Genomic DNA, 72,089 nt, shown 5'->3' on the forward strand with positions numbered 1-72,089 from the left:
CCTTAGGGGATTTCCAACACTTTTATGCACATGCTGGATATTTTTGCTTTCATATTTATCATAGTTTGGTGATAGCCAATTCTCATCCTGTTTTGGAGGCTAAGGTTTATGTCCTCCTCCGTATAATTATGATTTTTGGTAAATATACAGGTTGGAGTCACTTCCTAAACTCCTCCATCATATAGATGGAACCTTCGAGGAAAAAAAAAAAGTTAAGTATTAAATAGAATTGAGTTGCATTTAGCAAGTTTAGATCTAATTCAATCAACATTGTCACGACCCAACCCCGTGGGCCGTGACTAGTGCCCTAGCTGGACACCCATACACACTTACTTACCAAATCGATATATCAAGGACTTATCCATATTCAACATACATTAAGTTATACAGATCCTGGAATCAGATGTCGTCTTAAGCGGTCATATATAGCAGAATATCATACAGAAGCCGGCAAGGCTGGCGGAAAACACATCGCCCAAATATATATATCCGTACACACACATATGGGCCATTTCGGCCATCACAGCAAACGGGACCGCTTAAGACTCAAATCACAGTCATAAACAAACAATCACGACCCATTACCCACATATATGTCTACAGGCCTCTACGAACCACAACAGAAACATATGACGGGACAGGGCCCCGCCGTACCCCAAATAGTCATATATATACAGAAACATGTACAACAAAGATATGTACCAAAAATATGGGTTCCAGATCAAAGGGAGCGCTCCAAAGTAGCAGAATAGGTATCCTACACTGGCGGGTCACCAGAACGAACGTCTGCACCTACGGGCATGAAACGCAGCCCCCGAAGAAAGGGGGTCAGTACGAAATAGGTACTGAGTATGTAAAGCATGAAATACACTATCCAAAATCATAACGGAAATACCAAGTACGGAAAATGAGTATAAAAATCAATATACCAAGAAGCTCGTTTTAAGACACAAATAATGCAAATATAAGAGTCATGCATAGGGCTCAGGAACGTGGTCGCCACTCCGACGTTGGCGCCACAACACATCATACTCCAGAAGGTTTCAAATTTCCGTACAATCCCGAACATATCGTATCATCATAACATATCACAACATCAGAACACATCATATGCCATAACACATCATAACGCCGTATATAAGCGGTACCCGGCCCTATGGCGAGGGTCTCGGGAACTGTAACACATCATACTGCCGAATATAACATAGTGCGCACGATGACAAAACCGGCCCGGGACCCGGCGAACGATATCATAGTAGTATGCACGAGCAGAGTAGTGAGAAACCACATGCACATAAATCAAGACTCAATGGATATATATACTTACCGACCCCTGAAGGCTCAGAAACAAGTTTCGGGTCGATCCGACCTAGTATGAGAAAGTTACGAACGTTTGAAGTACAAAACGTTCTATAAGCGTTTCAGAAGCCATTTTTGGAAAATCAAAGTCATAATCATGTCAAAAATCTTTTGGATATTGCTATGGATCAAATCAAATAGAACTTTTAGAGTCTTATGTACGTATCGAAACATATCAAAGGCTCGATGGAGCAATCGAATGTGTTAACATTTGGAAGGTCAAAACTATAGTCATATCATTTGTTTCTCAAATGCTATTCGGAAACATATTGGCCAAACTTCGGACATCATAGATACACGTCATCGGACATCATGGATACATATCAAAACCATACGGAACAGCTGATGAGAAATCAAGGACGTTAGCCATCCTAGTGGCTCTAAGAATAAGAATCTTTCCGAAACCATACATATACATCATATACTTATTTCATAAGGATCATGCCAAAGAAGAAAAGGTTAGGCTTTACATACCTCGCTCTCCTCCTAAGCTAATTCCAACTCAAGTCTCGGGCTCCCCAAGATCTACAATAACGTTATTAATTACCAAACATTAGCTACAAGTACTTGGAAATTCAATTCTAACTAGTACTTGTCTACAGAAATTTCGGCAGCATCTCCCCTGTAAATACAACACCCCCGAGAATTTAACTCGGCCAAATTTATCAACAACCATACCAACCATCATTTCAACAATACCAACAACCAATTTGGAACATATTCTAACATTAGTAACCCGCACAACATTCAAAACAATTCAACCAACTTTATTCCACCCGAAACTCTACAAATGCAACAAAAGCTACAACAACACATTTCCTTCTTTCAAATTCGTAAACTACAAAATAAATTCATACTTTAGCAACTTCATTCTCACAACTACATAAAACCATATTAAAATCACATAATTTCCTACAACAACCTACAACCAATTTCCATGCTAACTTGAACCATTAGTCTTTCATTTGCATCATAGAGTCTACAACAACACAACGAACATATTAAATAAAATTAATTCACCTCTCCTCCACCATTCAACAACCACACGGCCACCATTCAACACACACACCCACACGACCACACACAACACACATTATTTTCATGATTTTCATTCAATTCTACTTACTACTATATATATAAACCTTCCATAACATATAAAAGAATATGAATTCTTACCTTTTCCCTCAACTTTCCACTTGACTAGAATTTTGAACTTGCCACCAAGAGTAGTTTTCTTGCTTCAATAATTATACCACGTTAAAGAGGGTCTTTGAATTAGTAGGAACACAAGAAGAATATATTTTTTTGAATCAAGATTGTTGGCTTCAAGATTTTTTTTTTCTTTCCTTGGCCGAAAGGCCCCTTGTTCTTGCTCTCAATTCTCTTTCTCTTGAATGTTCTTGGATAAATGATGAATAATGATATGGCCCTCTCTTTTTATTACTTGGATTTAAATTTTACATGGGCCTTGGCCCATATACCCTTGGTCGGCCACACTTGGGCCTTTTTTTTTTTTTTCAAGCCCAATTATTTCATGACTAATTTTTGCAATTCATGAAACTATTTTCCAAATTTCCAATTTTGCCCTTAGCCTTCCTCAATATTTCCGCATCAATATTTTTATGAACAACTTATGTATTAAATAAGATCAAAATATTGCCTTATCTCTTACTAGTCACAATTATCTCAAATTATCCGAAGGTGCGAAATACGGGATATAACAAATATGAACAAAAATAGTGAATGTAACAAATAGTTAACACGATGGTTGACTTTAATTGAAACACTTGAATTCTTTCAATTTAGCTAAGTATTATATATGATTGAGTAACAATTAGCAACTTTTGATTTAATTTTTTAAGTAGATGTAACAAGGAGTCAATACTATGGTTGACTTTAATTGAAACATGAAATTGTCTCAATTAGTTAAGTATTAAATATAATTGAGTAGTATTAAGCAAATTTAGATCTAATTAAATTATTTTACACAAAATAGTAGATTTAACAAGTAGTCAACACTATGGTTGATTTTAATTGAAACATTGAATTGCTGCAATTTAGCTAAGTACTATATAAGATTGAATAACAATTAGCAGCTTTTGATTTAATTCAATCAATTTAAAAAAAATATGCAACAAGTAGTCAATACTATGGCTTATTTTAATTAAAACATGAAATTATCTCAATTACTTGAGTATTAAATAGAATTGAGTAACATTTAGCAAGTTTAGATCTAATTTTAACAAAAATAGTGGATATAACAAATAGTCAACACTATAGTTGACTTTAATTGAAACATTGAATTCCTTTAATTTAGCTAAGTATTATATAAGATTGAGTAACTATTAACAACTTTCAATTTAATTTAATGATTTTTTTAAAAAACAAAAGGTAGATGCAACATGTAGTCAATACTATGGTTGACTTTAATTGAAACATGAAAGTATCTCAATTAGTTAAGTATTAAATATAACTGAGTAGTATTCAGTAAGTTTATATCTAATTCAATTAGTTTAAACAAAATTAATAGATTTAACAAGTAGTCAACACTATAATTGATTTTAGTTGAAACATTGAATTGCTGCAATTTAGCTAAGCATTGTATAGGATTGAGTAACAATTAGCAACGTTTGATTGAATTCAATCAATTTTTAAAAAAAAATATGTGACAAATAGTCAATACTATGGTTAATTTTAATTGAAACATGGAATTATCTCAATTAATTAAGTATGTAGAATTAAGTTGCATTTACCAAGTTTAGATCTAATTCAATCAATATAAACAACAATAGTGAATGTAACAAATAGTCAACACTGTGGTTGACTTTAATTGAAACATTTGAATTCTTTCAATTTAGCTAAGTATATATAGATTGAGTAACAATTAACAACTTTTGATTTTTTTTTTTAAATCGATGCAATAAGTAGTCAATACTATGGTTAACTTTAACTGAAACATGAAATTATCTCAATTAGTTAAGTATTAAATATAATTGAGTAGTATTAAGCAAATTTAGATCTAATTCAATTAGTTTACACAAAAATAGCAGATTCAACAAGTAGTCAACACTATGGTTGATTTTAATTGAAACATTGAATTGTTGCAATTTAGCTAGATATTATATAGGATTGAATAATAATTAGCAACTTTTGATTTAATTCAATCAATTTAAAAAAAAAATGCAACAAGTAGTCAATACTATGGTTGATTTTAATTAAAACATGAAATTATCAAATTAGTTAAGTATTAAATAGAATTGAGTAACATTTAGCAAGTTTAGATCTAATTTAATCAATTTAAACAAAAATAGTGGATATAACAAATAGTCAACACTATGGTTGACTTTAATTGAAATATTGGATTCCTTTAATTTAGCTAAGTATTATATAAGATTGAGTAACTATTAGCAACTTTCAATTTAATTTAATCATTTTTTTAAAATAAAATAGGTAGATGCAACATGTAGTCAATACTATGGTTGACTTTAACTGAAACATGAAAGTATCTCAATTAGTTAGGTATTAAATATATGTGAGTAGTATTCAGCAAGTTTAGATCTAATTCAATTAGTTTAAACAAAATTAGTAGATTTAACAAGTAGTCAACTCTATGATTGATTTTAATCGAAACATTGAATTGCTGCAATTTAGCTAAGTATTATATAGGATTGAGTAACAATTAGCAACGTTTGATTTAATTCAATCAATTTAAAAAAAAAAAAACACTGTGACAAATAGTCAATACTATGATTGATTGTAATTGAAACATGGAATTATCTCAATTAATTAAATATATAGAATTAAGTTGCATTTACCAAGTTTAGATATAATTCAATCAATATAAACAACAATAGTGAATGTAACAAGTAGTCAACACTATGGTTGACTTTAATTGAAACATTTGAATTCCTTCAATTTAGCTAAGTATTACATAGGATTGAGTAACAATTAATAATATTTGATTTAATTCAATCAATTTTAAAAAACAATACGTGACAAGTAGTCAATACTATGGTTGACTTTAATTGAAACATGAAATTATCTGAATTAGTTAAGTATTGAATAGAATTTAGTTGCATTTAGCAAGTTTAGATCTAATTCAATCAACATAAACAAAAATAGTGAATGTAACAAATAGTCAACACTATAGTTGACTTTAATTGAAACATTTGAATTCTTTCAATTTAGCTAAATATTATATAGGATTGAGTAACAATTAGTAATTTTTGATTTAATTTTTTTAAGTAGTTGTAACAAGTAGTCAATACTATAGTTGACTTTAATTGAAACATGAAATTATCTCAATTAGTTATGGATTAAATATAATTGAGTATTATTAAGCAATTTTAGATCTAATTCAATTAGTTTTGTTACATCCCGTATTTTTGAACGTCAGATTATTTGTAAGCTGAGGTGGGGCCCACACGTCAAGATTTTTTTGGGACATGTGACAAATTATATGAATCACATATGTGAAGTTAAACACAACTCAAGAAGGACCCTTGGGCCAAATCAAAGTGGAAGTCCTCCAAACGAATATTTTTAAGAAAACGTTTTCGGGTGACCTGACTTTGGGGGGCAAAAACGGTATTATATGTTTGGAATTTGGAAAAATACCAAGAATTAGAAGTTGTAGATAATTGAATTATCTTTCCAACCATAGGTCGTGGGTTCCCAGGTGACGTCGGTACAAGGAGATATGGACGTTTTAAGGTCGAAAGGTCAGTGGGCTAGGCCCAACTCGGGACCAACCGAGTTGGCCCAAAAAAATGAAAAGAAAAATTTAGGCCCAAGGTGAGAGGGTGGCCGGCCATACCTGGTCCAAGCCCACCAAATTAATTAATTTCCATGTGGCAAATTAATTATAAAGGGATCATTATCCCTTAGATGATTCAAGAAACTTAGAAGGAGAAAGAACAAACAAAACAAGAGCAAAAAAAAGGGCCATTTCGGGTTTGGCCATAGAAAATTCACCCCTCCAAATCTTCCTCCAAAAATTATTTTCTTGTGGTATTCCTACTAATTTAAGGGTCCTTTACAACTTGGTGTAATTGTTTTGGAAGAAGGAGCACTTATTTCTTCAAGTTGACAACTTGTTCAAGTGAAGGAGTTGTAGAAAAAGGTAAGAATCAATTTCTTTTTCTTATGTTATGAAGGTTTGTTTATGTTGTGGTATGTGGAAATGAGTAGAAATTATGGAAATAAGGAAGTTTGCAAAGTGGGTATGTATATATATATGTAGCCATGAGTGTATATATGTTGTATACATATATGAGTTGAATTTTATGTTGTATTAGTTGTGGTTATGGTGAAAATTATATTGGGAATGAAAGTTGAATGAATTTTGGTTGAAGTTGGAATGTAGAAGATTATGTCACTTTAGAATGATTTTGTGATATTATGGAAATGAAGTTGTTAAGATGTGAATTATGATTATGGTTGATGAAATTGGAAGATGGAAATATGTTATGAATATGTAGGTTGAAGATTTGAAGTTTTGGGTGAATTATGTTTTGGTGGAAAGTTTGTATATTTTGTATATCTTGTGAATATTTCGTAGAAATGATATGAAATATTTCCAAATTATATTGTGATGATCTAGATTAATGATGAATGTGAAACCATTGAGATTAGTTTGGAAATTGAAGTTGAAATGAAGGTTATGACATTATGTTGGAAAGATAGCTAGTTAAGTTATATTGTGTTTATAGTGATTATTGTTGTTGTTGGTGTTGTTGTTGGGTTGTTGTTGATTGTTTTGGCCGAGTTGAATTCTCGGGGGCGCTATATGTATAGGGGAGATGCTGCCCAAATTTTTATAGACAAGAATTGGTTAAGGTTGAAATTTTAAGTCTTATGAATTGAGAATTGGTAAATGTGACCAATTGCAGATTTTGGGCGAAACGGGAATTGAATTTGGAAAGGCGTAAAGAGCATATAAGGTATGTAAAGGTATCCCGATTCTTCTTTTGGCATGCCCTAGGTGTACTAGGATCGGATTTGAGCCTCGAAAAGTGTTCTGCTCATCGGGATCCGCATTTGAAAATACCCCTTTTTCATTCAATGGAATTGAACCCTATAAGTATGCTTTATTGAAAGAATTGTGCAAACTTCCGCAAATTGTTTAGAAAATTATGGAATGTCCCCAGAATCTCCGTAGGTGACTTTATAAGCTTAAAATACGTAATTTGAGCCCACCGCTTCGTTTGTCCCGAGGTGGGCCCACTATTTCCGATTTTACCCTTTTAGTGGTTATGACTTGCCTTCGAGCGTTTTTTTTAAAGAAATGTTTTTAACTACGCTTGTAATTACTAAATAAAACTTGTTTTAAATATTCCATTAAGTCTTGTAAAACTGTTTCGGAACTTGGAAACGAACTTAGAAAGATTATGCTTCTGTAATCCATTATGACATCCGAAATACACTCACTATGATTCTGTCCGATTTCATTATTTCGATTTGTCATCCGATAGGTCTTATTGAGTCTCTGGAAATATATGACATTCGTTTGAATTATTTTGATAAGCCCCATAATGTATTTTGAAACATGAAAATGATTACAAAAAGCTTATTTTGACATATGCTATTGGGATATCCGAAATATATACACTATGATTACTGCTCCGCTTCTGTCATATGGTTTGTCATCTGAATTATGCTACTGAGTCTCCGTAAATGTGCTATATTTTATTTTGCATTAGTTTCTCACTACTCCATTCGTGGATGCCCCAACGTTTCCCACACTGAGCCCGGGCCAGGATATGTTGTCAAGCGTATTCCTCTGCATTGTTCGCCGTGCCTCGATGTGAGGGGGCAGGTATACATGTACATGGGTTGTGGAGTATGCTGTGCCATGTACACACTCTGATATGATATGATATGATTTGATATGGCCATCTGATATGATATGTTATGCTACGGGGTTATCCCCTATTCTGCTCCTTATGTGTGGTGGCACCAGCGTCGGGGGGTGGCCACGTTCTATTTGCCGAGTCCCTTGGAAGGGGTCGGATATGATATGGTATATGTTTCTGTACACACTCCTCATGTTTCGAAAATATGCATTTGATACTTCGGATGTTACACTCACTTCTCTGTAAGTTCTGTTTCGGTTATGATCTTGTTCCGTAATGGGACCAGGTACGACATATGTTTCCAGCGAATATTATTTATGCTATATGATCAGCATTTTGCTAATCTGGATATTCAGTTTATTTTCTGTATCTTCTGCTTCGATTATGACTTTGTTTACTACGTTCTGTGCTTTACATACTCAGTACATATTTCGTACTGACCCCCTTCCTTCGGGGGCTGCGTTTTCATGCCGCGCAGGTACAAACGACAGGTTTGCTGATCCGCCCGCGTAGGACTTTATTCTGCTATTTTGGAGCGCTCTTTTATCCGGAGCCCATATTTTGGTACAGTCTTCTGCTATCGTATATATGTACATTATTCAGGGGTACGACGGGGCCCTGTCCCGTCTTATGATTCTGTTATGTTCTGTAGAGGTCTGTAGACATACTTGTGTGGGTTCTGTATATGTTTTTGGGTTACTATGATCTGTGATGGCCTTATCGGCTTCCACGTGCTATATCTGTTCACCTGCAATATCTGGTAGCGCCAATTAACTTTTATATTAATATATTCTGCAAATATGCTCATTTGGGGTATTGGGTACGTTTGGGTGTCCAGCACGGACACTAGTCGCGGCCTACGGGGTTGGGTCGTGACAAAAGTGGTATCAGAGCGGTTCGTCCTCGGAACGTCTACAAACCGTGTCTAGTAGAGTCTTGTTTATCGGTGTGTTGTGCACCACACCTATAAACAGGAAGCTACAGGACATTTAGGGTGTTTCTTTTTTTGAAATCTTAGATCGTGCAATAGAGCTGTGCTATTAGGATGATTCTGTCCTGATTCGTTGTTGTTTTTCTTTCAGTGATGCCTCCGAAAAAGGCGACGGCTGCCCAGAAGAAAAAGGGCGTGGTAGGAGAGACCAGCCGGGCTCAGAAGGGTACTCGGACCCTTGCTCAGATGATGCGTGATATTGCGTCCCGGCCAGCAGACTCTGCTACGTCTTCATCATCAGAGGAGTCTGGGGCAGCTCCACCAGTAGCTCCAGAGGTTCCAGTACCTGAGCCTCCAGCTCCACAGCCAGGGGCTGAGGATCGGGCTATGAGAGATGCGGTCCAGTTGTTGACCAGACTGGTAGCAGGGCAGGTTCATAGGCACGGACTTGGGGATGGTCGTGCAGACAGACGTGACAGTTCGAGAGCTCGTGAGTTCCTGACCTGTAATCCTCCAGAGTTCTTCGGGACAAAGCCCGAGGAGGATCCTGAGGAGTTTATCAGGAAGATGCGGCGCACGTTACATTTGATTAAGGCATCTGCGACAGAGTCAGTCGAGTTGGCTTCGTACCGGTTGTATGATGTAGCAGCAAATTGGTACGAGTCTTGGGAGTTAGCCAGAGGCGTTGGTGCTCCCCCAGCAGTCTGGGATGAGTTTTCTGAGGCTTTTCTTAGCCATTTTCTGCCTCCGGAGTTACGGCGGGCCAGGGCTGACAGATTCTTATTGCTGAGACAGAGGGGCTGCAGTGTTCGAGAGTACAGTATGGAGTTCGACTCATTGGCCCGATATGCACCTGCTGTGGTAGCTACTATGGCTGACAGGATGCACAGGTATATTATGGGGCTGGACCGTTATTTTGTCGACAGTTGCTTGGTATTGGCCGCTCAGCCCGATATGGATATTGCCCGGATTCAGGCGCACGCTCAGGGCATGGAGGACCGGCACAGGGGTCATCAGCCCGATAGGAGTCAGGATCGGAGACAGCCCAAGAGGGCCAGATCATCTAGGTATTTTGAGGAATTTCGGAGTGGGCAGCCTCAGCAGCAGCAGCAGTCTAGCAGGCATTCTTCCCAGCCGGCACAGAGCACACCTCCGCAGTTCTCAGGCAGGAGATTTGATAGCCCAGGGTATTTAGGAGCAGGCCAGAGCTCCGGGGTTTCAGGTTCGCGGGTAGACAGGAGTTCCGGTCAGACGAGGCCACCCAGGCCTCAGTGTTCTTATTGTGGGAGATACCACCCTGGAGAGTGCTACCGTGCTACAGGTGCTTGTTATTCTTGTGGCCGTCAGGGCCATACTGTGAGAGAGTGTCCGTATAAGGGTAATTTGGGAGGTGCAGCGCAGCCTACCGGATCAGTCGCTGGGTCATCGTCTCCTTCGATAGCCATGCGCCCTGCGGGGCAGGGTACGTCGACATCAGCAGGCCGCGGCAGAGGTAGTGGCGGGACTCCCAGTTCAAGCGGTCCTTCGAACCGCATCTATGCCTTGACTAGTCGACAAGACCCGGAGGCGCTACCAAACGCGGATACAGGTATACTAATGTCTTTTTCGAAATATAAGTGTATTGACAGATCTAGCCTCTACTTTGTGATATATTTTCCCCAAAATGCTTACAAGACCCTATAAGATTAATTTAACATTCGAGGACGAATGTTCTAAAGGGGGGGAGGATGTTACATCCCGTATTTTTGAACGTCAGATTATTTGTAAGCTGAGGTGGGGCCCACACGTCAAGATTTTTTTGGGACATGTGACAAATTATATGAATCACATATGTGAAGTTAAACACAACTCAAGAAGGACCCTTGGGCCAAATCAAAGTGGAAGTCCTCCAAACGAATATTTTTAAGAAAACGTTTTCGGGTGACCTGACTTTGGGGGGCAAAAACGGTATTATATGTTTGGAATTTGGAAAAATACCAAGAATTAGAAGTTGTAGATAATTGAATTATCTTTCCAACCATAGGTCGTGGGTTCCCAGGTGACGTCGGTACAAGGAGATATGGACGTTTTAAGGTCGAAAGGTCAGTGGGCTAGGCCCAACTCGGGACCAACCGAGTTGGCCCAAAAAAATGAAAAGAAAAATTTAGGCCCAAGGTGAGAGGGTGGCCGGCCATACCTGGTCCAAGCCCACCAAATTAATTAATTTCCATGTGGCAAATTAATTATAAAGGGATCATTATCCCTTAGATGATTCAAGAAACTTAGAAGGAGAAAGAACAAACAAAACAAGAGCAAAAAAAAGGGCCATTTCGGGTTTGGCCATAGAAAATTCACCCCTCCAAATCTTCCTCCAAAAATTATTTTCTTGTGGTATTCCTACTAATTTAAGGGTCCTTTACAACTTGGTGTAATTGTTTTGGAAGAAGGAGCACTTATTTCTTCAAGTTGACAACTTGTTCAAGTGAAGGAGTTGTAGAAAAAGGTAAGAATCAATTTCTTTTTCTTATGTTATGAAGGTTTGTTTATGTTGTGGTATGTGGAAATGAGTAGAAATTATGGAAATAAGGAAGTTTGCAAAGTGGGTATGTATATATATATGTAGCCATGAGTGTATATATGTTGTATACATATATGAGTTGAATTTTATGTTGTATTAGTTGTGGTTATGGTGAAAATTATATTGGGAATGAAAGTTGAATGAATTTTGGTTGAAGTTGGAATGTAGAAGATTATGTCACTTTAGAATGATTTTGTGATATTATGGAAATGAAGTTGTTAAGATGTGAATTATGATTATGGTTGATGAAATTGGAAGATGGAAATATGTTATGAATATGTAGGTTGAAGATTTGAAGTTTTGGGTGAATTATGTTTTGGTGGAAAGTTTGTATATTTTGTATATCTTGTGAATATTTCGTAGAAATGATATGAAATATTTCCAAATTATATTGTGATGATCTAGATTAATGATGAATGTGAAACCATTGAGATTAGTTTGGAAATTGAAGTTGAAATGAAGGTTATGACATTATGTTGGAAAGATAGCTAGTTAAGTTATATTGTGTTTATAGTGATTATTGTTGTTGTTGGTGTTGTTGTTGGGTTGTTGTTGATTGTTTTGGCCGAGTTGAATTCTCGGGGGCGCTATATGTATAGGGGAGATGCTGCCCAAATTTTTATAGACAAGAATTGGTTAAGGTTGAAATTTTAAGTCTTATGAATTGAGAATTGGTAAATGTGACCAATTGCAGATTTTGGGCGAAACGGGAATTGAATTTGGAAAGGCGTAAAGAGCATATAAGGTATGTAAAGGTATCCCGATTCTTCTTTTGGCATGCCCTAGGTGTACTAGGATCGGATTTGAGCCTCGAAAAGTGTTCTGCTCATCGGGATCCGCATTTGAAAATACCCCTTTTTCATTCAATGGAATTGAACCCTATAAGTATGCTTTATTGAAAGAATTGTGCAAACTTCCGCAAATTGTTTAGAAAATTATGGAATGTCCCCAGAATCTCCGTAGGTGACTTTATAAGCTTAAAATACGTAATTTGAGCCCACCGCTTCGTTTGTCCCGAGGTGGGCCCACTATTTCCGATTTTACCCTTTTAGTGGTTATGACTTGCCTTCGAGCGTTTTTTTTAAAGAAATGTTTTTAACTACGCTTGTAATTACTAAATAAAACTTGTTTTAAATATTCCATTAAGTCTTGTAAAACTGTTTCGGAACTTGGAAACGAACTTAGAAAGATTATGCTTCTGTAATCCATTATGACATCCGAAATACACTCACTATGATTCTGTCCGATTTCATTATTTCGATTTGTCATCCGATAGGTCTTATTGAGTCTCTGGAAATATATGACATTCGTTTGAATTATTTTGATAAGCCCCATAATGTATTTTGAAACATGAAAATGATTACAAAAAGCTTATTTTGACATATGCTATTGGGATATCCGAAATATATACACTATGATTACTGCTCCGCTTCTGTCATATGGTTTGTCATCTGAATTATGCTACTGAGTCTCCGTAAATGTGCTATATTTTATTTTGCATTAGTTTCTCACTACTCCATTCGTGGATGCCCCAACGTTTCCCACACTGAGCCCGGGCCAGGATATGTTGTCAAGCGTATTCCTCTGCATTGTTCGCCGTGCCTCGATGTGAGGGGGCAGGTATACATGTACATGGGTTGTGGAGTATGCTGTGCCATGTACACACTCTGATATGATATGATATGATTTGATATGGCCATCTGATATGATATGTTATGCTACGGGGTTATCCCCTATTCTGCTCCTTATGTGTGGTGGCACCAGCGTCGGGGGGTGGCCACGTTCTATTTGCCGAGTCCCTTGGAAGGGGTCGGATATGATATGGTATATGTTTCTGTACACACTCCTCATGTTTCGAAAATATGCATTTGATACTTCGGATGTTACACTCACTTCTCTGTAAGTTCTGTTTCGGTTATGATCTTGTTCCGTAATGGGACCAGGTACGACATATGTTTCCAGCGAATATTATTTATGCTATATGATCAGCATTTTGCTAATCTGGATATTCAGTTTATTTTCTGTATCTTCTGCTTCGATTATGACTTTGTTTACTACGTTCTGTGCTTTACATACTCAGTACATATTTCGTACTGACCCCCTTCCTTCGGGGGCTGCGTTTTCATGCCGCGCAGGTACAAACGACAGGTTTGCTGATCCGCCCGCGTAGGACTTTATTCTGCTATTTTGGAGCGCTCTTTTATCCGGAGCCCATATTTTGGTACAGTCTTCTGCTATCGTATATATGTACATTATTCAGGGGTACGACGGGGCCCTGTCCCGTCTTATGATTCTGTTATGTTCTGTAGAGGTCTGTAGACATACTTGTGTGGGTTCTGTATATGTTTTTGGGTTACTATGATCTGTGATGGCCTTATCGGCTTCCACGTGCTATATCTGTTCACCTGCAATATCTGGTAGCGCCAATTAACTTTTATATTAATATATTCTGCAAATATGCTCATTTGGGGTATTGGGTACGTTTGGGTGTCCAGCACGGACACTAGTCACGGCCTACGGGGTTGGGTCATGACAAGTTTAAACAAAAATAGTAGATTTAACGAGTAGTCAATACTATAGTTGACTTTAATTGAAACATGAAATTATCTCAATTAGTTAAGGATTAAATATAATTGAGTATTATTAAGCAATTTTAGATCTAATTCAATTAGTTTAAACAAAAATAGTAGATTTAACAAGTAGTCAACACTATGGTTGATTTTAATTGAAACATTAAGTTGCTACAATTTAGCTAACTATTATATAGGATTGAGTAACAATTAGCAACGTTTGATTTAATTCAATCGATTCTTTCTCTCTCTATGTGTGTGGGGGGGGGGGGGGGAGGGGGGGGGGGGAGGGGGCAAGTAGTCAATACTCAATACCATGTCTTATAAATTAGCCGTATTTATCATAGCACGACTTAATGCTTTTTGATTATGATCATTTTTTATGCGATCTTATTACCTTTTTTTTGTTGAATATTTTAGTACAACGTCATATTTCATTTTACATTTTATGTTATTTTCTTAAAAAATACCTTAGTTAAATAATCATATGTTAATAGGACTAAAGGAATATTTGGAGTATAAGTTATATGACACTACTTCCTAACTTTGGGCTATTTGTTATGAACATAAAGATGCATGAGCATTGGGCTGCTCAAAGAAGTTGGGCCCAAACAATCACAACCCATATATTCAGCAATATCTAATGCAGCCCAATATCAAAAGTTTCCAACATTGCATCAAATACACTTGATTAACAAGACAACTCACTTTTAATTACATTATAAGGGAATGCAATTAGTTATAGGGTAGGCAACAAAATTTGGACAAAATTGTATAAAGTACATTGATACTTCATCTGTTTGAGTTTGGTGATCATGTAAGTGAAAGAAAAAATGAAAAAAAAAATTAGACTAAATGCGCGCACCTAGAATCAAACACGGGACCTAAGGGTTCTAAACGCGAACCTTGACCAATTTCGCTATAATAGCATTCATCATTTGTTGGAACGGAAATTTTCTTATCTGCATTTTTTGATAGAGCAAAATGGTAAAATAAATGACTTTTCAATATTTAATAGAAAATTCAATGCAAAATATAGGTTTGTTGCACTCTCATAAATGTAAATAATGACATTCATGCTTTGTGTGGGTTTTTTACGTTACGAACTTGTGTATGCAGCGATCGTTAGCGATTCTCGTCGTTGTTTTACATTACCGAACTTGTCTAGATTAACATTGTTTAATCCATAATTTTTTTAAGACAAGTCAATTTCGTTCATTCACTTTTAGCGTCAATAAAAATAAAATAAGCCTAATATCATTTTCAGACATTTCATCGATTACACATCAAATTCTTAAATTATCTATTTAAATAATATGTTGTTGCAAGTTAAATTAGCGTTGATCATATTATTCGATTGATATATTCATGTCAAAATCTACTAAATCAAAGGTGTCAATGGATGAGATTTTGACGTTGAGAAATTAAAAATATACTGGCAGTTGATTAGTGCAATTGTATGGGAAGCAATGCTAAAACTCCAGGCACCAAATTATAAAGGCAAATATTGTTCTATAGTTAATTACGGAATAAGGCCTGGGATGCACGAAAACTAAGTACGAATATGAATAATAGTGATAAAAACATCTTCTTCATTTTTCAAAACTCTAGATCAATTTTATTACATCCTAATTAGTTCTTCTCAACATATAATGCTTCTTTCCTCGTTAATATTTTATTTTTATTTTATAAGAGCTCCAAATTCCCTTTTGAAAGTAATAACAGATGAGGATCTGAAATTGATTCATTACTTTTTTTTTCTATTCATTTTATTCATCAATTCATGGAACGTGTTTTTTATTACTAAATTACTTTACTAATTAAGAGAAACGTTAGTATCTTATTGGTAATTTATGTATGAGAGTGAGTCAAGAGATCACTTGCGAAAATTTAACTAAGTAGATATAAATACGAAGAATATTTGATGAGATTGCAAAAGTTAGTTCTCATTTGATTCCTTTTGATATACGCATGAATAGTATCAATTTTAATATTTATATATATATGTTTTATGTTCAAGAGGTTATTTAAAAGTTAGTTTAGAATAGAATAATATAAGTTGGTTCACCATCTTCTATCATCTATAACTTTGAGCATTCAATCTAGTGAAAAAATAGTATTAAACTTGTAGTGGTTATTCCAAATAAAAATGGCAGCATTGTTGCTTCTATAATGTGAGATTGTGAAATGATTTTAAATAATTGCTCTTTATCTAAATAAAATCACCAACAATATCATATATATTATCACACTTGATTGACAAGCCTTTTAGCAGGTGGGGAGAGAGATCATTGTGGAAGTGAGAGAAAAGAGTAAATGAGTAAAATTGTATTAATGAAAATAGATTTCATTAATTAATGGAGAGGGTTGGCTATAATCGGAGTTTATTACTGTATTTATATTTTTTTTCTATTCAATGTGCTATATTTGTTACTTTTAAAAAGATATGTTATTCTTGTATATAATTCTTACTAATTGGTTTAGGGGGTAAATGTCTCTAAAAAGGAAAAAAAAAAAGAGAAAAAGAATTAAGGCTTTGTATATTGTTTAGGTTGGCCCACAGTATAATGAAAGAAAAAATAAATAAATTTGGGGCAATTCACAGAATTGCCCTTCTTTTGGGGTGGTCTTTAAATTTTGTCCCTCATATTTGCGGTCTTTAAATTTTTCCCCTCATATTTGTGGTCTTTAAGTTTTGCCCTTAGCTTGGATACCTGAGGTTCTGGGTTCAAACCCCCGCTCAGGCATAAAATAAAATAAAAAAATTTGCAAGGCAGGGCTGGAGGGAGTGTATGCTGGATCCGGCATAAAGTCCTTAAGGAAAAAACTAAAGTTATGCCGGAGGGGGCATAACTTTTCCTCAAGGCATAGTTTAGTTATACCTTATGGGGCAAAAATTTTCCTTAAGGAACTATGCCTTATGGGGCAGACTTTTAATTAAGGCATAACCAAAAGTATGCCTCATAAGGCAGAACTTTTCCTTAAGGCAAACTTTTAGTTATGCCTTAAGGAAAAGTTCCGCCTTATGGGGCATACTTTTAGTTATATTTTATGGGGCACACTTTTAATTAAGGCATAACTAAAAGTATGCCCATAAGGCGGAACTTTTCCTTCAGGCATAATTAAAAGTTTGCCTTGAAAAGTAAAATAAAATAAAAAAATATATGTCTCAAGGCAAAGTCTGCTCCCTCCGGCATAACTTTAGTTTTTCCTTAAGGATTGTATGCCAGATCCTGCATAAAGTCCTTAAGGAAAAACTAAAGTTATGCCGGAGGGGGCATAACTTTTCCTCAAGGCATAGTTTAGTTATGCCTTATGGGGCAAAACTTTTCCTTAAGGAACTATGTCTTATGGGGTAGACTTTTAATTAAGGCATAACCAAAAGTATGCCTCATAAGGCAGAACTTTTCCTTAAGGCAAACTTTTAGTTATGCCTTAAGGAAAAGTTCCGCCTTATGGGGCATACTTTTAGTTAAATTTTATGGGGCACACTTTTAGTTAAGGCATAACTAAAAGTATGTCCCATAAGGCGGAACTTTTCCTTAAGGCATAATTAAAAGTTTGCCTTGAAAAGTAATATATATATATATGTCTCAAGGCAAAGTCTGCCCCCTCCGACATAACTTTAGTTTTTCCTTAAGGATTGTATGCTGGATCTGACATACACTCCCCCAGCCCTGCCTTGCGAAATTATTTTTTTATTTTATGCCTGAGCGGTGGTTCGAACCCAGAACCTCAAGTATCCAAGCGAATGACAAAACTTAAAGAACACAAATATGAGGGGCAAAATTTAAAGATCATCCCAAAAGAAGGGCAATCCGTGCAAAAAATGATAAATTTGTGTATATTGTTTAGGCTGGCCCACCGTATAATGAAATAAAAAATAAATAAAGTTGTGTTTATTGTTTAGATTGGCCCACCATATAATGAAATAAAAATAAAGTTAGTGTATATTGTTAGGTTAGCCCACCGTATAATATAGGTGTATGCATCTCATTTAAATATTGTCATTTATGTTTTAGTGTGGTCTACTTTAATCATAACACCACATTAAAAGGGAGAGGTTGACTGTTGAGGGTTAGGGTATTCGGGTCATTTTGCTGTGGGCCAGCCCAGTTTTGACACTTTTGATAAAGTGGGTTTTGCTATTTAGCAGCACCCTAACATAAAATTGTCTCCGTCCTTTTTTGTTTTCTAGTACTTATATAAGTGATGACATTGATAGTGATAATAATATGTAGAAGACAAATGAACATCATTGAAGAACGTAACTAATAATAATAATTATTATTATTATTATAATAGAAACAACAACTACTGAATTGATGTCACATGCATCATCATGAATTTATTGGGGTTGCTAATCTGTGATGGGTTAACTTGGAGACAGTCTAAATCAACCCATCATCAAAAAATTTTACCCAAACTTATTAAAATTCGGATTGATTAGTCAAGTTACATGAGTTTGAGTCAATTTTGCCACCCCTAAGTTAAAAGAACTTACCAAAATGCAACATGATTACGTAATGTGTTATACTACTCGTTACCGTGCATTATTAGTAAGTTTCGGTTTCTTTTGATTATTTTTCATTTTTTTCTTGGCATTAGCATGTGAAATACAATATAATTCAATCGATGAGAGTTATCAATAACTTTTTGATTAGTCAAAATCAAAATATGTCGAGCAAGAAGTTGTGGTCCATCTATTGACATATCCTAATTTTGAAATAAGAAGATATGGTTTGACACATTTGATGATAGACTAGTGTGCTTGCCCGCGCTACGCGCGGCTATAAAAAAGATATAAATATGAATAGATATTAATGTTCAATATTTTTTAATGAAACATCTTTTCATGATTCTTTAAATAATCTATACATAATCTTTTAACTAAAAGAATATTGAGTGACATTTAACTGAAAGAATATTGAGAAACATTATAATCGAATTTGAAACTCATTTAATGTCAACTTGAATGGAAGTTAGAAAAAATAATGAAAAACTGTAAGGCAAGCCGAAGAGATAATCTGATTTATTTAATTCTCTGTAAACGACGTAATAAATGTTTAAAATATAAAATAAGAAAATGTTTTCATTCATATGTGTATGTGTATACACAAACTATTTAAACTTACAAGGGTGCTAACATTAATATATAGAATATCTAAAAAGGTGAATTTGCCTTGATTATTTGTTAACATGTGGGCTGAAGCATTTTAATTATGCTTTAAACTTGAGCTCTTTAATAGTACAACTTTTTCTTTAGTAGAAACTTTTGAAATTTATTAAAAAAAAAATGGCAACATCCATTTGTTGGACTTTACTAATGAAAGCAAACAGTTGATATATCAGTGAATTTGAATTTGAAATGACTGTTAGTTCCCAATAATGAATTTTTATATTAACTTTTTTTTTTTTATGATAAAAAAAGGGCCGACTTCCGTTTAATGTCGAACTATTAGCTAATTCATACACTGTGTTGTTTGAAGCATATACTCTTATGTAAAATACAACTTAATATACTTTACCAATGAAAGTTATGTAACTTTTGTATAAATTTTAAAGAGTACTAAAAAAGGTAAAATTATAACTAAAATTTTGAAGAATTCGTTTTATAGCTATAACAGCCATACAGATAAAAATATTCAATTCAGTTTTAGTAGTATATTCAGAAAGGAAATTTAATTTTACGGACACGATATGTTAATACTAAAACCAAACCATTTAGCATGCAAAAATAATGGCAATCAGAGAAATAACCAACTAATTTCTATAGACAATTCTAACGGTCGTATTATTTGACAGTTTATCACATCTTCAATAATCACCTACTAAAATAATGAAAAACAAACAAAGAAAGAGGAATTAGTTACGGAGCGAAAACAATGAACAAATAAAAAAAAAACAAATAAACAATTAGTATGAATAAAATTAAGTCATCTAACTATTCAAATTATAAGAAAATTACATACCTTGCATGTGGTCCAAAGATGTGAAATAACTTTTTTCGCAAAGTCAAATATGAAGAACACTACTTGTGGATATTGTCAAATTTCCCCATAGTCATTTTAGTCTTCTTTTCATTTGTCCACCATTTGGTCTTCTCCTCCTCCCACCTCTTCTTTATCCCTACAAGAAAATACATCACAAAAATCGATAGACTATGAATAAGAATTGTAAAGAAATACTAAAAATTAATTTACTGAATGAGAATTACGACAAATAAAATCATCCACAATTTTTTTTTAAATAGTCCTAATGCACAGCCAAAAATGAACAACACAAGGGGAATAGCTTACCCAAAAAGAGAAGAAGAATAAGAAAATATATAGGTCACGTAATAGAGTATCAAAAGGCAGAGAAATGAAATTTATTGTAATTATCAGTTTCTAATTAATTATCAAGAAAAAAAACGGCTTTACGTTGATTATTATGAGTAAGTATTGTTGTTATGTGGATCAACAGAGGGTTACTTGGGAATTGGGATTAATTAGTTGTATGTGGAATCACAGAGGGTTAAACGGCAAAGCTTATTTAAGGCTTTTGTTAATTCAATAGCTTATTTAGGGCTTTTCTTAATTCAATTATTTAGTATATTATGTAGAGAAATGAAGGCAAAATTGTCAAAAAAAGGAGAAAAAAGATAAATGTCAATAGAGGTCATAGAGATGTGTCACATAGGATTGTTTATGCCTAGCTTTATATTATATATAGATTAGCATGAAGATGTCAACTTATGTTGTACTTTGGGAGACTCCTAAGGTGAGAAAATGCAACTCGAGTAAATTTTTAGATAGGTTTAAATATTGCAAGCAAAATTCATAAATGGTTGAAGAGTTGCTTATAGCTTCTAGAAACCATCAACATTCAACCATATGTTGTTGTGTATCTGGCAGGGTGGATTAGAGGGTTGATTAAGGGTTCATATGGACTCAATAGTTTTCGTCCAGACTCCATATATACTGAAATTTTTACTAAATAATTATAAATATTTGACTGTAAATTTAATTATTATTGTAGTATCAATTTGAAGTTGTTGGAGGAACCCATAAACTTTAAATCTTGGATATGCTTTTATTAGCTGTAAGCCTGTAAGTGGTGAAATGTTATGGCTAGCTTGATATTGTCGACGGACAATATCCTTCCTTTTATATGCCTTCTATTACACAAAGATAAGTATTGTTATAATCTACAATAAATACATGAAACAGTCATTATATAATTACTTAAAGTAAAAAATTTATGTGAGACAGTTCACATATTTGAACATTGCACCTTAGAAATTAAAATTGAGATAATGGTAAAAAACATATATTCCCTCCGTTTTAATTTATATGAACCCATTTGACTAGGCACAACATTTAAGAAAGAGGGAAGACTTTTGAAACTTGTGGTTCAAAATAAGTCTTGAAAATTTGTGTGGCTGTAAATCATTCATAAAGTGAATTTATTTCAAATTAGGAAAGAGATCATTCATTTTGACACGGACTAAAAAGAAAATAGGTTCAAACAAATTGAAATAGAGGGAGTATGAAGTATTACTTTTTTTTGTGAGTTTTCGAACTATCATGTGTTTGCGTTTCCTACGTAAACTATCACCAAGTATTTATCAAAACACCTCTCGACTAGTATATGATGGTGCGTGGTATACACTTCCTTTCTTTGTTTAAAAAAAGGCACTCCACACGGATAATTAAAGGAATGAATTAGAAATTAAATACAAATTAGGAGATAATGATAAAAAACACACCTAAAGTATCATTTATATGATTATAAAATATCTCACTGAGGGTAAAATGAAACGTGTAAAGTTAATTATTTTCAAATATAAAAATGTAGGATTCTTTTTTTGAATGAAATAATAAAAAAAAATAGTTTCACATATACAGAGAGTTTGTACAATGTATACTTTAAAATATGTATTTATTTTTTAACAAAATATGATATTGGTCTGCGTAAAGGGTTATTTTGGTCAATCTAATAGTTTCAATACATATATGGCTAATTTCTGCATTCTCTTTCCATATTCTGTCCCACATGGTAACACATATATTTCCTTTCCCGTAATATAACTTGCGCTGTATTAGTTTTGCGGAAAAGAAAAATTTAAACCAAGCAGCATAATGATTTTTTTTTATGCCTAAAAAAAAAATATGCAAGTTTATGTGAAAAAGTAAAAAAATAAAAAATAAAAAAATGAAACCGCACATTTTATAAGACAATGTACACAATTAGCTTCTCCATTTGTCCAACCAAACGTCACCATAGCTTATTCGGCCATTGGTAATCAACTCTTTTGATCAATATCAAAAATCAACACTTCCTGTTTTGGAATCAACAAGATGAAATATTCTGTGACAATTTCACTAAATTCATGTCCATTTTCATGTGCTTATTAGCTAAGCAAGTCCCAAGTCACACCAAATTCTATAAAGCTATAAACACTTCAAAAAGAACACGCCATAAGAAACAAAAGCTCGATAGTCCCCTAAACATCGGTGTTAAAACATAATCACAATGGAGCCACCAAGAGAAGAAAAACTAGAATAAAACGAACGTCAATGAACTTTGTTAAATGCAAGTCCAGTAGACAAACTTTCTGCTCAAATAAACCATGTTTGAAAAATCTATCTACAATATTGAATGGGGCACTAAAAACGAGTAACAGCGAAAGCCCTTTCAGACAGCAGCTGGTTGATCCTATATACAAGCACATCAAAAAGGGAGATTCATGTACACAGAAATACCTCGTTTTAAAGTCTGCTCAGTTCTTGCATTTCTGTCATTAAGTGAAGATGTTCCAATGGTTATCTGACGGTAAGACTTGTTTGATTTTTTCGAGTGTCTTTAGAATCTCCAAGAACGAAGGTCTCTTGTTCACATCTTTAGCCCAGCACTGCTCTACCAACCTGCGTGGAATTGGTTGAAGGTAGCAAAAGCAGAATCAAGTTCCATCTGATTATACTGTTGGCTTATTAGACACTAAAAATGTGCATGATAGGACAGGAAAATAGGGAATATAGTCCCAGCACAAATTTAAGGAACATAAAGTGCCAACGGAAAAAAAAAAATGTAACTTCAAACTTCATTTCACGACCCTTAAGCTGTGAGGTCTAACATGATGCGTCATGAAATTTTTAAAAAGCTATGAATGATGAATTTATCAAGCTCCAAACTTTACTTACTCTTTCAATTCTGGGGTTAGACCTTTTGCCCTGAACATCGGCCTGTGTCCTTCAGCCACATATTTTGCTGCATCATATGGTTCATAGTGTGACAGTGGTGGATCACCCTCTAGCATCTGCACCATGTTCATTATTCATTGATCAGTTTTATTTCACTCTCCCATTCTATCTAAGATCTAACTGCTAGAAGCCATCAAGATTAGTATTACCTCATATAAGATCATTGCAAAAGAAAAGACATCAACCTTCTTGTCGTATTTCCGGTGCTTGAAAACTTCAGGAGCCATATAACGGTCTATGGGTTGATCAAGATATTAGAAAGAAATAACACCATTAATAAAATATGTTCATGTATGAAAGGAGGTAAACAATTACTCACAGCTCCCAGTCTCGCCAGTCATTTTATAAACATCATGGGAATTTTGAACCCTTATTAGCCTGCTCAATCCAAAATCTCCAACTTTCAAATGGTCAGCACTGGTGTTGACAAGGAGAACATTCCTGGAAACATTACCATAACATTTGGTTCTCGATACACAAATTGCAATGATCAACCAATAACAGAACCATGCAGAGAAATCAGACCTGGGCTTTAAATCTCTGTGGATAACAACATTTGGTTCATTGTGAAGATAAGCCATGCCTCTGCCCACATAAACATATAGCCTTACATGAGAAAACTACATATGAAATGCAAAGTGATTCGTATGAAATGTCAGGCGATACAGTATTTTCATATAAAATGGCAAGACAAGACACTACAATAGAAAACCTTATCACAGGTCAGAATGAGCTACTCATAATAATGACTATTTTTTATGTATGCATTTCTCCCCTAAAACCAAAGTAAAAAGCTAGCTAACTATAAACAAGGCAAGTTTTAGACAGAAGGCAAATTGCCACACACTCATTTTTTTTTTCTAACTCTTGCATGATCCTTAAACAGTTACAAAAATCTGTACAGTTGAATATACGCCAATAAAATGCAAATGCTGACAGAATGCTATAAAATTAGAAAAGATAGAAGCATCAAAAGTTTGTTCCTGTTCAGGTTAGTTTTCGAAATGAAATTTTGATAAGTAAGAAGAGGATTTATTCGAAGGGGAGCCTTGGCGTAACTGGTAAAGTTGCTGCCATGTGACCAGGAGGTCACGGGTTCGAACCATGGAAACAGCCTCTTGCAGAAATGCAGGGTAAGGCTGCGTTTATAGAACCTTGTGGTCCGGCCCTTCCCCGGACCCCGCGCATAGCGGGAGCTTAGTGCACCCGGCTGCCCTTTTTTTTTCTTCTCTTTTTTTTTTTTTTTTTTTTTTTTTTAATAAGAGGGTTTATTGATGTATACCAGAATTAGCTTTCAAAATGAATTATCCATCATTTTTTTTTTTTATCAAGTAATAAATTTTATTAACAACGGGCAAGAAAATACCCGTATACAAGGAGTATACCAAAAAGTAGAAAACCTTACAAAAGGATATGGTTTTCTACAAATGAAACCTAATATTCTATCCCTACAGGAACCTCAGGTGCACCAAAAATAAATTATCCATCATAAAACCAGGGGCATCAGATATACACTGTCACAAAAGCAGATAGAAAGCTGGAAGGTCCTGGAGTTCAAATAAGTTAAGACTGAAATCTTGTAATTCATCAAGATTACCTTGCTATATCCAAAGCAAAATTAACTGCTGTAGATGGACTAAGAGCACCTTTTCCCTTGAGGTACTGATGAAGGTCACCCTACAACAGAATAACTGCATGAATTCAACATCCTTCACAAGCTAGAGAGAAGAATTCAATATTCAATTTACATACAGAAAGAATAATCACACACCCCCCTCAAGTATTCAGTTATTAACATTAAGGGCTTCTTCCCAGTAACAGCTCCAAGAAATTGCACAACATTTGGATGACGGAGCTTCACCAGCACATTTACCTCATGTCTAAAATCCTGACTGTATCAAAAGAAAAGCAATATTATATTTCAATCCAAAAAGGAAGTAAACCAGTATAAATAACAATTGAATTAGCATATAGCAAGAACTTATACAGTAGGATCTAACAGCCTACATATTTACAACTATCTGAATCTGTGTTTAACTGTTAAGCTTACTAGGGAATAACATTTGATAGATTAAGAAGGTTGACAGCCTTTAGTAAATTATGGAGTACTTCCTCTTTCACTTTATTTCCAGGTCCTCGTAGAAATTAACATAGTTAGGTTACAACTTTATTCTTTGAACGCACCATAACATTTTAATGATAACTCCACAAGATACTTACATCACCAGTTGATCATCTGAGAGGTTTGGGAGAATGCGCTTAACAGCTACAGGTGTTCCACGCCAACAAGCTTTTAGTATTTCACCAAAAGACCCCTATCGATATCAGCTCTCATTAGCGATGATGAATATTAAATAAAAAGAACCATATTCTCGCAGTTAAGGAGAAACTTGAATCAGAAGCAATTTAAGTAACTAGTAAAGCAAATATAGAATTGGTAACATGAAAAAATAATTGGTTGAAGCAGCACTGGACAACCAACTGCGAAGATAACAATGTTGTCTGTGTGTTCTCAGGTGACGATATCAATAGCACAGTTATAGGGGAATGCAAATGGCCTCAAACATAAAAAGTACAGTCTTTCCTATTTAGGTGAAACTTCCTGTGGGATACATAAAATGCTCGTAATACTTCAGAACTAGAAAACATTATATACTATATTTAATCAAAAGGCAGAGAAAAGCACCTAATAGTATTCAATACAATTCAAAAGCTTCATCATAGGCAAAATATTTTGAAGCAACTAGACGCGAAGAAGTTAGCTTATACATTATGATATCAGATATAGCTGCCATATTCTTTGTGAACAAACATCTCCACCGAAAGAAGTAATGGTTCACATAGTAGGCATAACTTTGGTAAAAATTGTCACTTGAACGAGACACTACAAATTGTATTAGATTAACCATCATTACGAGCAAATAACTATTTTAATTGACAAGATACTCAGTGAGTGAAGCTACATGAAATCGAACAATTTCAACCTCTAATAAGCTTATTCACACCTTCCCAATCATTACTGAGTTTGAGAAATCCAGCTCAGTAGGATCAATCTCCCAGTCACACTTCTTTGGCAGAGGAGGTGGAACAGCCCTTGGTTCAAAATGACTTCCATCTTGCCCCTGCAGCATTTTCACAAATAATTATAGCCAGCTGGAAAACAAATCAACAGATGTCAAAGAATGGGTTTGCAGATTTAGGGGGCTGGGGGAGTGATTTCCAACATTACGAGAAGCATTCTTTAAAGTGCTGGAAAATGAGATAATGTACAGAAAAGAAGCGTACGTGGGGGCACACTAACACTATATGTGTGTGCATGTATACACACATATATACTGCACACATATACACACACACACACACACATAAATATATGTATATATAACTTATATGTTGTTATATATATGATGTGTCAGATCCAACTTCCAGGTAATCCAAGTACACAAATCACTTATTTCCTAAATGTCGGCATTCTTTCACACACTTAAGCAAATGGGCAGCATATCATGCCATCTATATACTTATTTGCTGGGTCATCAAGTAGCGTTCATTTTCCTACCATGAGATAATTATGGCCATAAATGATGTGACGGGTAAAAGAATGTGGAAAATACCATGTGTCACAGAAAATAATCAATCACAAGGTTAGGAGAGCAAATGAATCTATGAAAAAGAACCATTACAAGATTAATTAGTTCATATGGTTTTTGTTACATGAGCACCTAGACCTTGATGGGAATAGTTCTAGCAGCCAGGTAAACATCATACCAAAGGTACTTTATCCTAATACAAGTCGAAAGTTTAGGTGTTGAAAAATCACTAGGCTCCCAGATTGTGTACTCCCTCCGGATCAAAAAGAGTGTCCACTTGGCCTTTTTTTCTTGAGTCAAAAAGAGTGTCCACTTATCAAATCAAGAAAAAATTAAGCTTATCTTTCCAGATTTGCTCCTATTAAGTGCTATGCGATCAAATCTCAATACCTTTTTAATTAGGGGGAGTTTAGTCAAATTACCTATTTTTGTCTAGGAGTTAGTATTTTCTTAATAGGTGTGCAAATGGCTAAGGGGACACTTTTTTTGATCCGGAGGGAGTAAAACATTAATGAGACATCAAATCTATCAAATGTCGCCTGAACAGGATAAGCAAAAGAACTCACATAAGATAGGCCACCATATGACTTCAACAACTCGATCATGCCATGTTTCTTAGCTCCCTCTGCATCAGCTAAAGGCTGTAACCAATAATAGCATAACCAAAGGGTGAATCTATTATAGGACCAGAAACTCCACAGAAAAATCACGGTCAATATATGCATCCACATATACACAAACATAAATATCTTACAAGAACAGAGATGTCGAGGAGGGAATTAAGTCTGTTAAGGAGTTGGACAACAAATCAATTAAATTTAACTTTTCTCATAAATGACCACTGTGTCGCATCGTGGCAATAGTTTTCTCAAAGCTCAACACTCAACTCTAGTAATTAGTGTGTCACTTGGTGCATATTAATATAACTTTTTATTTGAGAAGTTAATATAAATATTATTTGATTCATCTAAAAATAAAGTGAAGACTCACATTGATTGATGGAAGCCTCAGTCTTGAGCTAGCTTTCGAAGTTGAATTAGGTATGAGGTTCATCTCTCAACAAGGTATTAAACCATACCCATTCTTGTTCTTGGTTTACCCAATATGTTATATTGTGTATGCTCCACAAGTCCACCCCTTGGAGTGCAGGGGTGTCCAAGTGTCTCATATTGGTGGAGAAAATGAGTTGCTATGCTTAATATGGTATAACATGGTATCAGCGCTACACTCATGAATTTTTTTTAACCAATATTAGGCCCCTATGTTATATTATCTAGTACAGGATGTCTTGTCCTAGGCGCGTAGGGGGTGTTAAGTCTCTCAAATTGATTGAGGGAATAAGCTATTGTTTCTTCTATTTGGACAATCCTCACTTACAAGCTAGCTTTCGAGATTGAGCTAGACCTATCGTCTATTTTCTAAACAGAAATAAATAAAGATTTTCCACTGAATAAGAGAACATTTTGGAGGTAAAAAAGATTCTGTTGATTATGTTGAAGTAGCATATATCTGTATGTGGGAGTTAGGAGAAAAAGGTGTTTGCCTCTCAACATCCTTTCTTTCTGACTTGGAAAATATGGGAAAAAAAAAATCAAAAATAAATTAGCAGGTTATGTACTTCTATTCATTTTATAGAAGTCTTTTTTAACTAATTTCCTCTATATATGTGTGAGAGAAAAAAAAAAAAATTGGAAAGTATTTTAACTATATATTTTTTTTTTTTTAGATAATCGTGGTGTCTGGGCCAGATTGCATGCACCTCGACTAATTCCACGGGGTACTTGCCACCTCCCACCTCCCACCTCCCACCAGCAATACCCTATATAATTCTATGCACTACGGCTAGGATAGATGGAAAGAAATTACCTAGTGTTCTTTTGTCTCTGATGGAGTTCGAACCTGAAACCTCATAGTTCTGTACAGTTTTGAACCCATATCTTCAGAGAATTCAAAATCCTTAAGTGCATTAAGTTTAAATTCTTAAACCGAGTTTGACCAAAGCTTAGTCAAATAAGAATAATTTATCAAATTTCTTTTGTCTCTACTGGATTCGAACTTTGGTCTTTATTCCAGCTTCATCCACATTTAGGCCACGACCTACACAAGGTTTTTAAACTAACATTTTGAGAAAAGATTCTTACTTTTAACAATTGTAATAACATTGTCTTAGTAAATTAAGTTAGCGTTCAGTCTCCCAGATAGCTAAGGGGTCGTTCGGTAGGATGCATGAGGAAAATAATGCATGCATTAGCTTTTGGTATTACTAATCCCTTGTTTGGTACACTTTTTCAACATCTATGTATAACTAATACATAACAAACCATGATATTAGCAATGTCAAGGCTATTAATGCATGCATAAGCATGGTTAAAGACAAAATTGCCTTTGAAGTCCCTCACAGCAAAAGAATGTGGAGGATATTTTTGTAAATAAATAACTTTTTTAGAAATTATGCAATGCGTGTCATTTTTAATGCACCACACCAAACAGTGGATAAGAAATAATCTCAGCATAACTAATACAGTCAAACCTCTCTATAGCAGCATCGTTGGGTACGAAATTTTTCAGCTGTTATAGCGGATGGTTGTTATACACCTATAACAGCATTGACAATTAAATAATATTTCGCTGTTATACGCAAAAAAGATGCATAAAATCTAATTTTCATTTTTAATTGACAAATTCTAAGCTTAATCACACTTTGTATAATGAAGGAAAATCGTTTAATAATGAAAATATATATATTCATATAATATTTTTTATTGTAATAGTTTATTAAATGATCAAATATTTGGTCAAAATCTCTACATTTATTATTGATAATCATAGATATTCCATTTTTATAAAGATGGTTAATTATTATATTACCATAAAAAGAAGATAGTTGTTATATGGGGGGTAATTTTACAAAGAGCGTACTGTTATAAAGTTGGTTGTTGCTGTTATAAGTGAAATGTTGTTATAGAGAAGTAAAATATAACATAAAAAATCGGTTCCGCAAAAAGTTGGTTGTTATAGAGAGGTATTGTTATATGCGATTGCCATTATAGAGAGGTCTGACTGTACCAGCATTACTAATACACTTTATCTAGCACTATCCTTATAAGCTCTACCAACTCACTCGCGCTTTATGTAATATTTAAGCTTTATTTTATTTATCGAAAAGGGCCTAAAATGCCCTTGAACTATGGGATTTGGTACAAAAATGCCCTCTGTTTATCTTTGTGCTCTAAAATGCCCCTGCCGTCAACCTATTGGGCCTAAAACCGGCAAGGGCATTTTTGTCCCAATAGATGAATGGAAGGCAGTATTGTACCAAATCCCATATTCAAGGGCATTTTAGGCCCTTTTCCAAAAAAAATAATTAAATTTTTTATTTATTATGTGGCACGTTTTAATTGGTTAGTTTTAAAATTAACCTAAACTAATTATATCCCAACACAAAATTCGGATCCTCCTGTAGCACCCCGACATAAAACGGTGATTGTAGCAACTTCCGTCCCCTCCGGTGGGCCACCATAAATGTCCGCCGTCCTTTCCTCTATTAAAACAACCCAAAACCTCCATTAAAACCACCACTGTAACAACGCTCATCCAAACGGCCCATCGAGCCACCATTAAATAGCCAATATTAAACACAATTCTGAGTGTGTGAACATACGGTAGATAGCTAAAACTTCTCATTATCATTTGCAAACATAAATTAAACAAAATTTTACACAATTGTGAGCGCGTGAACATACTGTAGATAGCTAAAACTTCTCATTATCATTTGCAAACATAAATTAAACACAATTTTACACAATCGTGAGCGCGTGAACATACCATAGATAGCTAAAACTTCTCATTATCATTTGCAAACATAAATTAAACACAATTCTATACAATTCTGAGCGCGTGAACATACGGTAGATAGCTAAAATCTCTCAATCTCATTTGAAAACATAAATTAAACAAAATTTTACACAATTGTGAGCGCGTGAACATACCGTAAATAGCTAAAACCTCTCATTATCATTTACAAACACAAATTAAACACAATTCTACACAATCCTGAGCGCGTGAACATACCGTAGATAGCTAAAACTTCTCATTATCATTTGCAAACATGAATTAAACACAATTTTACACAATTATGAGCGCGTGAACATGCCGCAGATAGCAAAAACCTCTCATTATCATTTTCAAATTAAACACAATTTTAATCAATTATGAGCGCGTGAACCTACCGTAGATAGCTAAAACTTGTCATTATCATTTGCAAACATAAATTTTACACAATTGTAAGCGCGTGAACATACCGTATTGCTCCATCGATCCTGAGAATTAACATCAGCGCCATATTCAATCAAGCATTTAGCAATATCAATCCAACCATGAAGCGCAGCAACATGTAACGGAGTTCGATTATCATAATCCGTAGCTTTAACAAGCGTACCATCTTCTTCTAGAAGTTTCCTAACGGAAACCTTATCATTTTGGTGCGCGTGCCATAAAATTAACGATGTTCGACTCACTCGCGCTCTCTTTTTTCTTCTTATTTTCCGACGATGTCGCCGGCGGTGAAGAATCGCCGGAACTGCTGCCGGCGGTTCCGCTCATTGGATGTGTACACGTAATTTTTTTAAGCTTTTATTTTATTTATTTATTTTTCGTAAATTTTGAACCATAATTTAATAGACTCCAATATATCTTCTTCTTCTTTTTTTTTTCTTTTTTTTTTGGTGAGAAAAAAAAATACTAACACTGTTTTTAGATTTTTTTAAAAAAAACAATTACTACCTGCGTTTCAATTTTTGTGAATCTATTTGACTCGGTACAGAATTTAAAAAAAAAATAGAACTTTTGAACTTGTGGTGTTAAATGATTCTCATATGTTTTGTGTGGCTATGAATAGTTGTATAAAGGTAAATTATTTTTAAATATAGAAATGATTCATCCTTTTTGGCACGATTATTAAAAAAATAAGTTTACATAAATTGAAACAGATAGAGTATAAAAATTATATAATTGTTTTTCTTTACACTAATATTATGCGTGGATACAATTGTAACTGGTTTTCTCTTTTTTTGCTTTTTCTATTATTCTCTTAGTTTCAATTTATATGGCATTTTTTGAACTTCGAGATTCAAATAAGTATTTCTCTGACTGGAATTTTTCATATATATATATTTTGAATTGTCATCATTGCTACTTATAATATTTTTAAGCAATTTCTAAATATGTAACTTTTATTTCAAAAAAACTTGAAGTCCATGCTCGAATTCACTGTAAAAACTAAAACTATTTAACTCTCGAAATTTGTGTGCCTCGTAGAGGTGCATTTGAGTGGCTATTTCAATTGCGTGAACATTCTATGATGCAAAAAAAAATGAAATTTATTGAATCATAAGTAGAGATACATGTGAAGTTGGACATCTCTATTGTATGTATGAATAGTAAAATTTTAATGAGATAATGGTAAAAAACGCACTCAAAGTATCACTTTTTTGTGAGTTTTCTAGACTATCAAGTATTTGCATCATATTTAAACTATCACTAACTATTTATCAAAACACACCTAAACTATCATGTGTTTGCATTTTTTACCTAACTATCACCCGCTATTTATCAAAACACACCTCGACTAATATCTGATGGTGCTGAAAACTCGTACAAAATGACCATATTAAGGACATAAGTCTCAAAATATTTATAGACACAAATGTTATAGCATGCTTAAGAGCACATGTTTCAAAAATCTTTATTTTTTTTTTATTAAACACCATGTTTATTGAAACTATGTGACATAAATTGAAACGGAGGGAGTAGTTTTTAATATAAAATACCAAACATCCAATAATAAAAAATCACTCCATTACTAAGCCATGTATTATAATTTTTGCATAACAAATCCCGGTATAACTTGCTTCTAAACCAAATGACCACTATGTGAAGTTACCAATGCATAGGGTTGATAAGAGGGCGGCACCAGAAATCAGACTATAGAGCAATGACCAGCGTTTTCATTGACAATTAAATCGTCTAACATAATACACATTGAGTCAATCTTGGACTGAGTTGTGTATGCAAAAAAAATTGTATAACAAAAGTGGAGAATTTTGAAATCAGAATAATTTAAATCAGCTTCTTCTTTTCAAAGAAAGTCTTCAAGTGCCACAGCTGCAAACCTGCCACAGACAAGCATACAAGAATTGACAGGCCAGTCATCCAAGCCAATTTAGAGCTGGTATCTCTGTTCAGATCCTGCATTTCTTCTTCCCTGCAATATGTGACCGTATCAACTCATTTATTATTCGTGTTAGATTCATGAGGTTCGGATAAATAACTAGAGGTAAGATTAACGCACCTTTCTCGGAGATAAAACATCTCATCATGGACGCCTTGAACAATCTCAAGCATATGCTTTAGTTCCAACTCCATTGCCTAGTAAGAGCAGAGATGAAAAATCGATATATGTCAAATTCAAATTTAGTACATGCAGTCATCAAGAATTAGATATAACGAGATTGATGTACTTCGACACAAATTTTGAAACATGAATAAATAATTCTGCCAGCAAGTTTTGGATAATAGAGGAGCAAGCTTTAAGAGATGATCACATGTTCAATAAAGCAATGCGGGAATGGTCTTAGTGAATGATGGCACTTTACATGTAATGCATAGACAGCCTAGTGTGTGATAAAATAGAGCTTAGTGGAAACGACCTCCATATCCAACCAAGAGCTTGGAGGTTCGAGTCAGGAAAGGAGCAGAGCTGAAAAAATGCAGCTGCTGACACTTGGGTAGGGGGTTTGGAGGGATGGAGTTTACCATATGAAACAAAAATATTAAAAATATAAATAAAAAAAGCTTGATGCCTAGTCGAAAAGTTAATTTGAGGACACCAGTATTTTTTTTTTTTTTCCTCCATATTTGCTGTTAAAATAATTCTCTTTTAAGAAAGCCTAGTGTTGATCAACAGAATATGCTTATTGTACCTCCCAATGATGCCTAAGAGTTAGTGTTGCTTGATGATAACATGTGGTGCTGTTGGTTAATGAGAGGTTGACAGCAAAGTGGCAAATTTTAGCTATTTCCCTAAAATATTTTACCCTAAGTACTAAGTCCAAAATTAAGGACTGCATAACCCATTAAAGACAAATATAATTTTTTAGGGCAATCCATCTATCTTGGGTCTATTATCCAAGATAATGGAGATATCGACGACGATGTCACACATCGTATTGGAGCAGGGTGGATGAAATGGAGACTCGCATCCGGAGTCTTGTGCGATAAGAAGGTGCCACCGAAACTTAAAGGTAAGTTTTATAGAGTGGTGGTTAGACCTACTATGATGTATGGGGCGGAGTGTTGGTCAGTCAAGAACTTTCACGTCCAAAAGATGAAAGTTGCAGAAATGAGGATGTTGCGATGGATGTGTGGGCATACTAGGAGCGATAGGATAAGGAATGAAGATATCCGAGGCAGGGTGGGAGTGGCTTCAGTGGAGGATAAGATGCGGGAATCGAAGCTGAGATGGTTCGGACATGTGCAGAGGAGATGTACGGATGCCCCAGCGCGGAGGTGTGAGAGGTTGGCTATGGACGATTTCAGGAGAGGCAGAGGTAGGCCGAAGAAATATTGGGGAGAGGTGATACGACACGATATGACGCTTGTCCAGCTTACTGAGGACATGACTATAGATAGGAGATTATCGAGGGCACGAATTAGGGTAGAAGGTTAATAAGTAGTTGAGTGTTGTCTTGTTTATCATTTCATACTAGTAGTTGTAGACTTGTAGTATTATCCTTGTAGGTCCTTGTCTTTCGATTCTTGATACTATTTGTTGTTGCTTGTACTTCGATTATCAAATTGTTTTAATTTCTACAGTAGTTCACCATGCTTTTTATACTGCTTTAAATTGCTTGTTCTTGTCGCTAGTACTATTTGAGTGCTTCTTTTACTATGTTATTTATCATATGATCTTGTTGCTATTACTGCTTATTATTACTGTTTATTATTCATGATGCGAAGGGGAGCCTTGGCGTAACTGGTAAAGTTGCTGCCATGTGACCAGGAGGTCACAAGGTTCGAGCCGTGAAAACAGCCTCTTGCAGAAATGCAAGGTAAGACTGCGTACAATAGACCCTTGTGGTCTGACCCTTTCCCGGACCCCGCGCATAGCGGAAGCTTAGTGCACCGGGCTGCCCTTTTTTATTATTATTATTCATGATGCTTTTTCATCTCTCTTTGAGCCGGGGGTCTATCGGAAACAGCCTCTCTACCCGTCAAAAGGTTGAGGTAAGGTCAGCGTACACTCTACCCTCCCCAGACCCCACTTGGTGGAATTATACTGGGCATGTTGTTGTTGTAATCCATCTATGTTGTACACACATTATAAATGCAATATTGTTTTTATTAGAAAAAACTAATTCTAAGTTTTTCCTGATATCTGGTATAAAATCAAAGAACTAACTACACTGATTAAATATGTATACATAAAAGGTTTTCCCTAGTCACGTTTGTCTCGTCATTCTCTTAACCAAGTCAGATATTCAGCTCAAAGTCAGAATGCGGTAGCTTTCCCTTAAAGGACTCCACAATCTTAAATATTAAACAATCAACTACACCTCAATCCCAAAGTAGTTGCGATCATTTATATAAAAGGATTTGAAAACTATGTAACAGCACAAAAGCCTCCAAAATTTGATATCCTACTGATCAAAGAAGAAAGCCCCCAAATCTTCTGATCCAATCATTTGGTTCGTTTCTTCTTTGAAGTCCGGGCTCCCAAAAGGCTGAAAGTAGCCAAGGATCAACTGTGCTAAAGGACGCAGTATTGACCATTTCACAAACTAAACATGATGCTTCTATTAAATAAGCCAACCATTAAAAGTTCACAGAGATTTAGAAGTTCTCACTGAACAGCATATTCAACATTACGAACTATAGAATGAATGCGGAGCTATATGCTATAAAATAGCCATTAATTTTCTCGAAACCAAAAGGAGGCACAGCCACATTTCAAGAAAATTAGATTTTTACGTGAATACACGGGTCAATGGATGTCAATTGCCAACAGTTGTCCACATAAAATAGATAGACAGAGCCTGATAAATATGAAACTGAGCGACACAGGTACAAAGATTAAGGGGGTGTTTCTAGGGAGGAAAAAAATGTTTTGCAATTTTCTCATATCTGGTAGGTCAAAAGTTTTGGAAAACATTTTCTCTAGGAAAACAAGTTCCTTAAAAATGAGGAAAATGACTTCCCTAATGAAAGTAGGGAAAAAAAAAAGTTCCATAAGTGGTATTCCACATTAATTGTCTCCCGCACACCCCACCCCTACCCACATAGTCCGCATCCCCACCATCCCCCATACTCTTACTCTCACCCCACCAGTTTGCCTAGATTATATAACATGTTTCTAGGATAATATTTTTTGTTTACTAACCAAACACCAAAAAATAAGTAAGAAATCCACTTATTTTCCAGGAGAACATTTTCCATGGAAAACATTTCCTTCATACCAAACACACCCTAAAAGAAAAAATGAGGGCTTACCTCAACAGAGGCTTTCTTGGCAACATTTGTCCAGTCCTTAGCTGCAACACCAGACTTCCAATCAAAATCAACAGTCAACTTAACTGGAGGCTTGTGATCAGCAGCAGTAAAGCAAGTGTGATAATCTGCAGCTTCTGCAGTCTCAAAAGAAAAATGTCCCTCGTGAACATTTTCCGCGTAGTGATGGGCATGGTCATTCCCATGTTCGGACGTTACCTAAAGCACAAAAATACCATAAGAATCCAGGTAATCAAAGGCTTATCGGAGAACAAGGACAATTTTCAAACTTTGAGTATATGAAACCATCATAACAAATTGCCTTAATACCATAGCCAGATCCAGGATTTTGATTTGACGGGTTCAATCTTTAGGTTCTTACTACTGAACACATTACACATTTCAAATTATGGATTCAGAATCTATTCCTATTACTCCCTCGTCCCAATTTATCTAACGCTCTTTCCTTTTTAGTTAGTCCTAAAAAGAATGACATCTTTCCATATTTAGTAACAATTTAACGTCAACTTTCATTTTACCCTTAATGAGATGATTCATAGCCACACAAAAATCTATAGCTTGTTTTAGACCACAAGTTTCAAAAGTCTACCTTTCATTCTTAAACTCCATGCTCCATTCAAAACCATCACATAAATTGGGATGGAAGGAGTAACATTTTAGTAATTTTGCACATATATCTCTATACTTGGTGTCAAAAACGTTGAATTCATATGAAATCATTACTTATATTGTCCATCCACCACTTAAGATGAATTACATAGTATTGGCATAAGATGGATCTGAACACAATGGAATTAATACAAGATTCATATAGCAGAACCCAACTAATTCGGGATCGAAGCATAGTTGACTGATTGTTTGAAATGATATTAGAACACATTCCACTGTTGATACATTACAAATTTACAAGTGCATAAAACAATAAACCAAACAGAACTTAATTAACTGAAGTTCACATTTTTTTTCCGTTGACTCCAGAATAAACGCATATCAACTGGACAAATATTTGACCAAACCATAATTTCCAAATGAAGCTTTAATCTAAATAATACTTTAATGAATTATCACTGTCTTTGGACAGCCAAGCACCATAAAAAGAACTTCCTTTTTTTCCCTTAACATATAAAGAAGCTCCAATTAAGTAAAACCAGTTGCTAATTAACAAAACAAAAACAAACCCATTTCTTTCCTAGCTAATACAAATCTATAAAAATTGCAAAAAAAAAAAAAAAAAAAATTACCCTGACAGTGACTTTGTGGGTATCAGGCAAAGGGTGTCCATCATTTGGGTTAATGATATGATACTTTCCAACAGTCATTGCATGTCCCTTGATTTCTTCAGCTATACATTTTGTATGACCTGATTCTAGTTCAAATCTTAAAGATTGAATGTGGGTCACAAAAAGTATAAAGATTAGAACAAGAGATAATGTATTACTTCTCCAAATCATCATTAAAGGACAAAATTTAGAGTAAAAAATTGCTAGATTTGCAATTTTTGGGTTTGTTTTAAGGGAAGAAGTTGAGTTGAAATCTTTTGAGATGACAAATAGAGAAGACAGGAAGTGAGATTGAAAAAAGTCAAAGATTTACTTCTTCTTTTTTTTTTTTTTTTTTTTTTTTTTAATAATTACTTTTTCATGTCAATAAGAATTGGTAATAACATGATGAGACTAGCAATTGCTTGGACAAGTTTACCTTATTTTGTCAAAGAATTTTTGGTTAAAGAAACCTGGAACATTTAATTAAAGGTGATGTTTTAGTTGTCAAATTAGTATAGGTGACTTGTGAAGATCACATCAAATCAAAACCCAATTAAATTTGGAATTAAGAAGATTGGGTTCAAAATGTATTTTTTTCAAACTTCTTAATCTTTTATAAAATACAAAATGATTCCAACTTAATCCAAAAACACTCACCAGCCCCCCTTCTCCTTCTCCCACCCCCCCCCCCCCCCAAAAAAAAAATTTAAAGAAAAGTTTGGATATTTTTTATTTGTTTTTTCACCAGCACCCCCTCCTCCTCCTCCGCCCCAAACACCCCCCACCCCCCCGGCCTAATTTTTTTAAAAAATAATAATTGTTATTTGTTTTTTCACCCCCCCTCCTCCTCCCAACCCTCTCCCCACGCAATTAACCCCCCCCCCCCCCCATCCCCACCCCAAAACAAAATTTTTGATTTTTTTTTTTTACCAGTCCCCACTCTTCTTCCTTCCACCCCTCACCCACCCCGCCCCGCCCCCCGCCCAATTTTTTTTTTTTAAGTTTTGTTATTTTATTTGCTTTTTCATCGGCCACCCCCTTTACCCCCCTCCCCCCCAATTTTTTTTTTTTTTAAGTATTGATTTTCTTTATTTGTTTTTTCAGCCCCCCACACCCCACCCGCAAAAAAAAAATTGATTTTTTTTGTTACCGGTCCCCACCCCTCCCCCCTCACCCTTCTAAAAAAAATTGTTTTAAAAAAACAGAAGTATTGAAATTTTTTCATTTTTTCGCACCACCACCCTCTCCCCCCACCCTCCCCCCCCCCCCCCCCCCAAAAAAATGTTTTTTCTTGAAAAGAAGTTTTGAATTATTATTTTTTTGGTTTCTTACTTCCCCCACCCACGACAAAATGAAGTTTTGAATTTTTTATTTTTTTTTGGTTTCTTACTTCCCCCACCCACCCCAAAAAAAATTAATAATGTTTTAAAAAAAAAAGTATTGGAAATTTTTTATTTTTGGTTCCCCCCCCCCCCCCCCCCCCCCATATCCCCATCCAAAAAAAAATCTTGAAAGAAAGTTTTGAATTTTTTCTTTTTTTTTTGGGTTTAGGAAAAGTTTGTAGTGAATAAATGGTTTTTCTGTTGCCGTCTGGTATGGTTCAGGGTTTAGGAAAATATATCCAACAAATAATTTTTTTGTTCTTGTCCTGGTATTTATCTGATTCTATTTGTAGAAGATAACCAACAGATTTGTAGTTATTGCAACAAATTTTACACTTTTTGCAACAAGTAGACAATCTGTTGCAACAACTCACTAATTTGTTAGACATAGCTTCAGTTATTTGCTTCTGTTTGTAGAAGATATCTAACAGATTTGTAGTTGTTGCAACAAGTTCTATACTTGTTGTAACAAGTAGACAATCTGTTGCAACAACTACAAATCTGTTGGACATAGCTTCAGTTATTTAGTTTTTTTTTGTAGAAGATATCCTACAGATTTGTAGTTGTTGCAACAAGTTCTACACTTATTGCAACAAGTAGACAATCTGTTGCAACAACTACAAATCTGTTGGACATAGCTTCAGTTATTTAGTTTTTTTTGTAGAAGATATCTTACAGATTTGTAGTTGTTGCAACAAGTTCTACATTTATTGCAACAAATAAACAATCTGTTGCAACAATTACAAATCTGTTGGAGATAGATTTGGTTATTTGGTTCTGTTGGTAGAAGATATCCAACAGATTTGTAGTTGTTGCAACAAGTAGACAATTTGTTGCAACAACTACAAATATGTTGGACATGTTGACACCCAATTTTGTCCCGCCTCTCTTCCAAAATACCTATTTTACGCTTCTAACATTTTCTGGAAAATTAAAAAATATATATATTATATTTACTATAATTATTAGCCTTTTATCAAAGCCGGTGTTTCATTATTATATTACAATTACTAATTATTATTATTATTATTATTATTATTTTACCAGCTCACGCACGCGCATCGCATTTATCTTTGCATAATTAGAATAATAGTATTTATTTACCGTGGATTTTCAAAAAAAGAAATATATTATTGCACGACTATTATAACACCATATAATCTTATTACCCGAGTCCTAATAATCACACATTTTTTTATTAAGCAATATTCTGTCACCCTTGGTATATCATTAATTAAAATGGGTCTTTTATTCAAGTTCAGAAGCCAAACTATTTCTTGCACTCAGTCCGTATTTTTGATTTATCGGATTCCAAATCAAAGTCCAATCAACTCATAAATATTTTCTGACCAGCCTATGTTTTTTACCCTAATTTGTAGACCAGTCCGTGTTTTAATTCGCTAGCTATTCTTTTAATACCCGGTCTAAAAATTGACCCAGTCCACAAATGGACCGGGTCTGACTCGTTTTACTCAAAATAAGGAGAACCCTTTTAGGGTTTCCCCTCATTTTTTCCTTCCGCCGCTCCCTCAACTCCCCTTTCCCTCTTTCCCTCCTCCATCTCCGCCGCACACCACCCCATCCCCTGTCTCCCCCTGTTCTCCTTCACTTTCCTCTCCCTTTCCTCACTTCCCTCCACGTTACCCCTGACACCCCTCTTTCATCGTCAACCTCCACCACACCCACGTTTCTCCTCTGACACCACCCCACACCACGTTACCACCCACTTCATCTCTGACATCTCCCATACCACTGCCAACTCCCACGTTTCCACTACCCTTTGTTCCCCACGCGTCTTTCTTTTCATTCAACATAACGCAAAAACAGAGCCTATAAGAGAGGGGGTTTTGAATTTAAAAGGGGGGATTTTTCGGGTTCATGAAATTACCCTGAAGAAACGGAGAAAAATTTGAACTAAGTAGGAGTCGCACAAAATCCCTTAAAAAGTTAAGTCCGTTAGCCGCCTATAATCCCCTAAAATACGAGTTCCATTAACAGTTTTTATCTTGTTTTGTTATCAAGTCAAAATATCAAATCAATCTTGTTTTCTGTCGATTACTGTGGTGTTTCTGCGAATCCGAACATCGCGAGCTCGAATTTGGTAGTGTTCGAGTGTAGATCGAAGATTCGAAGCCTCACTTCGCTGCACCTGGAGAAGGTGCGTAATTTTCCTTCTTTTCCCATTTCTTATGTGTTTTGAGTTGGGCGATTATTAGAGCATGTTAATTAGTTGGTTTAACTAGGGATTTGTGTGTATCCTGATGTATTTTCCTGATCTAGTATGTTAGCGCAATCGAAGATGTTCGCTGGTAATTAAGTGTTTGATTAGGCTTTCCTAAACTGAGCATGGCTGACCTCACCTGATTCGCCTTAATCTGCTAATGCATTGGTTTTGTTCTGGACAAGCATATTTGTGTTAGCTTGAGCATGATGGTCAATTCAAGATATTAAGGTTTCTATGCTAGTTTAACTTAGCTGATATAGCATACTTGTGTTGGTTTAATCTGACTATTTAAACATGAAAGCTCAGGCTGTCAACTATGCATTGCTCAGTCTGTTTGGTTGTCTTTTAAGTTCAGGCTGTTAACTATGCTGTACTATTTTTTAGCCTGATTCGGTTTTAATGGAGAAATATACATTATTTGACTTGGTTGTTGAAACTGTGATCATAGTCTAAGCTGGAAATGATATGTCGAGTTTGAGAATCATTCCCTTTTCTAGAGTGGTTTTTCGTACCCCCACATTCTGAAATTGTAGATGATGTTTTAGATTTTCAACAACCACTAAGATGTTTCCTTTAAATGTGTTTAAGTGTATGACAACCTTGATATGCAGTCACTTAGTTCAAATTTGTTAAGTATAATTCTATAGTTGATCTTTGCTTATTGATTGACTAGCTGTAAATAGAAAGAAATCTGTCTAAGTGTTCCCTTTCCCTTATGTGTTATGAAACTTAAAATGGGCCAAGTGTGATGGGAGGATTCTATGTTTGCCATCTTATTCGAATATGTGTATCTTAGCAATGATTCAAGATAAAAAGGGATTATGAGTAAACTATACTCGTAAGTATGATTCTGATGTCTGTATTAAACCAATAGTTTTTTTTTGTTTTTTCTTTTTTTTTTCCGAAGATGTAAGTGGTAGATTAATGATGGTATGAGCATGAATATAGTTTGCTTCAAGTGTTTGGTGGTTTTATTCCATCTCTGTATTGTGTACAGTTTGGATTGGTTTTATGGTTGAACCGAAACAAAATTCCAGATCTGTCTCGGTTTGAACCTTAGGGATGTTTAACAAAATATATGATTTTGGAACATAGCCTTGGTACATCTGTTGGTTCCTTTAATTTAAAATGTTGGTCCTGGAATTGGTTAGGAATTTCATGAATACTATTGTTGTGATTTCCTTTTTCTTTAGCCAGCTGCTGTTACTGCCTGTTCTGGTTGGAATGACTATATGTTTTCCAAAAGAAAGATTGAGGGAACATCTTTGTCGACACTTAATATATTACATGTATATTTTCTGGAACTTAACCTGGATCTTAAATGATAAATCAAGGCAATTTAGGGATAGGTTCAGCCCCTTCAATAGCCTGCCATGCGAAGGTCATAGAAATTTTGGACCCTATTCTGTATTAAAAATAAGAGGGTGGTAGCCTCCTTTGTTGTTTTATCTTTTGAACTATGTGTTTGGTCTAATGTTCAAGAATCAGTGTCTAAGCTACTCATTTTGAATATAGTCATTAGATATATGACCATTAGCTGATTTGATTAATTCCGCACCCGCAGATTCGGTTCTTTAAACATATCATATTTCTCGAATCTGTTGATTTCTACATGCTTACATCATAAATATATCTAAATATACATGGTATATACATATATACATGATTTGTTTTGAGTTATATTTTGCATGCTTAACCTCATTCGTTGATTATATACTAATCCATATCTTTCATTTTTTTGCATGATCATCGCATACGAGTCCGAGGGACTTGTCTCCTTTTTTGCATTCGGTGTTGGGCTAAAAGCCCAACGAAACCTCCCTCGCATCGGCTCTGTCCGCAGCAAAAAATAAAATGTTGGGCCAAAGCCCAAACGGAAAACAACAGCAGCAGTTCCAAAAATGGGTTGAGCCCCATTAAATTATATCTATCCCTTTATTTTGTTTATTTTGTGCATCCAATTTGTATTATGCAACTAACCCTTTACTTTGCTTTATTTTCTTAATTTAGACGAATCTTAATAAATTAGTAGTTTTGGTTTTAGTAAGGGTTAGTCAAATCTAAGGAAAATTAATAATTAGTTCTGTAAGTTTCATTTTTTTTTCTTTTATATTGAAGTTATTTGAAGTATTTATAATATTTAGGATAATTAATTTTCAATAGCATGAAATTCATATTTTTTGAGTCAAAGGAATCACGTTTTATTATCTTAGGTATTTCAAAACGTCACTAACACGCAAATAGAAACTAAAGGATATTTTGTAGACTTCTTAAGGTTTCATCCAAATTATGCATACTTTAGTCAAATATAGTTAACGAAGCATAATCTCGTGTATTTCTAAAGCGCAAAGCCAATTAATATATAATCGTTGAAGATGTTTCAAATAATTATCAAAACATGTTACAAATTCACATTTTTTTCTATTTATATATTATGTGTGAATTTTATTTCAAAGAGAATTATTATTTGAGGTCTTAGCAATATTTTATAAGTTTATTTTAAATGGCATTTGAAGTTTCCTTTTATGTAAATTATTATTATTCTCTACGAATCTCATTCTAAACAACATTTTATTTAAAGCCATATCAACTTCTATAAGTCTTTAAAATAGCATTTAAAATCCTCTTTCATGTAAATTATTATATTTTACTTAAATCTTATCTTAAGCAATATTTTATATTTTTATAAACCTTAGAACCATTCCTTAGTCTTCTTTCTTAAAATTTTCAAGCATCTTATCCAATCTCAATTAATTAACCTAAGTTTGGACGGATAACCGTAAGTTAACGGATTCTAAAGGATGCCTAACCCCTTCCCTTTAGGATAATATAGAGCTCTTACCTAGAATCATACTGGTTAAGCAGACTATTAATTGAGGTTTAGTTTTGACTTTGCCTTAATTAACCTCCAGGTGTCCTAATTCACCGTTAAATTAATTAGGTGGCGACTCCTTAAAAAATAAATAAATAGGAATCACCAATATGTCATACTCCCTAAATTAACCCGGTTAAAATGGGGTGTGACAGGACATAGCTTCAGTTATTTGGTTCTGTTTGTAGAAGATAACCAACAGATTTGTAGTTGTTGCAACAATTTCTACACTTGTTGCAACAAGTAGACAATTTATTTATGAATCAGCAAATGTTGAGGAAAGATATAGTCAAATTGAACAGCCAAACTGATAATCAATCCTTAGAAAAAGATGAAGAACAGAGCAAAGAAGCAATAGATACAAATGAAGAAAGTGAAGAAGAACTAGAAGATGAAGAAACTGATGATGGAAATGAAGGAGATGGAGTAGATCAAGGAAATCTGCTACACCTTAGAAGGCAGTTGCTAAACAAATTATTACTTAAGTTGTGGTATTTGGAGCCAAGGTTGTTGTTGAACAATTTCTGTTTTTTTTTTTTTTTTTTGTCCTTTATGTTATTTGTGAATGATGTTTATGAACTTATTTATTTTGATTAGTTGTGGTATTTGCAACCAAGGTGGTTGTTGAACAATTTCTGTTTATGAACTTATTTATTTTGCTTATTAATTATTGCAACAGATGCATGCAGTTGTTGAAGAAGTTGCAACAAGTTACTAATTTGTTTTAACAAGTTACTAATCTATTTTAACAAGTTACTAATCTTTTTAAACAAGTTGCTTAGTTGTTGCAACAAATTATTCACCTTGTTAGAAAAAATCAAACAATGGCTTAAATTATTGCAAAAACTAAAAAATATGACGCAACATATGAGTTAATTGTTGCAACAAATCATACACTTGTTGAAGAAGTTGCAACAAGTTATTAATCTGTTTCAACGGATGGATCAGATGTTTAAGCAAGTTGCTTAGTTGTTGCAACAGATTTGAATTATTGCAACACCTTACTTATATATTACAACAAATATCTCATATGTTACAACAACTTACTCATATGTTGCAACAGGTATATCATATGTTGCAACAACTTACTTATATGTTGCAGCAAATATCTCATATGTTGCAACAACTTACTCATATGTTGCAGCAGGTATATCATATGTTGCAACAACTCCTCCATTGTTGCAACATATTCACGATATTGATCACATTGAACTCCTTTGTTTATACTGAATAACATTTAATTTATTTGTTTATCACTAAATATGGTTGAGTTAGGTACTTCACATCAAAACACTTTAATGATCACTCGATTTAGGAAGAATACACTTAGAATTGCCCATCTAATCCATGAAATTACATGAAATTACTATCTAATCCATTAAGGATATTAGTAGATATATATATTCATCACTAAATACTATTTATTTTCTTTGTTTAACACTAAATATGGGTGAATCAAGTAGTTCGCATCAAATTACTCTAATGATCACTCTATTTAGTGCATATTGACTTAGTAGATCATCTTTCCTAACTCAAAATACATCAAATTGATTAAGTATTATACATTGATCACTAAATATCATTGATTTCCTTTGTTTATCACTAAATATGTGTGAATTAAGTAGTTCACATCAATTCACTCTAATGATAACTTGATTTAGTGCATATTGACTTAGTATAACATATTTCCTGACTCAAATACATCAAATTGATTAAGTATATACATTGATCACTAAATATCGTTGATTTCCTTTGTTTATCATTAACTATGGGTGAATCAAGTAGTTCACAGTGCATACTGACTTAGCAGATCATCTTTCCTGACTCAAAATACCATCAAATTGATTAAGTATTATATATATTAATCACTAAATATCATTGATTTCATTTGTTTATCACTAAATATGGGTGAATCAAGTAGTTGATATCAATTCACTCTAATGATCATTAGATTTAATGCATACTGACTTAGGAGATTATCTTTCCTAACTCAAAATACCATCAAATTGATTAAGTATTATAAATTGATCACTACATATCGTTGATTTCCTTTGTTTATTACTAAATATCATTGATTTCCCTTTGTTAATCACTACATATGAGTGAATCAAGTAGTATCTGTTGCAACTACTGTAATATATGTTGCAACAAGTGTAGTATCTGTTGCAGCAAGTGACATAGTTGTTGAACAAGTTCTTACTCTTGTTGGATAAACATAACAAGTTACCCAGTTTCTGCAACAAGTCACTCCACTTGTTGGAAAAATCCCAAAATGTAACTTAGTTGTTGTAACAAGGCTTGTCAGTTGTTGCAACAGATTGCTTACTTGTTGAAAATCTTTTAGCAGTTGGATAAAACCCAACAAGATACTAGTTGCTGCTAGGGGTGGGCATAATTACCGAAAACTAAAAAACCGGACCGAACCGAATTAATTCGATTTTTTGGTGTTCGGTTTTTCGGGTTTTCGGTTCGGGTTCGGGTTCGGTTTCAATTTTCAAAAATTTCGGGATTCGGTTCGGTGTTCGGGGTTTAGTATTCGGTTTTTTGGGTTTTCGGTTTAAACCGAAATATTAAGTATTAGCCCCAAAATATTAAATAGTTAGGCCCATGCCCATTAAATTTAAGCCCAAAATAAATAAAACCCAAGCCCACTTTCATTACTTTGTATCAAATATCAATCATCAGAGGTTAGATAAGTACAAAAAAAAAAAAAAAAACCACTTCCATTTCATTGTTTTGTATCAAATAACCTAACTAAACGTATTCATCTTCCGCCCACTTTCATTTCATTGTTTTGTATCAAATAATAACCTAACTAAACGTATCCATCTTCCGCCCACTTTCCATTCTTCCATCTTCACTCTTCAGTTCTTCACACATCTGATCTAAGTTCTAACCTAATGTATCCCTATTCCTAATTTAATTTTCACTTCTCAGTTGACTGTCTCATTTAATTTTCACTTCTCACTTCACTGTCTCAGAGAGTCAGAGCTTCACTGTTCACAGCTTCACTGTTCACAGCTCCGGCGGCGGCTGCTCTTCCAATCTCGGCGGCGACTTCTATTCCAAGTTCCGTCGGCGACGGAGTTGCGCAACACCAGTGCGGGCGTGTGGCCAGACTGCCCGACACGGGCGTGGGCGTGTGGCCAGACTGCCCGACACGGGCGTGGGCGTGTGGCCAGATTGGCCGACACGGACGTAGGCGTGTGGCCAGATTGGCCGACGTGGGCGTAGGCGTGTGGCCACACTGCCCGACATGGTCGCTGGCGTGTGCATTTCTCTCTCTCAGTTCTCCTAATTTCAGTCCTGACTAATGACTTCATTTGTTCTTTCACTAGTTGATGTGAGTTTCTTGCTACTGTTTTGATTGTTGTAACATGATATGTGGTGGTTGTGAATTTGTTGTAATTAAATGAGTAGTTGTTTGAGATCTCTATGTATATGGAAAAAAAAAAGACTTTTATCATACCTGGTGGCTGGTGGTTGTGCTGTTATTTTTCGTTGAGGTTTTGGTTTTTAACGTGCTGGCCTACAAATACAACGCCTTATATTTTCTCTTTAATTTTCGTAGATGGCGGATGAAACTAAATTAAGTGTTGTCGATTCAACTGGTAGGACATTTATGTTGTTTGGCCGTTTGGCTGTTTGGTTGTTTGGCCGCTGCTCATTTTATCGTTATGTTGTTTGTGTTGCTTGTTTTTGTCTTGTACGTTGTTTGTTGCTGGTCACCGTAAAGACTTCAGGTTCACATTATGTTACTGCTGAACTGCTGAAAAATACTGCTGCTGAAACTGCTGAAAACTGCTGAAACTGCTGAAAAATACTGCTGCTGAAACTGCTGAAAACTGTTGAAAAATGCTGAACTGCTGAACTGCTGAGCTGCTGAAACTGCTGAACTGAAAACTGAAAATTGCTGAACTGAAAATTGAAAACTGCTGCTCAATTGAAAACTGTCTGCTGCTGTCTACTGCTGAACTGCTGCTGAAACTGCGCAACTGCTGCTGCCGCTGAACTGTGTTGTTGCCGCTGAAAGCCTGAATTGAAAACACCGAATTGAAAAAACCGAAATCGAACCGAACCAAACTTCAAAAAACCGAAACCGAAAGAACCGAACCGAATTAGTTTGGTTCGGTGTTTGGTGTTCACTTTCAAAACACCGAAACCGAAATAGCTAAACCGAAGTATGAGAAAACCGAACCGAAGAACCGAACGCCCACCCCTAGTTGCTGCAACAAGTCCTGTTACTTGTTGGATAAAACACTACAAGTTACAGAGCTGTTGCAACATATTCATTAGTTGTTGGAAATTGTTCAGCAATTTATTAACCTCAGAATACACACATTTGTGATTGAACACGATCAACATATCATATAAACCAAGTTCACAAACACCAAGAACAGAAATTATCATTCTAAAAAAGAACAACATTAAAATGTCATAAAGTTCCAACAAATAACTATTATTAAAACACAGTGGAATTAACAACTATGGAGCATTTCGGTTTGGACATGTTGTTTTTTGTTCCAACTGTTTTGCATAAGGAGCATTTGTTTTTTCTCGTTCGCAATGATTCCCCGATTCCACGTCTCCTCTTTGTCCGCCTTCTTCCAGGTTTGAGGATCAACATATGGAGGGTGTATCTCTTTATCTAATTCAAAACTTCTTTTCAAGATTATTTTTTTTGGGTGGGGTGGGGCGGTGCAAAAAACAAAAAATAAAAAAATTTCAAAACTTTTTTTAAAACATTTTTTTTTGGGTGGGTGGGTGGAGTAAGAAACCAAAGAAAAAAAAATTCTTTTCAATTTTTTTTTGCTGGTGGGGTGGGGTGGGGTGGGGGGGGGGGTGCAAAAAACCAAAAATAAAAACTTTTCAAAACTTTTTTTAAAATATAAAATTAATTTTTTTGGGAGGTAGGGGGTGGGGGCGGGGTGCCAAAAATAAAAAACAAAAACTTTTTAAAACTTTTTTTTTTAAATAAAATTAATTTTTTTGGGGAGGGTGGGGGGGGGGGGGGGGTGGGTGGTGCAAAAAAACAAAAAAAAAACTTTTAAAAATCTTTTTTTAATTTTTTTTTGGTGGGGGTGGCGGGTGGGGGGCGTGGTGGGGGCAGGGGTGGGGGTGGTGCAAGAAAAAAACAAAAAAAAAAATTGTTGGTGGTGGTAGGGGCAGGGGTGGTTGTGCAAAAAAAACTTTTAAAAATATTTTTTAAAAAAATAGTTTTTTTGGTGGGAGGTGGGGGTGGGGGTGGGGGGAAAGGGAGGGGGCGTGGTCGGGGGCTGGGGCAGGGGGTGGTGCAAAAAAACAAAAAACTTTTAAAAATCTTTTTTAAAAAAATATTTTTTTTTTGGTGGGGGGCAAGGGAGGGGGCATGGTCGGGGGCTGGGGGTAGGGATGGGGATGGTGCAAAAAAACAAAAAAAAACTTTTCAAATTCTTTTTTTAAAAAACATTTTTTTTGGTGGGGGTGGGGGGCAAAGGCAGGGGGTACGGTGCGGGGATAGGGGCAGCGAGGGGGGTGGGGGCGAGGGACAAAGTGTTAAAAATAAAGTTGAGGGTCAAAATGTCAAAAACAAAACTGTTGGGCAAGCTTAAAACCCCTTAATCACCAATAAAAAATCATCACCTTTACTCAATAATTAAAACTTGAATTACCTCCCCTCAATTTTAAAACTTAAAGGTCGCTTATATTTAAATGCCCCAAGAAACCACCTATTATTGTTTGCTTTTGTTGGTATTTGAATTGGAACGGGTCGGGATCTAGTAGCTCAGTTGGTTGACTACCTGAACTCTCACCTTGTTGGTGAGGGTTCGAATCCCCACATTGTAATCCCTTTCCGATTTCTCCTTCCCCTACCCCTTATGTAATAAAAACAATTAAAAAAAAATTGGAAGGAAGTGAGTATTTATTAAAAGGTAAGATATTTAAATTGGGATAGAGGAAGTATTTATTAAACTATTTTTTTTGAAAAAAAAGTGTTTGGGAAGAATAACAATTTATGCTTAGCTATTACTAGCATATTTGGTCAAATCCTCAAAGGTAAAAACAATATTTATTTTCTTATTTAAAAACACTTATTTTTTAAAAAGAAACGTGTTAGGGCCAAACTTTTTCCAAAAAATAAGTACTTTTAAATAATACTAACAAATATGTTATGCAAAAGCTAAAAAAAAACTTATTTTTTTTTCCAAAAAATAAGTATTTTTTTTTAAAACAAAACGAATCAATTAGATTTTGGTAGTACTTCATTTTTATTAATTTGACACTTGAAAATACTTTTTGAAAATATTGTAAATTAATAATAAAAGCACTTCTAAAATGATTTAACATATACTTTGATCCCAATAGTAAGAAAAAAGCACAAGCATTATACTCTAATAATTTAAAATTATACATTCATATTTTATGTATTTTAGATTAGCTTGTATGCGCTTCAGTTATTCACTAAGTATCTGTCATTCCTACAAAATATAGATATTAAATAATTCTATCAATTACAATTTACGAAATAAAAAGAAATCACCTATTATTTTTTTTGCTTCTGTTGGTATTTGAATATGGTTGCTCAGTTCTGACTTTTAATTAGAAAATTAAGGAAATAAGAAGTGAAAGGTAATCATGATATTATGATTATTAATCTGCGGGTACCAAATAAAAGAAAAGCCGTATTATAAACTAGTTCAAATAATCTTTGTTAGTATTATTATTGTTCTTCCTTAGAAGTCATTTATATATCATTTTAATTTCTTTTTCTTTTTTCATTTTGGGTTTGTTTAGGCACTTTCTCTTAACTTTTTTGTTCAATAAAGAAAAATCTGAAGGTGTTCTTTTATGTTTTTCTTTTTTCAATTCTTTTTGGTAAATAACGCAAGATGGATCTACATTATACCTTTGACTTTGAGATGTGGGGATAAGATATGATTTTATTTATTTATTTATTTAATAAATTTGACATTGAGATGGTCTTTTAATCGTGGAGTCCACTTCAAAAGGCCTTTAAATATAAAAATAAATGAAAGAAAGATAAACTATTGATTCGGTATGAAGAAATCAACTACTACATCATTTAGCAATGGAAGGTTTTAGCCATCTTCAATTTTTAATTGGAAAATTATTTACATTCCTTCTACCTTTACTAATAACTACTTCCAGGCAGGGGCAAATGCATAGTTGGAGTTACGAGTTTGGCCAAATTCTATAAGTTTGGATTGCTCAGAAAAGTTACTTTTTACCCAATTTCGGTTTGTTGATCTCTCTTTGAAAAAATTGGCCATTTTTTTTGTGAATTTGATTATTCAGAACTTTATTTGTGTGACCTTATATTTACATTGTCGAGTTCAAGTGCGGATAAAGAAGGAAGATTGTGGTAGGTTGACAATTAACATAAAACTTGTCAATTCATGATAAATCTTCGTAATAAAAATATAATTGAAACGTGTGTTGAAATTTTGTTTAAATAAAAAGGTGTCTTTTAATTGAAAGGTTGTGTCCTTTCATTATTTGATTACCACTACTTCTATTTAAAGCCAACTTCTTTACATTCCAACGTAACTTTTTAATCATGCAAAATTTTCTTGTCAGCAAAATATTTTTTCTTCTCCAATTCCTAAAGATCAAGTTTTAAGTTCTTGCTTTCCAATAGAATTTCTTCACTCCTTGCTTAGTGCAGAAATTCATAGGCTTGTCATATTTGCATAGAATCCATAGCAATCTCGCAGAGGAGAGAGAGCAAATATCAATTTTAAGAAAGCGTTTCGCAAATGTTTTAAGCCTCAAATATGTGTTTATTGTTCATATTGTTAAACCTTCATTTTTGTGCTCTTCTTTACGTATTTTTTATGTTTTCGGATAATATTTTCCAACAACGTATTAACCCAGACACACTTTACATCCAACCGAATGTGTGATCGATGAAAAATAAGCAACGGGTTCCGTCACATCGTTGTGAGGGAGTATGAGCATTGTTTCTTTCGTCATGGACGTACGAGTCTAAGTAAAGAAGTGTTCTGTCACATCAGCATCTGATTTTGGTGCAAATATGAAAGGGTCCCTCCATCATGGACGGACATGGCGAAATATGCTAGTTTTGTCACATTGCCCGAATGTGGTGTAAAAGAAGAAAGGTTCCCCCATCGTGGATGATAAAAAAAAAAAACTAGTCCAAGAGAGTAGATTCATGTAGGTAGCCCCGGGCCGATTTATAGCATGCCGCGAGTGTTCACCCGAAAACCCTCGACAAAAAATTACAGTGTATATATAGAGTAAATTTTCTGTGTTTATGTACATATATTAACTTTTGAATACCCTGAATAAATATAAAAGGTTAGCTCAAGCGGTCCAGGATATTCAAAATTATCATGTGTCCTAGGTTCAATTCCCACTGATAACATTATTTTTTGTATTTAGCTTTTGTTGTTTTTTTTTAACCTCCTGAGTGAAAATTCTAAATACGCCACTGTAGATAGCTGAGATATAGGCACTTTAATTTGACAGAAAAGTCGATGACTTTAATGGTGGATAGTTTAAAAAGGAGGAGAACCGTTATAATTATATGCCTACGAGAAACTTTATGGATATGGCAAAAGATAAGAGAGATAGGCAAGCGAGTTATAAATTATGATATCATGGGATTGATAAAATACTAAAGAGTGAAAGTTATTGTAGAATCAAGACTTAAGGATAATGTTGAAGATGTAAATCAAATTGGAGTTAGGATTATTACATTAAGTCTTGTTTGAGAAAAAATGAGAATCGATGTAATTGATGCTTGTATACTTCACAAATAGGAATAGATGCCGAAGCTAAAGCCAAATTTTAGGAGGATATGGACACTTTGGTTCAAGGGATAATATATACTCCCTCCGTTTCGATTTATGTGAATCTATTTCCTTATTAATCAGTGTTAAAAAGAATGATCTCTTTCTATATTTGAAAATAATTTACCTTTATGCAATGATTTATAGCCACACATATATTTTGTGACTCATTTAACACCACAAGTTTAAAAGTCTTATCTATTTTCTTAAACTCCGTGCAAAGTCAAATGAATTCGCATAAATTGAAACAAAGGGAGTATATAGGAGCTGACCAACAAATCTTTACTGGGGAGATCCTAATAGTCATGTAGGTATAGATAGCGACGGTGGTATTGATCAAGTCAACGAGAAATATGATTATGGTACTAAGAATGACGAAGGAAAAACTATTCTAGGGTTCACTTCAGCTTATACATAATTTAGTTACATTGTTGATGGGACAACAAGAGATGGCTGATACTGAACTTCTTGGGACTAAGCTTCAACCACTCTATTGACCATATGCCCTAAAACTCCCTTGAATTTGAAATTTATTGGATAACCATGCAGTTTGTAACAAGTATTTTTGGTATATCCCTTAAAATGACAATATTCACACTAAAATGATTGTTTGCTGTAAGAATATTTTGGTTTACTCCTAATAGTCACGGTATTACTCAATGATGTTGAATCAGTAACTTCATCAATTGAGCTTGTTCCACTGCTAATAATCTTCTTACTTTCCTCATTAATGAACATATCATATGCTTGATTGATAGTGGAAAAGGATTAGTCATTAAAATTTGACTTGAGCCTGTGTATAGACGACTCAATTAGCCCTTGGAGAATTGCCAAAATTTTCTGTAGCTGAAAGTGCTCAGCATATATTTCAAGCTCTGAACAAATATATGTAGGTAGAGGCATTAAAATCTCAAATTCATCCCAAATTAAGCTATTTAAGTGTATAAGAAAAATGGGTGGAGACTGAAGAAACACCATGAGACAGAGTTACAAACTTACAATCCTTTTGTGTGGTTGAAATTACTAATATATATAAGGGACAACAAAAGGGCTTTTGTAGTCCTCACAAAACTTTCTCAAGAAATGTCAAGTTTTTCAATTAATTACTTCTAGGTCCTAACTTTATTTTTTAAAGTCAAATTTATTTTTTGTTCTTATGATCTACTTTTCAAAAGTTGTCGAACATACTGCCTTATTTACCTGTTTTCTATCTGGTATCTAGTATCTATTGGAGCTCGCCTAATCCAGATTTGTGTCGCATAGGGCCCAATCGGGGGAAGCGCTCTCTACCAAGGATTTTTTCATACCCAGGCTCGACCCCGAAACCCCTGGCTAAGGGAGGAACAACCCCATCCGCTGCACTTTATTTTCCCCGTTGCTTTCTTCTATTGATCTTATCTATTAACCTAAAAAATAGTCATTTCTTCGCTAGATATTCTTGCTTCTTGTTGCTCTTTGTTTTCTTCATTTTCATTTGTTGCTTATTATATATTTTTACATGTAAGCATTTCTTTTACTTTATATTTATACTTTAATGAGCTCATATATGTTTACCAAGATTAGTACAAAAATGATTTTCAGATAGTTTTAAAAATTATTAAATGATGCCATATAATGTTAAAATAAAGACAATATTATCAGTTAAGATCGGGTTATCTTTAAATCTCTTGTTTGGTTAACTAAAATTAATCTTTTAAACACAAAATGAGTTTTAAGTAGGGCAGAATTAGAGTGTCAGCTACCGATTTGATTGGATTCAGTAGCACTGTGGTCCAAATTCTGTATGTCTTAAAAGTTCATTAACTATGTAAAAATTATTAATTTAGAACTAAATAACTTAAAAAATTAGGATTCGAAACTCATATATTTCAAATTATGGCTCCACATTTAATTTTGAAATAAATAATTTCGTCAAAATGAAAGTTGAGATATTAAAGGAGTGAAATGAAAGTTTTGCTTTTATATATTGAAATTATACTTATTTGAAGTTTAATTATTAACAATATAAATTATATTTTTTTAATTAAAAAATTACTTTTTATATCTAAGTTGGGCCCAGGCTTAGCACGGACCTTGTGAAACTAGTACTCTTAGATGCATTTACTTTTGTCAAACCTCACTCTAGATCTTCCCAATCTTAATGAGCATTAGATGCATTTATGACACTACTGAGGCAGCAATTGTTATTAAGGGAGAAAGACATTTGAATTTAAACACACATCCAAACATTAAAACGTTGTATTAAGATCTGAATACTAAATAACTATAACAGTTTTTTTTCCTAATCATACGAATTTATCTTTATTTAAAAATTAATAAGTACATAATGAAAGAATTGTTTTCTATAAATTTAAAAATTGTTCTTCACCTTATCTCTAACGAAATGAAAATCAATCTCCATGTGTTTTGTTCGAGAATGAAAAATTGGATTAACAGTTAAATACGTAGCACTAAGATTATCACACCAAAACACAGGAGTAGAGAAGGAGAAACAACCAATTTCCTGAAGTAAAAACTCCAACCATGTGAGTTCTGAGGTTGCATTAGCAAGGGAACGATACTCTGTCTCGGTGCTCGAACGAGATACGGCACGTTGATGAGCAAGATTTGGTGTGGAAGAATATGAAACCACAGTATTGCTTGAAGAGGTTGCGTCTTTCATCATGCTTGGCACTACGATGCAATATCGGAAAGAAGCCCAATATACATAAGAAACAAAAAAAAAGGATGGCTGTTAGGCCACTATGGCTTTGATACCATGAAAGAATTGTTTTCTATAAAACATCGCAGAGAACACATACAACAAATATCTAATACATGGCAGCAACCAACAAGTAGAGTCCTAACCAAACTACGGAACTTGGGCACCAATTATTGACGTATCCTATATACAATAGAAGACGTATCCGATTCTACTCTTTACACATAATTCATATAAATATTAACTAATCTAATACTTCCTCTGTTCCAGTTTAAGTGTCTTACTTTTCTTTTTATTTGTTCCATAAATAGTGCATCTTTTTGTATTTAGTAAGTTGACAATTTAAACATCCTACATGACAAGTTTAAAACTACAAGATTTAAATGATATCTAGTACATTACACACATCTATAATTTAGGACCACAAGATTCAAAAGTCTCTTTTTATTCCTTAAATTTTGTGGCTAGTCAAACTAAAACACTTAAATTGGGATGGAGGGAGTACTACATCAACAAAATCTTTAAAAATTATATGGTAGTTGATGACGGATAGGATTACTGGCGGTGGTTGTGGATGTCGACTGAGGGTGGTGATGTTGCCTGATGGTGGTGGATGTAGATACGTAGTATAGCTAATGATAGTGATATGACGACAATAGTGGTTGATGGTGATAGATTGATGGTAGTGGATTGTGGTGGATGATACTGATAACAAACGATGGTGGTGCTACTGGTAGCGGTGGTTGACAATATATAGTGATGGCTGATTGTGAAATATCTTAATATTCAGATTCAGACATCTAAATTTTAATGAAAACCTAAACATTCATATGTGTATTCAGATTCAGACGTCTTAATTTTAATAAAAAAACAAATAAGGCCTAAGACTTTGTTTTTTTAAATCTTAATTATTCATATCTATTTAGACTCATTAAATGCGAAGAAATAACAACAAACAAACACATTTAATAGTTGAATTTGAATGATTAAGATTTAGACCTTAAAAAAAAATACACTTAATAGTTGAGATTGAAAAATAAATTATGCGGAAGTAGCTCTCTTGATACTAGTATCGTACATCTCTGACTTACTAGTTAATAGTACCCACAATAATTCCTAACTTATTTTTGCCTAACAAATAATTTTCAAAGATTTGCTCCATAGTGAATAATTATATCAACACACAAGCTGAATAGAGACTAGAATAGAACCTTGAATATCACTAGGATGAATATAAATACAGTTCTCGTTCCTAAAAGTTTATTCAGATTTTAATATAGAATATTTTAATATTCAGATGTTCAGACTTATAAATATTTATATCGTACATCTCTGTCTTACTGGTTAATAGTACCCACAATAATTCCTAACTTATTTTTGCCTAACAAATAATTTTCAAAGATTTGCTTCATAGTGAATAATTATATCAACACACAAGCTGAATAGAGACTAGAATAGAACCTTGAATATCACTAGGATGAATATAAATACAGTTCTCGTTCCTAAAAGTTTATTCAGATTTTAATATAGAATATTTTAATATTCAGATGTTCAAACTTATAAATATTTATATCGTACATCTCTGTCTTACTGGTTAATAGTACCCACAATAATTCCTAACTTATTTTTGCCTAACAAATAATTTCCAAAGATTTGCTCCATAGTGAATAATTATATCAACACACAAGCTGAATAGAGACTAGAATAGAACCTTGAATATCACTAGGATGAATATAAATACAGTTCTCGTTCCTAAAAGTTTATTCAGATTTTAATATAGAATATATTAATATTCAGATGTTCAGACTTATAAATATTTATATTATAGTGTAACTTAATCTGGATATGTATAAACGCCTTAATCTTATAAAAATAAATGATGTCTAAAAATTTATTATAGATCTTATCATTTATATTTATTCAGACTCATTAAGTGGTTGTAGAAGAAAAAATAAACACACTTAATGATTGATATTTTAATGATTAAGATTCAAACTTAAAAATAAACGCACTTAATTACTGAGATCGGGAAACAAATGAAGCTTAAGTAGTGGTCGTTTGACCATGGATATTTTTTACTACTTTTTACCGGGGTTGAATTTCGAAAATCATATTCGACCATAATATTCCGAAATTTGAAAAACATCAAAAAGTGGTTTTCACTTTTTCACTCTAAATTACTCACAAAAATTAAAAATTAACTTCAATTTTGTATTCATGATCTGACCAAGCACAACCCCAATTTTCAAATATCTTTTCACTTTAATAACAAAAATTATTATTTTCAAATTTCACCATTTCCGGAAATGGCCAAACAGGCTAATAGCTCTTTTAATACTACTGTACATGTTCATTACAGTGGCCAATACCATAGCTTTACATCTATCACATTAATTATGTAAAATAGGATGGTACATGCCTCTCTTACAAGTACTAAAAATAAATCCTAATCTATTTTTGCCTAAGAAAATAATTTTCATAAATTTGGTCCATAATAAATAATTCTATGAACCTAGAGGTTGATTAGAGGACCTTGAGTGTCACTAGTAGGGGTGTATACAGAGGCGGAGCCAAGATTTGAGGTTTGTGGTTCGGAAATTTGAGATATGGCGACAACATCAAGATAATATATAATAACAGCCAAACTAACGAACGAGTATTGATATTCAATATATATATATATATATAAAGCAACGAACCACTTAAAATACTAAATTAGGCAAACAAACAAGAAAAAGGAGAAAGAGAATAATGTACATATCAGTCACCAGTCGGCAGGGTGTTGGCCAGCAGTTTGGCAAATAGTGGCAGTGGTGATCAACGGCAAAGTTAGAACCCTAGATTTTTTTTTTGAAAATCTGATTTTGATTTGAGCGGATATTTGGCTTTGTGAAAGGAAATGATGCTTCTCTTTTGTTTAGAGAGGAACATGCTTTTCCCTTTTTTTATTTTTTATTTTTTATATATCTATTTTTTTTTCCATTTTTAAAAGAAGATTTTTTGTCGATTTCGAACCCAGAATCTCACGAATGAGTGATTTGTAAGCCGCTTGATTACCATTGAACCATATGCTATTTTCAATGTGGGTTCGCACCGTTAATATTTATGTGTATTTACTGAAACTTCTAATATGAAAACTGTGTCTACGCAAAAGCCACTGGGTTCGTCCGAACCCCGTGGTAGCTCCGCCCCTGGGTGTATATAGGTCGGTTGGTTCGAATTTTTCAAATATCAAATTAAATCAATTTTGGCGGGTTTCTAACTTTATAAATCAAACCAAGAACCAATGAAAGTCGGATTTTTCAACCTCGAATATTCTTGGTTTTCAGATTTTTTTTTTCCGATAAAGTGTTCATACAAAACATATAACTTATATTTCAAATATTTCTTTAGTTGTAGTAAGATACAACTATCTAATTAAGGTGTTTCTTACGAAAATAACATAAATATGAGATGAGTGATGACATTATACTAAAATATTCAAGAAAAAAAAAGTTAAAATCGCATAAAAGGTGAGTCAGGTGACCCTAGTGTGCTCGCATGAATTCAATATTTTTATGGGTCAACTACGTATATATACATCTTAAGGAGAAATATTTACGAAATGTGACGATAGTTTTATATTTACAAAACATAACATTACAAACCCTATACAAAACATGCTTATATATTTTTTTTAAAAAATATTTTTTTATTTTTAATTTTTTTTTTTTTTTAAAAAAAGAAATTATTTTTTAAATATTTTTTTAAAAAATATTTTTTTCGCTCAAAAATTTATGTATGAAAGTTGTATGAAATGTGTATATCTGGCTCAAGGCTTAAAAAGTTCGCTCAAAATTATGTGTATGAAAACAGTATGAAATTTGTATCTCGCTCAAGTCTTAAAATTTCGCTCATATTTTCGTACATAAAGTTCATGTTAGGTTTCTGTAAAATTAATATAACTACAACAACATTGTATACAACTTTGATACAACATTCAAGACTTAAAATAATCGCTCAAATTTTTCTGTATGAAATGTGTATATCTTGCTCAAGGCTTAAAAAATTCGCTCAAATTTTATGTATGAAGAACGTATGAAATGTATATATCTCGATCAAGGCTTAAACATTATGCTCAAAATTTTATGCATGAGAATGGTATGAAATGTGTATATCTCGCTCAAGACTTAGAATTTCATTTACATTTTTCGTATATAGAGTTCATATTAGGTTTCTGAAAAATTAATACAACTACAACAACATTGTAACAACTTTCATACAATATTCAAGGCTTAAAGTTTTCGTTCACAATTTTGTGTATGAAAATTATATTAAAAATTTCGCTCACATATACACAGTTCATACATGTTTCATACAACTTTCATACACAAAAACTTGAGGTGATTTTTTAAGCCTTTGAGCAAAAAAAAAAACCATTTTTTTAAAAAAATATATAAAAATTATTATTTTTAAAAAAATTAAAACATTTTTTTAATTTTTTTTAAAAAAAAATATATTTTCTGGAAAAAAATAAAAAACGAAAAATATATGAAAATCCGTCATGTTTCATAATATATCATTATGTTTTGTAAATAAGGAAAACTATCGTCACGTTTCGTAAATATTTCTCTTTAACATGTATATGCATGTAGTTTTCCCTATTTTTAAAGCCAAATTTTGAAGTAACTAATGTAATCAATCCAATTTGCTCTTTGGTATAAGGCCTGAAATAGGCCTGTATGATCAATATGGTTTAGGATTTTCCTTTTTCGACATGGCAGTAGAAAATATTTCCGTAAAGAAAGACCCAAAATAAATTGACAAAGTGAATGAATTTTCATGTGAGTATGAATGAGAAGTTTATTCAAACTACAAAAAGTGGATCTTTTGTTGTAGTAGTATTGATTTGATCTGAACTTTATTTGAGTTATTAAAATCTATATGCTATAAGATTTATTTGACCATGAATTATTAATAAATTAAAAGATCAAAAACTATAAAAAAGTTTAAGAAATATTTATAAATTACATTATAATAAATACTTTTATTATAAACTATTTTTAAAAATTGTATATGTAATAGGCCATACTATGAAAGTTCGTGAAAGGGTGCTGGAGATGGGGGTAAGGAAAGGCATATCTATTTCGGAGAATCAGTTTGGATTCATATCGGGGCGCTCGACTATCGATGCATTCTTCTTGTAAGGAGACTGATGGAGCAGTACAACTCCCTTCTTTTTCCAGTAAGCTTTATTATGTTTTCTATAGTATTTTGCCATGCCTTTTTATACTGCTTTGCATTGCTTGTTTTTGTGCCCATGGTCTACCGAAAATAACCTTTCTACCTCTCAAGATAAGGGTAAGGTCTATGTACACTCTACCCTTTCTAGACACCACTGTGTGGGATTTTACTGGGTGTGTTCTTGTTGTTGTAAACATATAACGTCGAGTTGGTTTGATTCGATTTTACTTTTTTTTTTTCATTTGATTCGAATTATAAATTTGGTGCGATTTATCAATTTTCTTTACGCCCCTAATCACCAGGATGAATATAAAATACTCGTTCCCCAAAAGTTCATCTCAATCTTCTGCCTCCCTTCACGCGGCTCAAAAAATATAGAATAAAAAATAATAAGAATTTGATAAGAACAATAAGTAGTTGGTAGATCACACCCACATGACTTGAACTTGATTAAAAAATTTAAACAACTATACCTGCCGCCCAACGCATGTAAATTGTAATCATGCTTAAAACTCCCAAATTCCATTAATTATCCACTACAACCACTTAATTATCCACATGAGAAGTCAAAAGTATTTATTTAAAAAATTGAGGTATTTAATCAAATTTTTAGAGAAAAAAACATTTTTAAATATTAGCAAAAGTTATCTTCTATGAACTTAAAAAAACAGTTTCTTTCCAAAAATACTACTGAGACATCAACAAAACACAAAATATGATTTATTATCGAAAAAAATGCTTCTTAAATTGATTATTCTCACACAAACAACTACTCTTTAAAATACCTTTTCAAAAAGTATTTTTTAAAATAAGAAAATTTTGAAATCTTAGCCAAACAAGTTATATATATTTGCTTGTATTAGTTAAATCCATTTTTTTGGTAAATTATACTTAGTATTCTATTTCCTTATACAAATCCGATGTAATATCTCTTTCTTTCTCTGCCATTTTCTTTCCATTCCCCACCAAATTCCATGCTTTCTTCACTGTACTTCAATAAAACATAAGAAATTCAAATAGAAAAACAAAAATAAACAGAAAATATTCATTTATTAATCTTTTTTTTACTATTTTCACACATATGAATTGTTCCGAAAATCAAAAGGAACATTCATATTACAATATCTTGCATAAAATAATGTATAGATTCTCTCATAAATTATACATGTACTATTAATTACACGGGTTTCTAAATTACAAATAAAAAACTGTTCTATCTTAATACTTGAAAAACTTAACTGCTAACCCGCTACCAACCGACCCTAATTTTTTGCTTGTGTCATTTTAAATCAATTTGTTTAGGGTAGCTAAAATCTAATAAAACAAAAAGAATTCAAAAATAAACAGAAAGTATTCATTTATATTAATTTCCCCCCTATTTTTATAGAGATGAAACTGTTCTGAAAATTAGAATGAAAATTTCATATTATAGCCATCTTGAGTTCTTGATTATCCATGCTACATTTTTTTAGACCCTAAAGCCTATTATTTTTCCTCATTTTTTTTTTCTTTTTGTCTCTTAATAGATCTCTCTAATTTCCCTTTTTTATTTCTCAGCCTTTCCATTTTTAATTCTGCTCCAAAGTTCAAATCTTTTATTTCCATTTTAAATTCTAGGGCTAATTTTTTTCCCAATATACTCATTGTTTATGCTCCAAAGATCAATTTTTTTTTTTAATCTTGGGTCTTGAATTATATTTCACATTTTAAATCAAGGGGTTCAATTTTTTCACAATTACATGCATGCATATACATGATTCTTGAATATTGACAAATGAGTATTTTTGTAATGTTCTAAAAGGTGTGATTTCTAGAATGAATTTGCAATGAGTTTACATGATTTTTGAATATTGACAAATGGTTATTTTTGCAATCTTCTAAAGTTGTGATTCTGAGAATGAATGCAATGAGTTTACATGATTCTTGAATTTGACAAAATGGATATTTTTGCAATCTTCTAAAGTTGTGATTTTGAGAATGATTTTGCAATGAGTTTACATGATTCTTGAAATGGGTATTTTTGTAATGTTCTAAAGTTGTGATTTTGAGAATGAATTGGCAATGAGTTTACATGATTCTTGAATATTGACAAATGGTTATGTCTGTAATCTTCTAAAGTTGTGATTTTGAGAATGAATGGCCAATAAGTTTACATGATTCTTGAAAACTGAAAAATGAGTACTTTTGTAATGTTCTAAAGTTGTGATTTTGAGAATGAATTGGCAATGAGGAGGAAAAATGGAGAGTGTGGTACAAGTGAGGAGTGAAAAGGTACAACCTTTACAACAAGGGCAAGTGATACAAAGGACTAGGTTGAAAGTTTGGTTTATTAGTATTTGTGCAAGTATTTTGATATGGACCTGTTTGGTTCAGCTCTGGCATTTGCGCCTGCTTTCGGGTTTAACTAAATTATCGATTGGTGTTGATGAGACTATGCAATCTCCTCCACCTCTGCTCCCATTTAGTGAGTCTCTATGTGCTTGAATCTTGAAGTTTGTAATTTTTTGGTAAAGTAATAAAATTCATTAGTAAAACATCAAGAAGATGCAAGGTTACAGATGGGAAAAGCTGGCAGGCTTGGCAAAACCTGTAGAACAATTTAAAGATATCCTATCTCTACTGAACATCTTGAAGTTTGTAATTTATTTGATCAATCTTTGTCAAGTTATGTGATTACTTCATGTAGGTAACCTTAACTATTTGGGATTGAGATGTAGTTGATTAATTGATTGATATGTGCTTTTATCAATGGATTAGTGTGGAAGGCGTTTAAATGTTTGTTACATAGTCATTAGGGGCAGGGTCGGAGCAACGGGTTGCATATAAGGTCAAAATTAATTTTGTATGTATATATAGTAAATATTGAACTCCCTCGTTTTGTTCGTTGTTTACTTCTTTATATTTGAATCCCCTTAGTAAAGATCTTGGCTCCGCTACTGAATTTTGGGGACAAGGGATTCACTTGAGCTTGTGGATAGTTTCATAGTATTGATGTTTCAGGAAATTACAGCTTAAATTTTTTATTCTTGTAAAATGAATGTGAAAGATTGCTGATTTAGTTGTTTCCCCAAGAAAATAAAAGAAAGATTGTTGTTTTAGTTTGGTTGTGTTTTGTGTGCTATATTAGACACTTGATATTAATTCCTTTAGTTCCACAAGTTTACTGAAAATGAAATGAAGAAAATAAACGAGTTGGTTCTCCTAGAGTGGTTGATGATTTGGAAACACAACCTTAAGAGCTCAGGAATACAAGAACGCGTATTATTTGAGATGACCTACAATTGCAATGTTTTTCCATTTTACTTTTCAGTTTCATTTCCAGATGCCAGCTTAAAAGTTAAGGTTCTCAGTAAGAATTAGTTGGTGGTTTGTATTTGATTTCAAATGTCTTCTTTATATTTTTCTGCTACACTGTTATTTTGCTTCAGACAGATACGTGTGTTTTTCCTTATCTCAGGTGCCTTTTCCATCTCGTGCTTGCAACTGTAATATTCTTTAAAATTTTCTTCAAGCCTATAAATTTTAAAGAGTTAACTAAACCATTGACTCATAGAATTTCTGCTTAGTAGGTTGAAGAACAAGTCAACAGGATTAGTAGGGAGTCAGTAAATAGTCAAAGCCATATTGATAAAAGCAATAAGAGGTGCTATGCCCGAAAGGAAAGGGTCATGTGGGTGGAGGGAAGTGTCCTTACCCTAAAGAACTTACTTTTTTAATGAAATATTCTGAGGAGCTGTTCAGTACTCTTTCTGGAAGCCTGTCTCTGATAGTTGGCCGTATAGTATTCTGTTTGGTTTTCTTGCGTGTTCAAGCGAACATCCTCCTTGACAATACCAAGGGAAATGGTATTGTCCATAATGTTTGTTGATCCATTGCTTAAGCCCTTAAAATGACGATAAGTTCGTCGCTTATAATGTGAGGGATTAAAAGTTTGTGTAATATCGGAGAAAAGAGTTAATTTGATTACCAACCATTACAATGTTGTTTTATCTACATATCTCCTATTTTAGTAAGATTTAATCAAACACCCAATTATAAATGTATGCTCAGTTCAGTTCCATTTTTTATTTGATCCTCATAATGTAATCTCCCCACATTTTTTAATAGCCTAGCTAGCATAGCTCGACTGATGTTAAATATCTTGCTGTTATAGAAGTATACACGCATTTTCTCCGAAGTTAACTGATGCTGCCAGATGAAATGTTCTCAACCTTAAGGAGATGGAAAGAGAAATACTTTCTAGACCTGAAGTGCATTTAAGTTGCTTGGATTTGTTGCATGGTTTGTCATTAATGGTTATATTTAATACTTAATGAATATGAAGAAGTCTATCTTAATCAGTAGATTTTGCTAATGCACAACAGAACATGTTGTCATGAAAAGTGCTACATCTCATCTCATAAGTGTAGCATTTATGAAAAGATAAAACCTTTGTATCTATCGTTGCAAATCCAAATTCTGCTTCTGCTATACACGACAATGAGTAGGACATATGCAAAACTTTGAGCCGTCATAACTTTATTAATTTCGGATATATGCAGGAAATTATACAAGTAATGGGTTTCTTCAAGTGTCCTGCAATGGTGGTTTGAACCAAATGCGTGCGGCGGTAGGTATCTTTTTTTTTTTTTGGCTTTCTCTTTGTATGCCAAATTTTCTACATTCAAATTGAATTAGACCAACAGAATCTCAATTCAAACTCCTAACCTGACAAATTCAGTCAATTTGAATGTAGATCTGTGACATGGTGACTGTTGCACGACTTCTAAATTTAACTCTGGTTGTTCCAGAGCTTGATAAATCATCATTCTGGGCAGATCCTAGGTAATTCCGGTGTTATGTACTGCTGTTTCCTTGACGTTTTGCTTAGTGATTTATAATAACTGTAGTATATCTTGGCAGCGATTTTGAGGATATTTTTGATGTGAGACACTTCATTGATTCATTAAGAGATGAAGTCCACATAATAAAGAGACTGCCAAAGAAGTTTGTCAGGACATATGGTTACCATCCACTAGTAATGCCTCCTGTTAGCTGGTCAAGTGAAAAGTACTACTTGCAACAGGTTGATCTATATGTTTCTGCAGTAGGTTGTTATTATATAATTCCTTAGCTGGTGGATGCTTGATTAACCTGACCAAATATTTTGTGCTTCATGATTGTGCGCCAATGTTATTGGTCATCACTTAGAAGGCCAGTACTTAGTATATTCACTTCACATGGCTTGACTAAGGGTGTGTTTGGTATGAAGGAAAATGTTTTCCTAGAAAAATAAGTTATTTTCTTACTCAAAGATTCCTAATATTTTTCACTTAATTTGGAATTTATGGAGTTGGAGTTGAAGACGGAGTTGTGTTTGATTGTACTTTTTGCAAAGAACATTTGGAGTAATGTTCATTCAAATGCTTGAATGTACTTTCCAAATTTGAAATACAGCTTGAAAAGTGAAAAGTGAGTTGGAAAATTGGTTATAAGTTGTTTTTCAAATTTGAGTACAACTTCTGGATTTGGAATTTTCATGGCCAAACACCGATTTTCAAATAAAATGAAAAATTATTTTAAAAAAAAAGTGAATTATTTTTATGGCCAAACGGGTTCTTATTTTCTGGTGTTTGTTAAGTAAGCAAAAAGTATTATCCCAAATATATATATATATATATATATATATATATATATATATATATATATATATATATATATATATATTCTAGGACTCCGCGCATAGCAGGAGCTTAGTGCACCGGGCTGCCCTTTTATATAATCTAGGCAAACACTATGGGGAAGGGGGTGGGGGTAGGATGTGTTGGAGGGTGGTGATGAGACAATCAATGTGGAATGCCAATATGCCACTATGGAACTTTCTCTACTTCAACTAGGGAAGTCATTTTCCTTATTTTTAAGGAATTTGTTTTCCTAAAGAAAATATCGTCCAAAAATTTTGACCAACCAAACATGGGAAAAATTGAAAAACATTTTCTGAAAAATGTTTTCCTTCATACCAAACACACCCTAAGTGCTGTTGTTGCTATGTGTACAGCTATACATGCTTACTACTTAAGACATTATAATCTGTCTGTAGTCGAACGATGATTTCGTAATCATCAAGAATTAGTAACCTTGATAACTGAATATTCCTTCTGCCACACACTGTATATTTACTTGTTATTTAACACTAGAAGATCCTGCTCTAATGCGTTTAATATGTATTAACAGATTCTGCCTCTCTTCAGCAAGCATCAGGTTATAAACTTCAACAGGACAGATACTAGGCTAGCAAATAATGGGATCCCTCTTGAGCTTCAGAGACTTAGATGCCGGGTCAATTTTCACGCTCTGAAATTCACACCAAAGATTGAGGCTTTGGGACAAAAGTTAGTCCATATACTTCAGCAGAAAGGACCATTTGTAGCACTACATTTACGATATGAGATGGATATGTTGGCTTTCTCTGGTTGCACTCAAGGCTGCACCAAGGAGGAAGCAGAGGAGCTCAAACAGTTGAGGTAATTACTGATTGAAGTCAACAGATGGTTTTACATTTCTTGATTACGCTTATATCATGTATCTCTTCTTAACAGAATGTTTCTACATTACACTTACATCATGTATCTTTTTATTTTTTGAAACTGGTTTTGTTTAGGATAGTATAATATTTTACCTAGACTAGGTTTTAAAAGAGAAGGCGGGTAGCACTATTGACACATAAAAAATGCACACCAGCTTGCGGCCATCAATATGGTAAACGATAATTTTTGATTTAATGTTTACTGTACGATGATGTGCAAGAAACATCGTTTATTTGGTCGTCCTCGAGTCATGTTCAGATTTAGTAACATCTGCGCCACAAGGATTGTCTTAAGAATACGAATTTCCTTTCTTACCTATTTAGGTCCATGGACTTTTTATCTTTCTTTTCTATTTGGATAAACTAATGATTATCAAATTTGAAACTTCAGGAAAAAGTGATGTAGCTTAGGCACAATACAAGAGGGACAGAATCAGTTTGAGTTTATCCTGTTAGTTCTATTGCGATTTGCGAAGGCTATATTCTTGCTAAGATTAGTGATAGAAATTTATCGCGAGAGGAAGAAAGATCTACACAGGTGTTAATTGGATAAAGCGTATGATAAAGCGCCAAGTAAATCTTTGGAGTGTTTGGAGAAGAAAATAAATCATATTAAATATATAAATGCCACAAATGAATACGTATGAATGAGTCGTCACTGGTGTGAAAACAGTAGTAGTGGATGCAAAGCCATTTCTTTTTTTTTGACATAACCATGGTTTACACCATGGATCGACATTGAGTCCATACCTGTTCACCTTGGTTATGGATGAACTACAACAACAATAACAACATACCCAGTTGGATCCCACAACGTGAGATCTGGGGAGGGTAAAGTGTACGCAGACCTTACCCCCACCTTGGAAGGTAGGAAGGCTGTTTCCGAAAGACCCTCGACTCAAAAGAAAACAAGGAAAACAAGGGAAACAAGGGAAAAGAGTCAGATATGGATAAGCAAATCAAAACCATGTGAAAATGAGAAATAGCAAGAGCAACGAAGTAATGATAAAATAACAAAGATAGACAAGACCAACACATAGAACATGATAAAAATACTCCTAATGCGAGAAAGGAAACCTCGTGGCCCCCCACTAGCCCTTTACCCTGATACTCGACCTCCACCCCCTCCTATCACCGGTCATGTCCTCGGTTAAGTAAGCATTATACAGGATGGTGTCCATTGGTGTATGCTATTTATAGATAATGTTATGCTAATTAATGATGCTAGCGAATGTGTCAATCAAAAGCTTGAACGATGGAGAAACACTTCTGGAGAGTAAGCATTTTAGGATAACTGGATACATGTAAGGACAAGTTTAGCCAGCATAGAAAGAGTGAAATTAAGGTGAGATTAAATGGAGTTGCTTGCTTAACTACAAATGATTCAAATATCCATGGTTAATGCTCTAGTAGATTTGGAATGATAGATGAAGATGTTACAAATATAATCAAATAGGATGCGTAAAATGGAAAAGTGCTACCGAAATGCTGTGTGATATAATGATACTTATGTAGTGAAAGATATGTCCTTTGGAATGGTTGCACGACTAGAAATGTTGCATGGGAGTGAATGTTGGGCCTTTAAAATCCGACATATATCCATAAAATGCAACCACAGAAATGCGGATGTTAAGATGGATGGTGGTCACAGAATTAGACAAGATTAAAAGGGAATTACATTTGATAGAAGCTATTGCAACATCTGTCGGAGCTGTTTGTTTTTTACCAACAGATTAGGAATTTGTTGCAAAAGTTTTGTGACTTGTTTGAAACTACTAAAACAACTTAAATACGTAGTGAATATTATACTTGTACTGAACACCTAACACACACACACACATAACCAAAATACGTAAGTTCATCAACATCCACCATAATTCACAAACAACATAAAGTAGAAACTTACCAGAAGTTGTTCAACAGCCAACTTAGGGCTCCAAATACCACAACTTAAATACATAATTGTTCAACAGCCCACCTTAGGGCTCTGACATTTTATCGATTACAACCACTGCTTATTTCCATTACATCCTCGCCATTGAGTTGTCGTTCAATAGAGTATTGGGCTTTGTCACATTAGTGCCGGTAAGCAAGTGCTCAATAAAAGCAAGTGAATACGAACCGCATGCCCTGTTAGTCTCATTGCGGGGGAGATCCTTTTTCCGATCAAATTTCCACGGTTTGTTGAGCAACTTTTTAGGCAAGTGTTCAAACATGTGACTCTGCTTCAGTAGCTTGGGCCATAATTCTAAGACTGGCTGGATGTGACAGAAGAATTCATCATCTGGGAAAATTGGAAGATTGCAATCATAAACATTTATTAGTCCCTTCTCAATCTTGAACTCGAGAGTGACAAAATGTACGACATTTATATTCAGGGGCGGACCCATGTACCAATGTTTGGTGCTCCAGCACCCGTTAACCGTGACAGATACTCTATGTAGACATATAGGAAATATTGAAATTTTGGTATAAAATAATAAATAGCACCCAGGAAGCAATAAAATATCTTGGTACTCTGGTTAAAAGGTTGTAGGCTTTAGGCTAAGTCATGCAGGAGCCGAGTTCGAATCTTACTCAAAGCAATATATTTTTGTTGATTTTAAGGTGAGCACCCAAGACCATTGAATCCTGGGTCTGTCACTGTTTATATTCATGATAGTTACGACTCTTTTTGCACCAACCCACTTGCAGCCACCTGGGTAGGGTCTACTACCTCTACAATAACTGAGAACATTGTTGTCCCACTTAAATTCAGCAAGCCTTTGCTTCAATGGCACAACACCCAGTTGTGTACTATCATGCATCAACTCTTTGTACCGCTTGCTAATGTTATTGTAGAAGTTGAGGTCCAAGATTCTATCAGTGGCATCATAGTGCTCAGAGGAATTACTGTGCCTCACACACATTAGCAGCATGATTTCATCTACATACTGCACTAAAAGTATCAAAACAGTCAGTCACTTATTGCAGCAACTATATAGCTTGTTGCAACAAATGGATAACTTGTTGCAACAAATAGATAACTTGTTGCAACAAATAGTAACCTTGTTAGTATAGAAGTTGAGGTCCAAGATTCTATCAGTGGCATCATAGTGCTCAGAGGAATTGCTGTGCCTCACACGCATTAGCAGCATGATTTCATCTACATACTGCATTAAAATTATCAAAACAGTCAGTCATTTGTTGCAGCAGCTATATAACTTGTTGCAACAAATAGTAATCTTGTTGCAACAAGTTTGCTATCTTGTTGCAACAAATGGTAAATTGCAACAAGATAGTTTAATATCTGTACCTATTTAACAAAAAAAGATTTGTTGCAACAAATTACTGAATTAGATATATAAGTGTTGTTGAAACTTACACTGTCCAGCCACCACTTGTTCATGGATGTCATATTCTTGCAGTCTCCAGCAGCAAAGTTATGCATTGAGTACATCAAACTCTTACTCTTTTCGGCATTGAGGAGTTTTTCAAGCTTTTTCTATTTTTGGGCATTTGCAGGCTTGTAGATATCTACCCTTTTTAGCATTGTTTGCCCTACATTAGCAAGAGGTGTATCAATTGACTTCTGTGGAGTAGCAGATTTCCTTGGCAAGTACCTTGGCAACTGCTTTGTGCCTCTTCCGAATCCCAATAGGAAAAAGCCTCTTTGATGGATTGACACATCTCTTGGATATTTAACTTTGGATAGCCAAGTTTGTATCTTTTTGAGCCTGTGTCAACTCCTCAACCCTCAATATCAAATCATCCATTCTCTTCTTGCAAGAGGTACATTCAAAAGCACAGGAAGACATTTTCAAGGTACAGGCACCAAGAGAAAGAAATCTACCAAGTGGAGTATATCTACCAACATCACCAAATCTCTTCTTATAGGTTGTGCACCTGTGGCTTGTCCCGACAATATGAGAGTTAGAGATGCCATGCCTTGTTTCCTTTGTGCCCTTGGAATCTGTGCCTGACAGATTGATTGATGGGCTGAAATTAGAATTGGCTGGAGTGACGACCATCACATGGGAATCAACTGGTGGTGTTGGTATTGGTGTTGTTGGTGATGGTGATGGTGATGGTGTTGTTGGTGTTGATGATATAGTGGCATGTCTTGGTGGCGGTGGATTTGGTGATGTTGGTGAATATATTCCACTTGGTAGATTTTCTTCTGCTGGTGCCGGTACCTTGAAAATGTTTTCCTGTGCTTGTGAATGCACCTCTTGCAAGAAGAGAATGGATGATTTGATATTGAAGGTTGAGGAGTTGACACAGGCTCAAAAAATACAAACTTGGCTATCTAAAGTTTAATATCCAAGAGGGGTGTCGATCCATCAAAGAGGCTTTTAGAGCCCTATATTCCTCCTGAGATTCGGAAGAGGGGCAAAG

General features: G+C 34.1%; 3 protein-coding genes, 1 long non-coding RNA gene and 1 pseudogene across 5 annotated transcripts in view; 3 read left to right on the forward strand and 2 right to left on the reverse strand.

The window, feature by feature from the left end:
• The first annotated feature begins 5,818 nt into the window (after nucleotides 1-5,818).
• Nucleotides 5,819-9,020, forward strand: LOC132629300 (uncharacterized). Its single transcript, XR_009578167.1, has 3 exons — nucleotides 5,819-6,481; nucleotides 7,251-7,301; nucleotides 8,692-9,020. It is a non-coding gene; the product is annotated as an uncharacterized LOC132629300 (long non-coding RNA).
• Nucleotides 9,021-9,297: 277 nt separating this feature from the next.
• On the forward strand, nucleotides 9,298-14,165 carry LOC132626080 (uncharacterized). The gene is made up of 3 exons (XM_060340807.1): nucleotides 9,298-11,626; nucleotides 12,396-12,446; nucleotides 13,837-14,165. The coding sequence occupies exon 1, from the start codon at nucleotides 9,298-9,300 to the stop codon at nucleotides 10,825-10,827; it is 1,530 nt and encodes a 509-aa protein (XP_060196790.1). The 3' UTR covers nucleotides 10,828-11,626; nucleotides 12,396-12,446; nucleotides 13,837-14,165.
• Nucleotides 14,166-22,791: 8,626 nt separating this feature from the next.
• Nucleotides 22,792-31,768, reverse strand: LOC132626081 (serine/threonine-protein kinase VIK-like; annotated as a pseudogene).
• Nucleotides 31,769-33,091: 1,323 nt separating this feature from the next.
• On the reverse strand, nucleotides 33,092-38,292 carry LOC132626082 (transmembrane emp24 domain-containing protein p24delta9-like). The gene is made up of 4 exons (XM_060340809.1): nucleotides 37,912-38,292; nucleotides 36,653-36,868; nucleotides 33,456-33,532; nucleotides 33,092-33,368 (listed from the first exon to the last, which is right to left on the reverse strand). Exons 1-4 carry the CDS (start codon nucleotides 38,122-38,124, stop codon nucleotides 33,224-33,226), a joined length of 651 nt encoding a protein of 216 aa, XP_060196792.1. The 5' UTR covers nucleotides 38,125-38,292; the 3' UTR covers nucleotides 33,092-33,223.
• A 24,236-nt stretch (nucleotides 38,293-62,528) lies between these two features.
• LOC132626083 (rhamnogalacturonan I rhamnosyltransferase 1-like) overlaps nucleotides 62,529-72,089 on the forward strand; it is a 14,419-nt gene continuing 4,858 nt past the window's right edge. The window contains exons 1-5 of one of the 2 annotated variants that reach the window (XM_060340811.1): nucleotides 62,529-63,611; nucleotides 65,689-65,756; nucleotides 65,883-65,971; nucleotides 66,050-66,212; nucleotides 67,361-67,650. In XM_060340811.1, coding sequence (XP_060196794.1) covers nucleotides 63,386-63,611; nucleotides 65,689-65,756; nucleotides 65,883-65,971; nucleotides 66,050-66,212; nucleotides 67,361-67,650 — 836 coding nt within the window. In that variant the 5' untranslated portion in view covers nucleotides 62,529-63,385. The remainder of the gene's footprint in view (nucleotides 63,612-65,688; nucleotides 65,757-65,882; nucleotides 65,972-66,049; nucleotides 66,213-67,360; nucleotides 67,651-72,089) is intronic. The other variant, XM_060340810.1, reaches the window with a different exon arrangement.

Source organism: Lycium barbarum, chromosome 2 (genome assembly GCF_019175385.1).
Source record: "Lycium barbarum isolate Lr01 chromosome 2, ASM1917538v2, whole genome shotgun sequence".
Lineage (NCBI taxonomy): Eukaryota > Viridiplantae > Streptophyta > Magnoliopsida > Solanales > Solanaceae > Lycium > Lycium barbarum.

Coding starts and splice junctions, on each gene's coding strand:
- LOC132626080 (XM_060340807.1), top strand. CDS start 9,298: ATGCCTCCGAAAAAGGCGACGGCTGCCCAGAAGAAAAAGGGCGTGGTA.
- LOC132626082 (XM_060340809.1), bottom strand. CDS start 38,124: ATGATGATTTGGAGAAGTAATACATTATCTCTTGTTCTAATCTTTATA. Junction 33,533..36,652: donor CCAAGAAAGCCTCTGTTGAG/GTAAGCCCTCAT, acceptor TGCTCTTACTAG/GCAATGGAGTTGGAACTAAA. Junction 33,369..33,455: donor ATGTTTTATCTCCGAGAAAG/GTGCGTTAATCT, acceptor CACATATTGCAG/GGAAGAAGAAATGCAGGATC.